We start from the raw sequence: 72,089 nt of genomic DNA on the forward strand, positions 1-72,089 counted from the left end.
GACAAGGTATTCCTGTAACAGATAAAACAACATTACAAGATGTCCAAATGAATAATGACAAGGTATTCCTGCAACAGATAAAACAACATTACAAGATGTCCAATGAATAATGACAAGATATTCCTGCAACAGATAAAACAACATTACAAGATGTCCAATGAATAATGACAAGGTATTCCTGCAACAGATAAAACAACATTACAAGGTGTCCAAATGAATAATGACAAGGCATTCCTGCAACAGATAAAACAATATTACAAGATGTACAATGAATAATGCCAAGGCATTCCTGCAACAGATAAAACAACATTACAAGATGTCCAATGAATAATGACAAGGCATTCCTGCAACAGATAAAACAACATTACAAGATGTCCAATGAATAATGACAAGGTATTCCTGCAACAGATAAAACAACATTACAAGATGTCCAAATGAATAATGACAAGGTATTCCTGCAACAGATAAAACAACATTACAAGATGTCCAATGAATAATGACAAGGTATTCCTGTAACAGATAAAACAACATTACAAGATGTCCAATGAATAATGACAAGGTATTCCTGCAACAGATAAAACAACATTACAAGATGTCCAAATGAATAATGACAAGGCATTCCTGCAACAGATAAAACAACATTACAAGATGTACAATGAATAATGACAAGGCATTCCTGCAACAGATAAAACAACATTACAAGATGTACAATGAATAATGACAAGGCATTCCTGCAACAGATAAAACAACATTACAAGATGTCCAATGAATAATGACAAGGTATTCCTGCAACAGATAAAACAACATTACAAGATGTCCAATGAATAATGACAAGGTATTCCTGCAACAGATAAAACAACATTACAAGATGTCCAATGAATAATGACAAGATATTCCTGCAACAGATAAAACAACATTACAAGGTGTCCAATGAATAATGCCAAGGTATTCCTGCAACAGATAAAACAACATTACAAGGTGTCCAAATGAATAATGACAAGGCATTCCTGCAACAGATAAAACAATATTACAAGATGTACAATGAATAATGCCAAGGCATTCCTGCAACAGATAAAACAACATTACAAGATGTCCAATGAATAATGACAAGGTATTCCTGCAACAGATAAAACAACATTACAATATGTCCAATGAATAATGACAAGGTATTCCTGCAACAGATAAATCAACATTACAAGATGTCCAATGAATAATGACAAGGCATTCCTGCAACAGATAAAACAACATTACAAGATGTCCAATGAATAATGACAAGGCATTCCTGCAACAGATAAAACAACATTACAAGATGTCCAATGAATAATGACAAGGTATTCCTGCAACAGATAAAACAACATTACAATATGTCCAATGAATAATGACAAGGCATTCCTGCAACAGATAAAACAACATTACAAGATGTCCAATGAATAATGACAATGCATTCCTGCAACAAATAAAACAACATTACAAGATGTCCAAATGAATAATGACAAGGTATTCCTGCAACAGATAAAACAACATTACAATATGTCCAATGAATAATGACAAGGCATTCCTGCAACAGATAAAACAACATTACAAGATGTCCAATGAATAATGACAAGGCATTCCTGCAACAGATAAAACAACATTACAAGATGTCCAATGAATAATGACAAGGTATTCCTGCAACAGATAAAACAACATTACAAGATGTCCAATGAATAATGTCAAGGTATTCCTGCAACAGATAAAACAACATTACAAGATGTTCAATGAATAATGACAAGGTATTCCTGCAACAGATAAAACAACATTACAATATGTCCAAATGAATAATGGCAAGGTATTCCTGCAACAGATAAAACAACATTACAAGATGTCCAATGAATAATGACAAGGCATTCCTGCAACAGATAAAACAACATTACAAGATGTCCAATGAATAATGACAAGGTATTCCTGCAACAGATAAAACAACATTACAAGATGTCCAATGAATAATGACAAGGCATTCCTGCAACAGATAAAACAACATTACAAGATGTCCAATGAATAATGACAAGGTATTCCTGCAACAGATAAAACAACATTACAAGATGTACAATGAATAATGACAAGGTATTCCTGCAACAGATAAAACAACATTACAAGATGTCCAATGAATAATGACAAGGTATTCCTGCAACAGATAAAACAACATTACAAGATGTACAATGAATAATGACAAGGCATTCCTGCAACAGATAAAACAACATTACAAGATGTCCAATGAATAATGTCAAGGTATTCCTGCAACAGATAAAACAACATTACAAGATGTTCAATGAATAATGACAAGGTATTCCTGCAACAGATAAAACAACATTACAAGATGTCCAAATGAATAATGACAAGGTATTCCTGCAACAGATAAAACAACATTACAAGATGTCCAATGAATAATGACAAGGTATTCCTGTAACAGATAAAACAACATTACAAGATGTCCAATGAATAATGACAAGGTATTCCTGCAACAGATAAAATAACATTACAAGATGTCCAATGAATAATGACAAGGTATTCCTGCAACAGATAAAACAACATTACAAGATGTCCAATGAATAATGACAAGGTATTCCTGCAACAGATAAAACAACATTACAAGATGTCCAATGAATAATGACAAGGTATTCCTGCAACAGATAAAACAACATTACAAGATGTCCAATGAATAATGACAAGGTATTCCTGCAACAGATAAAACAACATTACAAGATGTCCAATGAATAATGACAAGGTATTCCTGCAACAGATAAAACAACATTACAAGATGTCCAATGAATAATGACAAGGTATTCCTGCAACAGATAAAACAACATTACAAGATGTCCAATGAATAATGACAAGGCATTCCTGCAACAGATAAAACAACATTACAAGATGTCCAATGAATAATGACAAGGTATTCCTGCAACAGATAAAATAACATTACAAGATGTCCAATGAATAATGACAAGGTATTCCTGCAACAGATAAAACAACATTACAAGATGTCCAATGAATAATGACAAGGTATTCCTGCAACAGATAAAACAACATTACAAGATGTCCAATGAATAATGACAAGGTATTCCTGCAACAGATAAAACAACATTACAAGATGTCAAAATGAATAATGACAAGGCATTCCTGCAACAGATAAAACAACATTACAAGATGTCCAATGAATAATGCCAAGGTATTCCTGCAACAGATAAAACAACATTACAAGATGTCCAATGAATAATGACAAGGTATTCCTGCAACAGATAAAACAACATTACAAGATGTCCAAATGAATAATGACAAGGCATTCCTGTAACAGATAAAACAACATTACAAGATGTCCAAATGAATAATGACAAGGCATTCCTGCAACAGATAAAACAACATTACAAGATGTCCAAATGAATAATGACAAGGTATTCCTGCAACAGATAAAACAACATTACAAGATGTTCAATGAATAATGACAAGGCATTCCTGCAACAGATAAAACAACATTACAAGATGTCCAATGAATAATGACAAGGCATTCCTGTAACAGATAAAACAACATTACAAGATGTCCAAATTAATAATGACAAGGTATTCCTGCAACAGATAAAACAACATTACAATATGTCCAATGAATAATGACAAGGTATTCCTGCAACAGATAAATCAACATTACAAGATGTCCAATGAATAATGACAAGGCATTCCTGCAACAGATAAAACAACATTACAAGATGTCCAATGAATAATGACAAGGCATTCCTGCAACAGATAAAACAACATTACAAGATGTCCAATGAATAATGACAAGGTATTCCTGCAACAGATAAAATAACATTACAAGATGTCCAATGAATAATGACAAGGTATTCCTGCAACAGATAAAACAACATTACAAGATGTCCAATGAATAATGACAAGGTATTCTGCAACAGATAAAACAACATTACAAGATGTCCAAATGAATAATGACAAGGTATTCCTGCAACAGATAAAACAACATTACAAGATGTCCAATGAATAATGACAAGGTATTCCTGCGACAGATAAAACAACATTACAAGATGTCCAAATGAATAATGACAAGGCATTCTTGCAACAGATAAAACAACATTACAAGATGTCCAAATAAATAATGACAAGGTATTCCTGCAACAGATAAATCAACATTACAAGATGTCAAATGAATAATGACAAGGTATTCCTGCAACAGATAAAACAACATTACAATATGTCCAATGAATAATGACAAGGTATTCCTGCAACAGATAAAACAACATTACAAGATGTACAATGAATAATGACAAGGCATTCCTGCAACAGATAAAACAACATTACAAGATGTCCAAATGAATAATGACAAGGTATTCCTGCAACAGATAAAACAACATTACAAGGTGTCCAATGAATAATGACAAGGTATTCCTGCAACAGATAAAACAACATTACAAGATGTCCAAATGAATAATGACAAGGCATTCCTGCAACAGATAAAACAACACTACAAGATGCCCAAGGAATAATGACAAGGCATTCCTGCAACAGATAAAACAACATTACAAGATGTCCAATGAATAATGCCAAGGCATTCCTGCAACAGATAAAACAACATTACAAGATGTCCAATGAATAATGACAAGGTATTCCTGCAACAGATAAAACAACATTACAAGATGTCCAATGAATAATGACAAGGTATTCCTGCAACAGATAAAACAACATTACAAGATGTACAATGAATAATGACAAGGTATTCCTGCAACAGATAAAACAACATTACAAGATGTCCAATGAATAATGACAAGGCATTCCTGCAACAGATAAAACAACATTACAAGATGTCCAATGAATAATGACAAGGTATTCCTGCAACAGATAAAACAACATTACAAGATGTCCAATGAATAATGACAAGGTATTCCTGCAACAGATAAAACAACATTACAAGATGTCCAATGAATAATGACAAGGTATTCCTGCAACAGATAAAACAACATTACAAGATGTCCAATGAATAATGACAAGGCATTCCTGCAACAGATAAAACAACATTACAAGATGTCCAATGAATAATGACAAGGTATTCCTGCAACAGATAAAACAACATTACAAGATGTCAAATGAATAATGACAAGGTATTCCTGCGACAGATAAAACAACATTACAAGATGTCCAATGAATAATGCCAAGGTATTCCTGCAACAGATAAAACAACATTACAAGATGTTCAATGAATAATGACAAGGTATTCCTGCGACAGATAAAACAACATTACAAGATGTCCAAATGAATAATGACAAGGCATTCCTGCAACAGATAAAACAACATTACAAGATGTCCAATGAATAATGACAAGGCATTCCTGCAACAGATAAAACAACATTACAAGATGTCCAATGAATAATGACAAGGCATTCCTGCAACAGATAAAACAACATTACAAGATGTCCAAATGAATAATGGCAAGGTATTCCTGTAACAGATAAAATAACATTACAAGATGTCCAATGAATAATGACAAGGTATTCCTGCAACAGATAAAACAACATTACAAGATGTCCAAATGAATAATGACAAGGTATTCCTGTAACAGATAAAACAACATTACAAGATGTCCAATGAATAATGACAAGGCATTCCTGCAACAGATAAAACAACATTACAAGATGTCCAATGAATAATGACAAGGTATTCCTGCAACAGATAAAACAACATTACAAGATGTCCAATGAATAATGCCAAGGTATTCCTGCAACAGATAAAACAACATTACAAGATGTCCAATGAATAATGACAAGGTATTCCTGCAACAGATAAAACAACATTACAAGATGTCCAAATGAATAATGACAAGGTATTCCTGCAACAGATAAAACAACATTACAAGATGTCAAATGAATAATGACAAGGTATTCCTGCGACAGATAAAACAACATTACAAGATGTACAATGAATAATGACAAGGTATTCCTGCAACAGATAAAACAACATTACAAGATGTCCAATGAATAATGACAAGGCATTCCTGTAACAGATAAAACAACATTACAAGATGTCCAATGAATAATGACAAGGCATTCCTGCGACAGATAAAACAACATTACAAGATGTCCAAATGAATAATGACAAGGCATTCCTGTAACAGATAAAACAACATTACAAGATGTCCAAATGAATAATGACAAGGTATTCCTGCAACAGATAAAACAACATTACAAGATGTCCAATGAATAATGACAAGGTATTCCTGCAACAGATAAAACAACATTACAAGATGTCCAAATGAATAATGACAAGGTATTCCTGCAACAGATAAAACAACATTACAAGATGTCCAATGAATAATGACAAGGTATTCCTGCAACAGATAAAACAACATTACAAGATGTCCAATGAATAATGACAAGGTATTCCTGCAACAGATAAAACAACATTACAAGATGTCCAATGAATAATGACAAGGTATTCCTGCAACAGATAAAACAACATTACAAGATGTCCAATGAATAATGACAAGGTATTCCTGCAACAGATAAAACAACATTATAAGATGTCCAATGAATAATGACAAGGCATTCCTGCAACAGATAAAACAACATTACAAGATGTCCAAATGAATAATGACAAGGTATTCCTGTAACAGATAAAACAACATTACAAGATGTCCAATGAATAATGACAAGGTATTCCTGTAACAGATAAAACAACACTACAAGATGTACAATGAATAATGCCAAGGTATTCCTGCAACAGATAAAACAACATTACAAGATGTCCAAATGAATAATGACAAGGTATTCCTGTAACAGATAAAACAACATTACAAGATGTCCAATGAATAATGACAAGGTATTCCTGTAACAGATAAAACAACATTACAAGATGTCCAATGAATAATGACAAGGTATTCCTGCAACAGATAAAACAACATTATAAGATGTCCAATGAATAATGGCAAGGTATTCCTGCAACAGATAAAACAACATTACAAGATGTCCAAATGAATAATGACAAGGTATTCCTGCAACAGATAAAACAACATTACAAGATGTCCAAATGAATAATGACAAGGCATTCCTGCAACAGATAAAACAACATTACAAGATGTCCAATGAATAATGACAAGGTATTCCTGCAACAGATAAAGCAACATTACAAGATGTCCAATGAATAATGACAAGGCATTCCTGCAACCGATAAAACAACATTACAAGATGTCCAAATGAATAATGACAAGGTATTCCTGCAACAGATAAAACAACATCACAATATGTCCAATGAATAATGACAATGCATTCCTGCAGCAGATAAAACAACATTACAAGATGTCCAAATGAATAATGACAAGGTATTCCTGCAACAGATAAAACAACATTACAAGATGTCCAAATGAATAATGACAAGGCATTCCTGCCGCAGATACAACAACATTACAAGATGTCCAAATGAATAATGACAAGGCATTCCTGCAACAGATAAAACAACATTACAAGATATCCAATGAATAATGACAAGGTATTCCTGCAACAGATAAAACAACATTACAAGATGTCCAATGAATAATGACAATGCATTCCTGTAACAGATAAAACAACATTACGAGATGTCCAATGAATAATGACAAGGTATTCCTGCAACAGATAAAACAACATTACAAGATGTCCAATGAATAATGACAATGCATTCCTGCAACAGATAAAACAACATTATAAGATGTCCAATGAATAATGACAAGATATTCCTGCAACAGATAAAACAACATTACAAGATGTCCAAATGAATAATGACAAGGCATTCCTGCAACAGATAAAACAACATTACAAGATGTCCAATGAATAATGACAAGGTATTCCTGCAACAGATAAAACAACATTACAAGATGTCCAAATGAATAATGACAAGGCATTCCTGCAACAGATAAAACAACATTACAAGATGTCCAAATTAATAATGACAAGGTATTCCTGCAACAGATAAAACAACATTACAAGATGTCCAATGAATAATGACAAGGTATTCCTGCAATAGATAAAACAACATTACAAGATGTCCAAATGAATAATGACAAGGTATTCCTGCAACAGATAAAACAACATTACAAGATGTCCAATGAATAACGACAAGGCATTCCTGCAACAGATAAAACAACATTACAAGATGTCCAAATGAATAATGACAAGGCATTCCTGCAATAGATAAAACAACATTACAAGATGTCCAATGAATAATGACAAGGTATTCCTGCAACAGATAAAACAATATTACAAGATGTCCAATGAATAATGACAAGGCATTCCTGCAACAGATAAAACAACATTACAAGATGTCCAATGAATAATGACAAGGCAGTCCTGCAACAGATAAAACAACATTACAAGATGTCCAATGAATAATGACAAGGCATTCCTGCAGCAGATAAAACAACATTACAAGATGTCCAATGAATAATGACAAGGTAGCCCTGCATTAGATACAGATAAAAAAAAAGAATACAACATCACAAGATATCTAACTGATCAGTAACATGGTATTCCTGCAACATATATTAAAAACAACAGGTAATACAAGAGTTAGAATTAACTAAAGAATTGGGATTTAGCTATGATTCGTTCAGCAAAACAGGATAATGTGTTTTTATTTCACCATAAAATGTGCTGTATTTATCTGGAATAGAAAGATCATATGAAGCACGCATATAAATTACGTTTTATACAGTTTTAGAGTGCAAACTGTTGTACTTTTACAGGTGTTTCAGACTCATCCAAACCATCACATCACTAATCTATGTCATCGTCTCATTGGTTTTCCTTCACTGCGTGATTGCTATTGGCATTGATGTGACCCACTCACGTCATGGGTGTACTCTTGTTGCTTTCCTCATTCATTACTTTATCCTGACTACTCTATCATGGATGGCAGTGGAAGTATATGATATACACAGGTACATGAGAAAGGACAAGACAGAGGACGGGAAGAGAGTTAGTTTGTTAATACAGAGACATGGATTTGCTTGGGGTATGTTATTCGCTTTTGAATGCCTAGAAAACAGTTGAGATTGAACTTTATTTATGACAAATATCTTATTAATGTTTCAGCTAAAAATGTGCGTTTCCTATAAATGTAACAAAAACTAAGAAAATATGTTTTATTTATTTCCAAATTTTATTGTTATTTTATTGCTACAATTTCAGATAGCTGTATAGATTTTTTTTTGATTAAATTTTTGTATGGAAAGATGTTTTACTTGATTAAAAAAAGAAGAAAGGACAAGTTTTAAAGTTGATTTTAAAATGTTTTAAAGTTGCTCAATACTTATTGTTATTAAATGCCTATCCCACAATTTTTTCTTGTCACATCTGTTTTGTCAGTGTTTTTAATGAAATGAAAATGATTGATACACAATATAAAATGTTGTTCTGATACATACATGAATATAATTACACATTTGTTTTTAATTTCAAACAGGCCTTCCACTGGCTATTGTGGCCGTTTCATTATTACTGGGATACAGAAGTTACATTATGGACAGTAACGAAATGTAAGACATAACAATTTTTATGATTAATAAGAACATTATTATTATCATTATTTTAAATTTTGTTAAAGTCTTTGTAATGTAATGTCTTCGTAAGTTTAGAGTAAAATTAGTTTGGACCAGATATTTCATCGGGACAATATATCAAATCAGTTGGTATTGTTGGGCATTGACCCTTTCCTACCTCTATTTTGGCCCACAGGATATAAAAGCAATGTTAAATATAAACTTCTCATCCGTTGTTGAATATGCATAACAACATGGAGCCAAAATTTAAATAAAACAGTCATATCTATTTCTTTATCATGTCCACCCATAAAAATAAAGCAATACAGCTATGCACAAACAGTCCCAGCAATCACCCGTTAATGAGGGCCGATCGTTCCATGAAGTGCGAAAGACAAAACTGCTAGTCATTATACTGCATATTTTTCGGTCTTGGGCACAAAAACATGATGACACGCAACACTCTATCACATATGGCATGCAACATTGGCATGATTGTTAGACACACATTCAAATGATCAGCCCTCATGAATATGCGAGAATTAACTGCATACATTACACAGCACAGGGACTTTGGCTGTTTGTGGACAATCTGTATCTCTTTTAGTTTATGTGTCCACCAAAGTTTACCCACAATATTACAATATTTGATCATATTTCATTTGACAGATGTTTCATTTCAAAGGGACCTGTACTCTACTTTGGACTTCTACTACCTGCTGGTATCTTCATCCTGTACATTACCATATGTAAAATCTATATCATCTATCATCTTATTCATCCCGGAGTTGAAGCCATTCTATGCAGCCAAGCCGATATCAAACTTGTAAAAAGACGACTTCAGAACGCAGTAACCACTACATTTTGCATTGGCATTTTGTGGATTTCAGCTTACATTTCTTTTCTTGATCCTACACCAGGATTTCAAATTATATTTTGCATTGTCAGTGTAGCGCAAGGAATCATACTGTTTTGGATTGTATGTTTACGACATAACAAGATATGTGCCTCTGTGAAGAGAAACCTGAAGCAGATTCAATGCTGTAAGGGACTTCCAGATGGATTCCATCAAATTACTTCAGGAGAGAGTCCACATTCTTATGAAGATGGCAAAGGATGGGTTGCTACTGTATCATACACTGTAGAAGGTGGTCCTCGGAATCTCCAGAATGTTGTTTTCAATATCTAACATGAAAATGTTTCATATTCTCAAAGTGCAATATCAAGATTTCTTACAAAAGTTATGCTAAAGGAGGCATTTGGAAGAAACATATGCCTTTTTTTTTTATAAGCATGGCAACCTGCATACTTTTTGAGTGCTTAAAGAGGACAACTACTCAGTATTAAATATGTCCAATGAATATGATTCAGAACTTTTTATAAAAAAATAATGACAAAATAAATTATGCAAAATCTTTTACAGATAGTTTCTTATTAAAGCCATAATGTACTTATCTTATAATATGAAATTTGTTTATTTTTTTAACCTGATTTTTTGGAATATTTGTAATGTTTACATATGTCCCAACTTGCACCTAAATGGACTTGGTCAAATATGTAAAATCTATATCATCTATCACTGTGATCATCTATTATCTCATTCATCCCGGAGTTGAAGCCATTCTATGCAGCCAAGCTGATATCAAACTTGTTAAAAGACGACTCCAGAACACAATAACTGCTACATTTTGCATTGGCATTTTGTGGATTTCAGCTTACATTTCTTTTCTTCATCCTACACCAGGATTTCAAATTATATTTTGCATTGTCAGTGTAGCGCAAGGAATCATACTGTTTTGGATTGTATGTTTACGACATAACAAGATATTTGAAAATGTTAAGAGAAACCTGAAGCTGACTCAATGCTGTAAGCGACTTCCAGATGGATTCTATCAAATTACTTCAAGAGATAGTCCACTTTCTTATGAAGATGGCAAAGGATGGGTTGCTACTGTATCATACACGGTAGAAGGTGGTCCTTGGAATCTCCAGAATGTTGTTTTCAATATCTAACATGAAAATGTTTCATATTCTTGAAATTGTCGATATCAATACAGAAGTTTTGCCAGGCATTTTGCAAGGAATAACAATATGCCTTTTTTTATAATCATGACAACCTGCATACTTTTTGAGTGCTTAATGCGGACAACTGTTAAATATGTACAATGAATATGATTCAGAACTTTTTATAAAATAAGACAAATTATGGAAGATCCTGAACAGGTAGTTTCTTATTAATAAAACATCAGAACAATAAATGTGTCAAGTCACGTATACGTCATGTAACAGCCCAGCAAACCAAAAATGTCAGGTTATAGGGTATAGGGTATAAAGGCCCTTTAAAGGGTATAAAACATTTTAATAACACCAAAGTGTTATTCAAATGTTGACAAATTATTGTGCAAAAAATGTTTTTAAAATATTTGACAATAACATTTTGACATTTCCAAATTGTTGTTTCACATGCAGGCTGTAGATGGCACAAAGATCTTTGATAGCTGATAATGTTTGATTATGGTATCTGAACTACACGCTTGTGGGATCATATGGACTGTCAAAGCCTAGAATCTGGGGATTATGTGTTTGGCATTAGCTGGGACAGTGCTTCTGGAGCTTCCTTGTATATATACAAAAAAGATATTTAAAAAAAGTTTTCATGACCTTTATTCACCCATTGCATGGTTCTGCTATATGCGAGGAGAGCCTCGATATGGCAGCATACATTAATGGGAATTGAACCAGTCATGTAATGTTATGTAAAGTTATGTAATTCTTCCTTTCATGTCTATTGCCAGTTCAAGGCTCTCCCTCCATATGACGGAACCATGCAATAGGTGAATATAACCAAACGTTTAAATTTTATTAAAGTAGGGTTTTTTTAAAACAATTTTGTGTTTGTTGGGAAATTCTTTCTCAAATGTCTTTTCCACCATTCACATAATACAAAAAGAGGCATGTTCCAAGAAAATGTTGAAATGGTCCAATAAATTTATTCCAAAAGGCACTTTATAATTACAAAACATTGCACAAGTTGATACTGTCACATATTGATGTGAGATACAGTTACCATTTACATAGAGCTACATAATTTGTTCACTGAGCATGTATATGTACATTACACTAAGGAAAGCATCTGTAAATAAGTCCCTTTCTTATTATGTGTGTTGATGCAACAGAGTGCATTATGTACAAAAGATCCCAGCCTGGAACTCACAATATTTCAATGGGTTAAATTCGCAACTGATAAGGCTAAAAAAGATGTATTATGTCTCGAAACCCATGGCCATTTCAAAAACGAACACGGAATGCATTTTTTGGGGGATATTGTTTGGTCTAAGTGATAACTGCATAAGCCTAGGCCTAGAATAAATTCCAAATTAGTTCAGCCAGGTTGAACAGCCAATGTTACGAATCATGTTAATAAAAGTTCAGTTCCCAAATAGTCAATTTATTCCTGCAGTCGTCAATGGAGGAGATTGGATCGCTTATCCTCTACATTATCAACAAAATGCACTGTTGCATGCACACTCATAATATGAAAGGGGCTTATATAGCATTATGCACAGTAGCACACTCTTCAAATGCATGTGATTCATGTACAGAATGTAGAAAAAACTGATACCATCTTTATAGGCTACATTAGGCATGAGTGTACATTGATGTGTGTGCCCTTCAAGAAAAAGCTTTGAGCCAGGTATAGACCCTGTCGATAAACCAATTGGAATGGTATAACATTAAAATGGTAGCCATGTTGGTGGAGTTTTAAGTGTCAGAGGGACAGGTCTCTAGTTCAATTCCACAACCATTGATACCTATCACCTGTTTTATTGTATTATCATGCGAATTACCCCGTGGAGGCCTCTTGGTGGACAGAATTTTATTTAAATGATGAGTGGCATAGTATTCGATCGGGTCTATTCCAACTTGATCTGGGAAACAAGACAAAAGATAAAAAAAACTAATGCAGTACGTATGCAAACCATGGAAGTGTAAAATAACACTGCACTAGAAGAAATCTAATACCACAGGGATAAGTCAAAAGTTAACAAAAATACAATTCAAGAGAAAATTAATATGTTACACTATACAATACAAATACTGTACAATATGGGGCTATCTACAATTCTACATACAATATAAAAATGGGATTATTAGTATTATTCTCCTCATAATAATTCAATAAAATAATAGATTTCCATATCAAATACGATTATGAAGATTATCATTCATCCAAGTAATAATAACTATGAAACAGAAAACAGTGGCATGATCAATAGGAATTACATAAATAAACATTTTTTAATCAGGTTCGCTGTCGCATAAAGGAGAAAGCTGCGTGTCTCCTTTATTATTTGCGACGGCAAACCTGATCAAAAAAAATGTTTATTAATAACTATGAACTTGAAATTAAATAAGATCTACTGGACTTACGTTTTTGTCAGTGGCAATATTTCACATCCTATCTCAGTGGGCCTGATGATGCATCCGAGATAGGATGTGAAATATTGCCACTGACTCACAAAAATGTGAAGTCCAGTAGATCTGATTATAATTTCAAGTTCATAGATTTGCATATCCCATACTTCTTAGTTTTCAAGTTATGATAAGATAATTAGTGTACAGTTCCCACTCGCAAATCAAGGGAATAGTGCAAGAAAGCATAAGTCTACAATAGCTGCCCTGTACACATTTGACAATTTCTGCATTCTATATTGTACATATCTAAAGTCAAAGATATGACACCTGGCAGCTATTGCTGATGGGGCGTTCTTGCACTAACCCCTGGGAAATGTTGACTTAATTCTTAGCTGAAAGATGAATGCAAATATTTCTAATTCCAGCAGACATCTACCTTGAATAACTAAAGCACATCAGGCCAGAAAAACTATGATCAGCTTGTACTAGGCGAGAATTATTTGATTTTTGTTACTGCTCGAATCAATAGTCCCAACTTACGCCCGGATAAATTCACAAAAGTGCACGTCAGTCATGCAATACACAAAGCGCAGTTCATGTAGGTGCTGCGTCCAGCTGTGTGTATACCATTCTACTAAACTCCTCAACAAAAGTTTGGAAAGTTTTTTCAAGCATCTGTATCTCAAATTATTTGTGACATATTCATATCGTGTTGCATATCACAGGATAGCTACAATACTCCCCTTTACAATGACATCCCATTTGAAACAATAATATTTTGCACGGCTGAGTACACGCCTTGTGAATGTAGTGGGGTCTCAAAAAGAATTTGCCAAATTGACCATTATTCTGTGCAGCAAGCTGCAATCCCATAACTTCACAATCTGGGACCTAATGCAATCCTCCAAGATGACACCGCATTTCGCCCCACATAGCCACGGTAGTCAACGACTACCTACAGAATATGGGAGTAGAGTCAAAATGGCCTGCCATCAGGCCAGACCCGGCCCCCGGGGACCAGACCTCAACCCGATTGAACACTTGTGGGACCAGCTTGATCATGCTGTGCGTGCCAGAGAAGCCCATATGCAACCACATTGAATGACCTGCGACGAATCCTTGTTGAAGAATGGAATTCCATCCCACAGTAACGTGTAACCAGGTCGGTGAGCAGCACGAGGAGAAGGTGCCTGACTATTGTGGCTGCCTGTGGTTTTTCCACCTGCTATTGAGGGTAGTGGCTAGCTTTGTTTGAGCACAGAATAATGGTCAATTTGGCAAATTCTGTTTGAGACCCCACTACATTCACAAGGCGTGTACTCAGCCGTGAAAAATGTTGTTGTTTCAAATGGGGTGTCATTGTAAAGGGGAGTATTGTAGCTATCCAGTGATATGCAACACGATATGAATATGTCACAAATAATTGGAGATACAGATGCTTGAAAAAACTTTCCAAACTTTTGTTGAGGAGTTTAGTATATCAATCCATGATGTTACGAGTCCCACCTATTACATGCTGATCAGAGTATAGTCAAGTTTGTTTCCTGTACGGTGTGGCCATTTGGTGTTTGTGAGCACTTTAAATCCCATTTCATTTTTTTAATTTGAGAAATCCACAAAAAAAAAATCATGCTCACAGAGAAAGGGATTTTTAAAATATTACTTGTAGAAATGTTGATGAGGGGAATAAAATCAATAATAATCAATCTATTCGCTGACGTAGTGCACGATAGTAACCATTGGTTACTGGTTCAAGCCTGGGATCATACACCTGTTCCGAATTTTGATATGCTATAGGCTTTGTTGTGATCAGTGGTTCGTAACAAAGAAAGCGTGAGCCAGTTGACCTAGCAACGGTCATATTCCAATGTGCTCTACGCCAGCGAATAGCCTTATTTCCTAATTTTTACATTTAACATTCTTTGCACTTGGTTTGACCATAAAAAATGGAATTTGCAACACATTTTACTTTAAATCCTGAAACACAATAATCAGGAATTTAAACAGAATACATATCATGCAATTCTTAGTTTTGGTACAGGAAACAACAATGGTTTTTTTCCTAGCCTTTTTTCTGAAAGTTGCTAAAAACATGATTGTATATTCTACATTTTGTCTTTATTTATAATTTGTCTAATCATTATATAATCTTTGAATGAATTAGTATTAAATTTGAGATCATAATTTTTAGCACATACAAATAATTGCGTAATGATAAGTCCAATTAAAATAATACTGACATATGTTGCACATAAAGGCATATAAAAATTCAAGGTGTCCAATTTAGATATCAGTTAGGTAAATTCAATCTCTTGGAGGATAGAGATAAAATCAAACCTTTAAAAAATCTCTTCACAGGTTGCAAAACTCAAGGTGTTCAATTTAAGTATCAAAACAGTCGGAAGTCAATCTGCTGAAGATTAAAAAATATATGCCAACTTGCAAAAAAAAGTATTCCATCAGTCAATAGTCTCAGGTGTGAAAACTCTAAAACTAAATTCTTCTTCATCTAAATCATTTTCCACCTAGATGTGGCAGTGACGTCAGTGCACATTTCGTTGGGCGCAGCTACAAATCGCTAGTGTTCACTCAAAGCACTGGCGTACACACCCCACCCACATGCTTAAAGACACCACATAGATGTGTGTGCGAAACAGCTGCCTCAACGCTTTGACGTCCCTGCCACATCAGGGTGGAAAATGCTTTACATACAGTTGTGTTATGCTTGTAGTGATGACAAGTTAAATATACACAAAGACCACAGATGGGAATATGTCTTGTGCTTTCACCAGCGGGATGCTTGTAGTGACGACAGAATAACTTACCGCTTGTATCATGTTGGACTCATGAAAATATTATCACAGGACTTTGCTGGGAAGGACATAATCAGTAGGCCCATAGCGGAAAATATGGTAAATACCTGTTCAGTTCATGGAAGGTCCATCTCCCAGGGTTCATCTAGACAACCTTCTGATCATAATTTGATTAATTTCATATATTTTGCTCAATTTTGAAGTCATTATGTAATGAAATTTAAGTTTCAGGAGTTTCCCATTGAAAGGAAATTTCCCAAATGTTAAGCTCCCTATAGACATTACGTTTCACCACCTGGAGAGAATTGATCAAAAATTTAATTCCCTCCTGAGGTTTGTATCTGTCAATGAGTTGACCAGATCACAAGGATGTCATTATAGTTACATAAAAATGACCTTGTGTGGTATTTGGTTCCCAGGAAGTGAGTTTTGCCTGAGGCAATTTGTGGTTAAATGTTGATCCCTCACTACAAGAGTTATTACCGTCGATTTAGTTGAAAAAGGAGGTGAGACATGATCAAATCTTTCCAGGTAACAAAACGTAATGAGGTTATTCACTTTACTCATGTGTGACTTCTAACAAAAGGCACTGGTTCCCGTAGTATTCCTAATTCAATGCATGACATCAGAGTTACCTGCATAAATTTTATGGGCTATTTTGAAACAGCCATGGTTGCAAATGCAGGTACTTCTTTTGAAAGTCCTAAACAAGGTATAGCAGTTGCTGATAGGATATGCAGCTTATAGAACATGGATAACCTCTTTATCCAGTCAGACTATGCTGTTTACTCTATAGATGGGTTGACATGTGACATCATTATATGGTGTGCACCATGCTTTATTCAGGACCCGTGCTTTAAAACTCCCGCCACATAACAATAAGGTCATTGCGCAATGTAGTGGTCAAATGCAGTAACCTCAAACATATTGATAGACCAGTCTCTTGCCTTAATACTGATAAACATTATGTCAACTCATCTATACACAAACATGTAAATATCCAAGGAGTTAATTCTCTGAGAGTAGTATTCTATACCAATTTCACACAGTATTAGTACTGTTCTTTGTTCATGGGCTTACTGATGATCATCTTCATCAACTCTCATCATCTGATGAGTCTGGTTGCATTGGCTTCCATTCTCTTGATGGGAATAAATCACCCTCTGAAATGAAGTAGAGACAAATAAAGAGCAAGATTAACACCTTATTAAAATGATAAAATTACATCATGAATGGTTATATAATGTGCATCTTAAAGGCAAATCATAGCAGTCACAGTGAGTAATCAAAGGCTGGTAGCATTTTGACAATCACTACCAGTGTCCAGTCGTGGCTAGTGACGTAGTGACAAAGTTGCCTTCAAGTCAACTGTTACGATTTGACACTAGGTCATGCTACTGACTTATCGATCAGATATCGGCACTAGCCTTTCTAATAAAAGCACAGAAGTTGGATCACAAAAAACTACTACACTCCTTGCGAGTCTAGTATGATAATGCCCTCTAAATTTGTGGATTGAATCAGTTTAGAAACTGAACCAGAACATAATGATGCATTTGATGTACTGTAGGTACGTTCAGTTATTAAAAGCTATTAACAAGATCCCCACTCGTGTTTTTTCGTTTATTTTAGCAGCCGGAATTTCACCTAATCTCAATGTCTTCCATACCCTCCAGCCGGAATCTTTGCTAAAAATGACTGCTGGAATTCCAGACACATCTCAATTCCAGCTGGAATTGTTTTGTTTTTTAATGTCTTCCATAGGGGGGGGGGGGTGCGGAATACATCTGGAATAGCCATTATTTGATTGACAAGTGGCATATATTTGGTTACCCAAACTGCACTATGAAAATGCACACAAAAGTACAACAGATTTGTCTGGGGTGCAACATGGGGAGGGACATACAATAATGATATAGCAAGTTCAACTCTTTTCAGATTACAGATTGTATTGATCATTGTGTTAAAGCAATAATATGACTGAAACTTGGCAGACTTGATGGCTGAAATACCCTATTGCTTGCATGAACCATTTCATTGTTTCACCTCTTTTGTTCATTGTCTGATAGTATAAACTTAAGATTTTTGGAAAAAAATGCCACCTACTTGGAGGATGTCGTGTAGTTCTCCTCACAGCATCAGAGCCCCCTATTGTTTTGTTCAGTGGTGCTGGTCTAACTGTTGCATCCATACCTCCAACTGTTTCAGTACTGATATTAAGGGCTGTCTTAGTCTTCTGAGCCCACTGAGGCCTGCCGTCTTTCGGTCTGTGGTTCTCCTCTTCTGGAGACTTGACGTTTATACTCTGAATGAAAAAGAACATAAATGTTATGTAAGATTATGTAAGATACACCTCACTTAAAACCAGTTTAAAGGTGCAGTGAACCCAGATACACATCACTTAAAACCAGTTTAAAGGTGCAGTGAACCCAGATACACATCACTTAAAACCAGTTTAAAGGTGAAGTGAACCCAAAGATATTTTATCATCTGGAGATGATATTAGTACTTATAATTAATTAGTACTTATACATGTAAGTGCTATTTCAGCCGGTAAAGAGTGATTCTGGTTTCTCACTTTTCACATCTTTATTGGCCTTTTGAGGGATAAAAAGTTAAAAGGAATAATACAACAAAGCGATAATATGAGTCCAGTATGCGTAAACAAGAAATAGAGCTCTGATGCTCATGATTAGGATGTGTGACATGTGGTCGTGTCAGGACATCAATTTCAAACAACATTGAAAATAATAAAAGCACACTGAAATTAGATCTTTGTTATTCAGACATGCACTCTGAAAAATATGTTGAAACACCTTTGAATATGATTGGCCATTCATTAACTCCACTCAAATAGGAAAGAAAAAAGCAAGGTACACCAACTTGATGTGGGGAAACAAGTAAAATGCAGACTAGACAGTATGCAGGGGGACAAAAACAGCAAATGTAGGCAGAAGAAGTAGGCAAAGTTCGATAGCCAAAATTTACCAGTTCCAAGGCCCACAGAAGTAAGTGCTGAACCTGCAAAAACAACAAGGATCAATGGTAATACAAAACTGCACTAGAACAAGTGATGAAAATCACTGTGCATATAAACAGACTAGTCTAGTCTGCATTTTACTTGTTTCCCCACATCAAGTTGGTGTACCTTGCTTTTTTCTTTCCTGTTGTTCTTATTCAAGGTATCCTCTTGTATCATTTATTGATCCTTGATGTGTTTTGTGTCCTCGTCCGTTGGATTCACCATTACCTACTTTTTCCACTCAAATAGTAATAAATAACACTGAAATTCACTGGGCATGCTTTTGCATCAGAAATCATCAATCAGTGCCTGATGATTCACCACAAACTAATAAATCATAGTGCATCTATACCATTTTTCACCCCTGATGTGGCATTGAAGCATCTGTTTCACACAAGCATCGACACAGCTCTTTGAGTGCCAAGTTAGCGATTTGAAGCTGCGCCTTTAAGGCCAGAGTAATGGGAGAGAACATGGACCTTTTCGAGCATCATTATTTCTGAATTGTATGTCAAAAGTATATAAAACTATACATTTTTGGAAAGGAAATGAGTCAAGGAATCCCATGGTGACGTCAGATTTGTTCAAAATCTCGAAGTTTTTGAAAAATCACAAAAATCACTTTTTACCCCAATATTTTTGTGACAACTTAGAAAAAAATCCGTTCGGAATAAAAAAAATTCAGACAGCTTTTCATATTTTTCAAGTTATCTTGTCACAAAAATCGTGCAATATTGTCAAAAGTGAACTCTGAGAAATCGATGTTTTAGTAAAAAAAATGTCAAAATTATGCACAAAACGTCGTTTTATTTTAAAACAGTAAGACTTTCACGCTTGTAAAAGCTGTATCTGGTGCATGGTCTAAATATGCATCATCCCCTATTGAAAACATGGCCTTAATATATCACACAGGGACTGTTAATTTCAAATGGCCATACCTCAATATGGTTGACTCCATTTAAAATCTACACTCTATGTGTGGACGATTAAGATCATGTCTTCCACAGGGGGGGTATGGATTTCAACTGGAATAACCCAATGTCATAATAACTTACTGATGCTGATTTGGCTCTTTTCAGTTTATAATTCATAGAGGGCTTACATTCCTTTTGTGCCTCCTGTGCTTCCTATGTATGCGCCACCTTTACCACTAGTTGGTCTACCTGTTTTTTGTTGCCTGGAAAAGTAGAAAAGTACAAGAAATTGAATAAAAAACACACTGAAATTCACAAAATCATGAGTAAACGTCAATCAGAGAAATTGAAATGTATTGGTACAAACCAAACCTAAAAATAAGTGAGGTACACCCATCCATACACACATGATGTGCTCATTGTATAAAGTTATTTCATAAATATCACAGCATGCCAGTTGAAAGTTTATGTGAATTGTGAGAATGGGAGGTTTTCGCCCAGGTATTTCTGTGTGCGTTCATTGGGAGCAATGGAAAAGTTGAACTCAGAAATGTTTATGGGTGATCAGCCTATTTTGAAGCTTTTGCGTTTTTTGTCAAAGAATTAAGAAAAGAAAATGGGACAAATTTGGTTGCAAAATAAAATACTGTATAGCATGTAACTACTTTGCCAATTTTATGGGGAGGAGGGGGGCTAAATCGACTATATATGTATATCCTGATGCTAGAAGGTCAAGAAACAATTGACTTTACTTGGCGTAACTGCTCAGCTCATCTTTTTATCCAATCAATCAGACAATTGATCCTACATACCAAGAACAACAGAAAACAAACCTTTACCTTTTTGAAAGTACTGGGTCCTTATTATCCAGGTAGTTATTTCTATAGATGTCATTAGCAACAGGATCATTACCTCTCCATGGTTTGTGTTCCAATGGTTTGGGAGGTTTACTTTTTACTCTCATGGTTTTCTTAACAGGTGGCTTATCAGGGGTTTTACTTTCTGATCTTCCTGGACTGTCAACTCCATTGGTTTGCTTGAGTGGTCGGCCTTTTGCATTCTGTAAGGTAGAAGGTAAAATAGGAAAGAAACAACTCAGCATGATAGAATTCTCTTTAGATCTGAAATACCTTACTTTGATTTTAAAACACCCCCAGGAAATGTGGATGTCCACATTTCAAGTGTATCCACTGTTGCACAAATATTTCTCATATGTGTGTATATGTGTTCTCTACTGCTGGCATTTATAAAAGATAGGATAGCAATTGCCACATCATCACTTGCAAAACTGCAGCCCATATGGAGGGACAAGAACATTTACATACAAACCAGGATGGGGTTACTTTGTGCATTGGTTACATCAGTTTTCTACTATATAGATGCAAAACCTGGATGCTGAATGCAGTTCAAATGGAAAAATTAAATTGGGCTACTCCAGTTGACCTGGAAATTCATACACCTATAGACATGACCATAATCTCCTAGATAGAAGGGGGGGTGTAAATTTCAAATGTAGTCACCCATTCAGGTAATCCCATTTGAAATTCACACTCAATGTGTGGAAGATAAAGGTCATGTCTTCATGGATATATGGATTTCAGCTGGTATAGCCCATTTTGAATGATAATGAAACATGGAAAAATAATGAAAAAGTTACCTTGTACGTTTTCTGAAAATATGTGACTGTAAAGTGTGCTGAGTGGATCAACGTCTATGCATTGTGCTATAAATCACTGCATTTTTTGTTTGTTGTTCTTAAACTTAAAATTGACTTTGCATGGCCTAAAATCCAGTCTTACCCCTGCTGGTAGATAGTGTAGGCTGCGTACATTCTCTAGATAATGCCTCTTCCATACACCTGCTTCAAATGGACTAGGAGTGAAAGATAGATACCAACCAAGTTTAATAGCCTTAGGCATCCATAATTGATCTAACTCTGTCAAATATTTCCAGTACCAGCACACCTGTAAAAAAGAAAAGTATACATCAGGTTATTTAGGTCAAAGGGCAACCTAGAAATTACGGAAATTTTTTTTTTGGTTCAAGTTGGATGCTACACAGTCGCAAAATTATTTTATTTGAGTGATTTATTTTGTGTGATGGACAATGCATCACAAAATACAAGGCCTGGAAACACCTATATCTATCACTGTCTGGGAAACCATTAGTGTTAGAAAGAAGTTACTTATACTTAGGAAAGTGGCAAACAACAGTCAATCTACAAACAATATGATCATGTGGAGGTAGATTTCGCAGTGAAATTGCAGTTTTAAATGGATGTTTTGCACCCACAGGCATCAAAATTGTTTGGATCAAGGGTCCTGAGCTATGGTCTGTTGGGAACTCCTAACCAAACAATTAATTCTCCACAGACGCCCCTTTGCGATTAACTACATGTATTCACTCTAGCTATGTACTTCCACAAAGCACAACACATCACCAATGACCACTATGCACAGAGAAAAAAGGGACTGATTGCTTTTTTGGATTATGACCTTGTGGCCCAACATATCTTAAAACATGTGCTCAATATAATCTCCAATCTGAGATGAATATTAATGAGGTTAATAATCCTGCTGCCCAAACTAATATACTGCCCTCAATAAGTTAGAAAATAACCAAAATAAAAGGCAGCCATCTTTAATTCACATCTATTTTGAAATACCAAACAGCCTTTTTTGCTGTTCAAATACACCCTCAAATCAGTAATGTTCTGTGATAAATTAATGATTGAAGTAAATCTTCTAATTTTTTGGGTTCAGTTGCTTCAAAAATGAAGTTAATATGTGATATAAGTAGTAAAAGCACAGCCAAACTAAGTGCTTTACTAGTACATCCTTTTTCTTTCTGTGAACTGTCAATGTTTACACAAATCCATGTGGATTTATCCTTTTACAGTGATGTTTTATGAGACTCTTTGTGTGTATCAATTTGAAGAATTCATTCAGTTTCTAGGCCTGCATAAATACATGACTAAATAATACATACCTGTGAACACCTGCAGAGACTACGCGGATCTAGAAAGGAGAAAATGTAAAGACTCAATGCCCTTGGTAACACTCTAGAGAAATCTTTACATTCAACTGGTAATCTCATCTTGACCAGCTCGTTGACCAGATGTAGCTGTCCTATATTGCACTTTTCTATGATGTCGGTTAAGACCTTTTTACGTTGAGGGTCCATCCACTTGTCGAACTGGAAATGATAAAGGAATGGTTGCTGCTTAATATCTTTGATGCAAATATGGGATTGCTACAAAACCCCACCACCAGCATCCAGGCAGAGCCGCTGGCACCCGTGGTTGACTAGCGGTTAGGTGTTGAAACCATCCATAAGTATTTTTCCCATTATCAATTAAGATATCTAGTTGTAACATTGTATACCAACATGACTGCATCAACATTTTACTTGAGTTTAATTTTTAAAGTCACAATTTCAGTCATGAAATCAAAAACGGAGTCATATTAGCTTACCCATTTCTGAACGACTTCTCTTCTTTCTTCAAAAACCTGAATGCAAACAACAATCAAATCAATCGGTTAGCAATTAGCATGACGTCACTCCCAGGGGTAGCGCTAGCTTGCTTTTGGGGGTCCCAGACCCACCAAAATAGAGTCCCAGACCCACCAAAATAGAGTTCGGACCCCCTGTTTTTAAATTTTCTGCAAGTTCAGGGGTCCCTGCAGACCCCCAGTTTTTCAATCTAGCGCTATTGCAGACATACTATTTATGCTGCATTTCGGACTCACCAAACTCTACTCCGGACCCCCTACTTTTTAATATTCTGCAAGTTCGGGGGTCCCTGCGGACACTGGAGTGTTTAGTTCTAGCGCTACCCCTGGTCACTCCAATGTACTCGCGATAGATTGCTTCATTACATTGGTTGTTTTGGCTCAACCTTGGCCAATAATATAATTACTTAAAATACTGGTACCTACAAAATACATGTAGTAATTAGTATAATTAGTAAACAGGATCTTTTTTTTTTTACTGCAAAAGTACCGGTAACATTAACCAAGTTGATTTTTGCAGCCATGAATCATTCCTTGAAACATAACTTGAGCTTTCGGAAAATAAAGTTTTGACATTTGTTGGTCCGTACTGTGTTGGCTCCAGATACAAATTTCAGGTTTTCACATTTAGTTCCAATTTAATATACCGTAATCTGACATGACTTCCACAGTAGGCCTAAATGTGAAAAGGAGGACAAATCATCAAAATTAGTCCTTGCAGGCCGTGACAAATCACCTGTCCGATAGCCCGGGGCAAACAAATTATTTGTCAGGCAATTAAAACTCTGAAGCGCTGTGGCCATCGGGCAAGTCTGAGTAAAACTTAACCTGCAATAGAAAGCCTACTTAAATACATAATGAGCACAACTTGCTTGACTTTGGACTTCATTATTCCTGGGCCTCATGGAAGAACAGAGGATACCTTAAAACATCCACTGAATGAGTAACCCAGGCAAAAGAAGAAATAAAACAAATCCGATGAAAAAGAAAGAAAATTTGATTTTCTAGACCTAATATAAAAGATTCAATTACTATTGACGTAGAGCATGCATATAAAATGATATAAGGATTTAATCCTCAATCAATTTATGGATAGATTTTTGATCTAAACAAGTGAAGTATAAACATATCTATGTAGGTTTCCTTGACCTATCTTTTCTTTTAATTTTCTATGATGTTTGGGCCAATTTGGCTGACTTAGCAAATGTGTTAACTAAGGTTTGCCTTTTGTACCTACTTTAAACATGTTAAATCATGTTATTCAAGTCAACCTCCAGTGATACTCCCGTGTGGAGGTGCTATGGAGGAAGTTTCAACGAGGTAACGAGGTAACCCGGGTATAAGCCCATCTTCAGCTATAAGCCCACCCCCTATTTTTCAAAACATTCTGGGAACAAGGGTGCTCATAAACATTTTGTAGCCAGAGGTTTCCAGTGACATAAAAAATCTCAACTTTTTTTGAGAAAAGTGGGGGGGGGGATGATCATGAAATGCCCTTTTAAATGGCCAACATAACCAGTGGGGGTTCTTTCACTTTACCTTGTTATTTCAACTTAAAATGGACAGCAACCCTTCCTGGCAGTTATTGCTATTATTTCAACAATTTTTTTCTCAACTTTTTTTGGGAAAAGTGGGGGGATGAGGCTGTGGATCACGAAATGCCCCTTTAAGTTGAAATAACAAGGTAAAGTGAAAGAAAACCCACTAGTTATTTTGGCCATAAACTTCTATGGAGGACATATTATCATAATTTTTAAATTATGATAATAAATTAACTTTGCTCTGTTGACCTACAAAGACAACAAATTTGGCGATTCCATTTAGGTGCAAGTTGGGACATGTGTAAACATTACAAAATTAATATGCAAAAAAAGTCAGGTTTGAAAACAATTAACCAATTTCATATTATAAGATCGTACATTATGGCTTTAACATTATTAACGTGCACAGCACAGGTAGCCAGGCTCACATCACACACTGTAGGTGGCGCTATTCGTCCATAGGGAAGTGGAATGTGCCTGTACTGTCCAAAAATGGCTTTACTGTGGGGCTCAATGGAAAAATTACTAAAATTAATTTTGACAACCAAAACCTAAGTGATGTTGACTTATGTTGGTACTAGCATAATAATGGATTCATAAGCTATCACATAGTGTAATCTATGTTCCACCAAGTGGACACTCGTTAAAAGCGCAAAAAGCAATTTGTGTGTAAATCAAGACCATCCAAAACAGCTTTCTTACAGTAAAGAATAGGAGGTCATCTGGGGTCACATACAGTAGTGTACATTGTACATGTGCCTGCTGTCACAATCTCACACACAAAATTTTGGGCAATTTGGTGACACTATTTTTGTCTGTAACTTCAAAAGTATATGCACTAGAAACATGATTGACCCCTTATTGTTTAGGTAATTTGATTCTCTTTCAAATGAAAGAACTTTCAGCTAAAAATATTGAACCTCAAAATTTTATGAGCATACCTAGCACAGGAACCCCTAAATGATATTGTAGGTATGCTAGGTGAATTCAAATTTGCCATCAAACTGCATCATTTTACATATCAAATTAAAGCCCTTGAGTAAAGAAAGCCAAAACTGAAAACATTTTTGTCATAGCACTTTCCGTAACAAAGTTACATCTTGTCAAAGATTGACTTTCATCAAAAAGATTCTGCTAGCAAAATTCCCCAAAAGCGGCATTTAGGGGTGTTTCTAGATCTTAGTCTCATGGCGATAGCAGCTTTTTTAATGGAACTGCTATCAAAATCCTCTAAAATTCCATGTGCGACTTGATTATCGCCATAAAAAATCATATATTTGGGTCAAGCATGTCAAGTGAAGTATAGAAAACATATTTATGTAGGTTTCCTTTACCGACCTGTTCTCGAAAAAAATTCAAATTTTTATGTACAGCTGTAAATATGCATTGTGTTTGGGCCCCGGTCTCGGCGAATTTCGCTGACTTGCAAATGTGTTAACTAAGGTTAATTGCTTGGGATACCTACATTATTATGTCATATGAACCGGGCATATGAATTATGATATTGAAGTATAAATCTCAAAGTAGTTGTCCAATAAGCCCTTTCGCAAATTCAGAATCGTGATGCATTGTGGGTAATATTTGCCAATTTTTTGGAGATAAACACGAGGAGGCTGCAGTGCATTTGCAATGGCGGCGAACTTTGCACTTCCTTCAAAAACATATTTTTGTAAAACATTTTTTATTCATTCCTACATATGTTAATATTTCCTGTGAAATACAAATATAAATTTCCTGCGAAGACCAAACTGTCAGCGAAATTCCAGGACAAAACATTTTTATGCAAACGGCAAAGTTCACCCCATTGAAAATGTACAATCAGGGCTGTGACACTCGTATTCAATCCCTATATAAAAAGTGAAGTCACTTCGCCGGCAGTTTGATTGACATTGATTGACGTTGCTATGCCGGTTGCTATGCAATCCAGTGCGCAGCCTAAAACTTACGTACTTGTGCACATATTTAATTTGCGTACGGCCAAAGGAACTTAACCTGTATTGCATTGACAGCTTCGTCAATGATTGACAGTTCTTGAGCATTTCAGTGCGCAAATTAGTCTTAGTTCCAGACGTGCAAGTACACATACGATTGTAACAATAATTTGAAAGTACGTTTATTTGTTTTAGGAAAGATATACCATTTTCATTACATTTTGTGTTAGTAGAGAAAATTAGACGCATTAATTTGCTTGTTTTATTGATTTTCGAGCTAATTCTATGTATGAAATAATCAGAAATATGCACATTTAGACCGCTACAGTACAAACGACAGTCCGTCTTGATCAAGTCTAACATCGTCAGGCTAAAATCTCCTCAATCTTGAGCGACTGTCGAGGAAGTCTATTTCGAGCTATTTTTCCAAGATGGCGCCCATCGACTGCCAATTATTCGGACCCTTTCCGGCAAAAATACAGCTTATTTAGCCAGTCTCGTCATGGGGTATTCGGTTATAATATTTTCCTAGCATATTGAGCTAACTCCTCAGCTATTTGGTTTTTCACGATATGATAGTAATAGAAAGATGCGACCAAATGTTCGCCGTTTTTCGGCATTCAATTTTGTTTGAAACGATGACGTCAACATTGCATCATCTCTTCCACAGGTTATACACTCCTACACGTACAGGGGCCAGGGTACTATGCCATCACAATCACGCATAAGCTGAATGACTGACTTCATTTGCGCAAACGAGTGGCTTATCCTATAGTATATTAGTACTCGAGAATCCTTGGTACAATAGCCTCATCGTGTTTATCTCCAATTTTATCGGCAAATATTACCCATTCCATCCACCGTGTCAAATATTACTTCATTCCATCCACCGTGTCAACCAGAGGTCACCCGATGCAATTTAAGCAACAGCACTGCAGGATCTTAGCCTACCAGCACTCCTTCTTTCCCAGCACCATCTGCCTGTGGAACCAACTTCCTGCCTCGGTAGTGTCAGCCGAATCCCTGGATTCCTTCAGGAGTAGGCTGAACCCGCTGACACTCCGCTAACCGCCCAGTGGTTTTGGTTTTTACTTGCACCCTATTCTGCACCTGTAAATAGTTTCTCCAAGAGCATCACTGGAAGTCGTGTTCCTGCTCGCCACATTTGCACTGCACACAGTACGACAATACTACCATTTACAAGCGGTTAAAGACAGCATTGCGTCCTATTATTATTGCATTGGATTATAGAGGATTATCTGAAGTAAATTGATTGCTAAAGTTCAAGCAACAGCAGCACCGTTATAATCAATAATTACAACTTTACACATAGGCAGCATTATGCCAGTGACATACCTACACACACAGCTAATACTAGAATTTTATTTATTTATTTTTCAAGTAAAACTATTATTACTTTTTTTTTTTAATTTTAGGCCTATTACTTTGTTATATGTACCGTCACAGTACCGTATATGTTTATACAGGGACAGTCTAATAGAATTTGTATTAGACTGTCCCTGGTTTATAGTACTGATTTAGGAGTGATAAATACCGAATTGGGTGCAACTCTACTTATTATTTTAATATTTATTCATCTATTTATTTGTTATTTTAAATTTATTTATTATTCTTAAATTTCTTATAATAGTAAAAAAATAGATAGATTTCATTTAAATTTATTTTTCTGTTTGTTTATTTCACTTGCTCATTTTTAATTTTTAATTTAGATCTTTTCATTTTAACATGTTCAATGGTGTTATTTTAATATTGATAACATATTAATTAAAATAATATAGGCCTATATAATTTATTTCTTTTATTTTAGGTATCATTACTTATTATTTATTTATCTATTTATTTGTTTATTTAATTATTTCACTCATTCATTTTTTTCTTTTCTATCTAAATAATAGACCTAATAAAAACTCATGTTAAATTCTTCATGTCATCACACCCAAAGTATGCCTGTATAGTTATTGATTCCTATCACTATCAATATTGCACATCAATAAGATTTAAATTAGCTCTTTGGACTTGACAGAAAATGTTGTGGTAGTCATATAATCCTCTATAATCCAATGCAATAACAATAGGACGCAATGCTGTCTTTAACCGCTTGTCTCTCGTAGAGAGGACTGTACTTCTTCTTCTTCTTCTTCGTTGGTACGTGACGACAGACTATGTAGTCCATGTAGAGCCACGGTGAGGGTAATGTGGTCATGGGCTAGATTGGGCTCTTTGCCGGATGTGATCTAATACTTGGATTTTGAAAGAGTTGATTGAGCTGTTGTTGATTATGTTGTCGGGTAGTTTGTTCCAGTCTTTGGTTGTCCGGGGAATAAAAGGAAGAAGAAGAAGATGATGCACCATGATCTGAATTTGCGAAAGGGCTTATTGACTTGGGAGTTTTTGTATTTGAAAAAGAACATAATTATCTACAAAATGACACCAACATTTCAACAATAGAAAATATACTTTTAGAATAAACTAAACTTGAATCATGCACCACTGTGACTGTCAATGTCATGTCCGTATTTTAATACCCGTTGTCACGGACGCCGTACCTTTTCGTTGGTCGGCGCATGACTCATTGGTGTCCATACGCTAAACCGAGTCTTTGAATCCACATTTTTCTTCTTATTTTCAATCCTCTTCTGATCCGCTGACCACGCCATGATTACAAAAAAGATTAAGTACTATTAAGATGTAAAATCTGTGGTTTACTTTGAAGATTTGAAAATTCTTATCAGCCAAAACAAGCCGCCATCTTGCGGAGATACCGGGTTGCCAGTTGTTTAACTTCAGGAGCTTACCCATGCTCGATCGACCCCCCCCCTAGTCCCGCCCCTAGTCCGACGAATAGGACCTGTTTTTTTCTCAGTTACCAACTATCACTGCTCAGGCTCTGATTGCCCAAGAAAGATTGACCGCGAAAGTCCACTCATAGTCTGAGCTGAACAATGTCTGTTAAATAAGAAAAAAAAGGTCCTACACGTCGGACTACCCCCAGTCTGAGTAGGTGTATCCCGGGGGTGTATCAAATCCAAAAAAATACTCTCTCAAGGGATCATTCCAAAAGTCCGCCCGGAGTCCTACTAGGAACCAGTCAGGAAATGACCCCTGTGTCCCCCCCCCCCCCCAGCACCGCTCCCGAGAACCACCCATCTTTGGTCATTGAACTATTAAGGTTTCAATAACCATATAGGGGTAAATCCCCCCCAATATTTTGCCGGGGGATGGTCCATACAATCACCCCCCCCCCCATGTTGACGCCTATATACCGTGGGTTCAAATGAACCTCATAGTCATAGCCATATAGCCCCAAAAGCGCCCATTTTCGTGCGCTTCGCGCGAATTTATTCCTCTTTTGCACCATATGCATTCACCAGTTTAGCTTCAACATGTTCAATATGGCAAAAACTTTCGGACCCGTCATTAAAAATGAGCATAAAGTTGGCACCTTGCTTTGACGGCTTCAAAAATCAATATTTCAACCACAAATTATGTCAGAACCAAATATCCGTTTGAATCAAATAACAGCCAAAATTCTACATGTATATAGGCCTATACTTTTTAATTCAGAAAAAAATACCTAAAATCACAAAAAATTCCTTACACTTTTGAGTGTTGTCCCTCCCCCTTAAAGTTTTAGTCGCCAAAGGCCAAATTTTATGATTTCATGTGGCGGCGCGGCCCACGTTTCTTATTAATTTTTCGGAATTTTTGATAAGAGAATAGAACAAGATGTGACTTGTGACTTTCAAAATTCATTTCAGGCCTAAAACTACAATCATATCATTTGTGTTCTTGGTCTTATAGGGACTTGACTTTCACCGAAACAATGGTCTTATGGGGGCATGGGGCCATGGGGCCAGGGACTTGAACTGGGGAACTTGACTTTCACCGAAATTCCCGGCGATGCAAATCTAGTCCGGGCATACATGTACTAAGCAGCTCTAAGCTACTACTGCCCATTCCAGAAAAATACAGCACTAACTTTTTGGGATTAAAAAAATATGATCAAGTTCTGCCAAATGAAACACAGTTCAAGACTTGGAACAAGTCTAAGCATTCAAAATCTTGAGTATAGGCCCTATACCGAAATTTTGCTCTAATTTTCACTTTTTGTGTTACTTTAATAAATGGTTGTGAGAATGAAACATGTCTTTTCCAAAAATTAGAATGCATAAACTGAAATTATAGTCTTAGTACAAGTCTTTGGGCTTGATTGTCACATCAGCATACGAAAAACACCCTAAAAACACATGTTTTTGGCCTTATTTCTAAAAATTGGCCAAATATTAAAATTTGACTTATTACTAACTAAAGGATTGGGATTTGGCAAAACAGGATAATATTTTGTTAATCCCAAAAAATTAGATCTGTATTTTCTGGAATAGGGAGTAGATGGGTATAAAGTTTACTAGTCCTAGGGTAGCTGCAGGTAATATGGGACAGCAGGTAATATGGGACACCTGTTTTCATTTTAATAAAAAGTATAGCTTAGAGAAGGTAAACACTTTAAGTTGATTTGTTAAATGTTTAGAGACATCAATTGTGCTTCTAGAAATGCAGTTTTGGAGTCTGTGTATCAAACTATTGGAAATCAATGGCAAAAAGAGTGAAATTGCCCAAAAAATTATGTCGTTTTTTGGCCTGATATAAAATCAATGACGTCACATTTTATGATTGTGTATCCAAAAACTCTGGTACTGAGGGGGCATTTGTCATTTTTATGATCTTTAGGTGATGGGTTGCTTATCAGCAGGTAAAATTCCACTGACAAGTGGCACTTTCCTTTATAAATGATTATTTTCTCTGATTTTCAACTGAATGGGTGCAGGTAATATGCGACACATAGGAAATTGTGTGCATTGTCAATGCGAAAAGCAAAACTATTTAGAAAATTTAATTTTCTTGTAGAAATTTGCATTTAACATTCAAAATCGTGTAACAAAAATGTTTTTAGAACAAAAGAGTGATTTTCTGAACTTTTTGATTTTCACCATAGAGATAACACAGTGTCCCATATTACCTGCACATGCAGGTAAAATGGGACACTTGACGATGACGTCATTTTGACGTCATAGCGTCCAAACAAACATAAAAACAAGGTAACATTGTCTGTTTTATTAATCTTAAAGGACAGGTTGTTCATCATAACAATCTCTTGTGGGCATATCTTCTTTAGTTTTTATGCAAATAAGCTAAACGTCCTTAATGGTCCCATATTCCCTACAGGTACCCTAGAAGGAGTCCCCGGGAGTTACCTCCAGCAACCCCGGATCCGCATGATTCCCAGAAAATCAGTCCTTGAGACCCAAGTTTCAAGTTGAAAACCATTAATTTATCCCCAGAGTTCTATAAAACACAGTTTTCTTCTCCGCAGAAATTCAATACAAAAGAAATTATTAAACACGAGTTTTTCTCAAAGTAAAACAAAAGTTTTTAGACTGGTCACTGTTTTTTTCAGCGATTATGGAACTGGGATAGGCCTATCAACCCCTGGCCATAAGGGGGGGGGGGGGGCAAGCCAGGGGTGGCAAAGTTCCTGCCCCCTGCCCCCTGCTTATGGGCGCCTTTTAAAGCCCGAATGAACGATTTCTTTCCATATTTAAATTTGTTATTCTATACTCTAACATGTCTAATGCTGAAAAATATTAATTATTAATTAATTATTGGGAAGGGTTTCTGTCCATTTTGAGCTGAAATAACAAGGTCAAGTGAAAGAAACCCACTGGTTATTTTGGCCACTTATCATGTAGTTCTACATGGGAGTGTTCATAAATACTTTGGGGGGGGGGGGTTGGAAAAGTTAGAACCTCGGACGTCAAAACATTTTTGATCCCCCTAAAAAGAGTGGTTTTTTTTTATCCCCCCTTTTTATGGTCTAAATTTTTTTGATTCCCCCCTTCATGTTCTAAAAATGAAGCCAAAAATATACATCATTAACAGTGGCATAGATTTCTTTTTGACATTGGGGTTGGATGTCTTGAAGTCCAGTGAATCCAGCACCTTTTGCCGACAAAATGAGCTTATGAGCACATTTTGTTGATTTGCATGTAGTTTGAGATCTGAGTTTTTTATCCCCCTTTTTAGGACCCAAAACTGATCCCTCCCATATTCCCCCACCAAAGTATTTATGAACACTCCTTAGGATATAGGCTACCGGGTATATAATTTTATGAATTATGCCTTTTCGAGCTTTGTTCTGTTGACCAATACAAAGTCAACACAACAAATTTGGCAATTCCATTTAGTATGCCAAAAATAAAGTTTGAAAAAAAATTAACCAAGATCGTACATTATGGCTTTAAATAAAATACTTCAGGCCTAGGAAAACAGCAGAAATGCTTAGATATAAAAAAAATTTCCTGCTCGCAATTATCATTGTTTAAAGTTTGCTTGGGATTTTGTTGTGGCAAGCCGATAGCCGGGCCCGAAGTAGACCGAGAATTTCCAAAGTTATTTCCAATTTGGCAACTGAATCTCATTTGCATAATTAATTTACACCTCAGCCTGATTTTAGGGACGGATTTTCCAATATTATCGATTTCAGGAAGAAAATTGAAGTTTTAGTTCAATATTTGATATCAAAATATTTGGTCTATATTTTTCTACACATTATATTATAATTGATGCCATTCCGATAGCTATTTAGTTTTTTTTAATGATATTTGAGAAAAAAATTTGTTTATTTATAGCATTACTTAAATGTCCAGTTACAACACGGGGTGAAGATCCTGATTTACCAATAAGTTCGTTTAGGCTAAAATGTACGTTATACGAGTTTACAGTATCTTTGCCCTGTGATATTACATTCATTACTGTAGAGCACTCGCGTAAAATTTACACACGTGTGCCCTGCACGTATCAAGTTTTTCTTTAGTGTTTGCCAATGTTTGGGCCGCCTTGACACCCTCTCCAGAGTCTAGCACGGATTTGCAGACACCGTGGTATCAAGTTTTGATATTTTGAGCTGATTCATTAGGTATTTTCAATGTAAAATTGGTTCTGAAATTTGCCGGTACCATTTAAAATTCACGTGATACAGGATACAAGCATTTTGTACAGTGTTCTATGGGGATCCGCCATCTTTGTTTTGTTTCACCAGACGTCATGCTGGCTTGTCCAGACAGGTTCAAATATCAATTGATTTGTCAGTCCAATAGAAAATTAAATAGAATGATCGTGTTTAAGAATGTTATATCCTTCATTTTATTTGACTTTAATCCTTTTCCCAGCTGCCTTTTTTGTTCTTGAAATAAGTGGGCAAATTTTGTTGGCAAGCCAAGAGAACTTGAAGAAGCAACGCTCTGCAGGGTCTATTGTTCTATTGTTTCCGATTAGAGCGCTGACATATTGGAAAATGTTGCCAATCAATATTCATGAGAGTGTACATTCAACGTCCAGTTTTCAAATTGGGTGACTTGTGTTTGGCAGGTCAGGTGTGAAATACATCTGACTGGGCGTTTTAATTACGTAACGAATAAAGGCATTGACATCATCGAATGGCTGCCCAGTGCTGTTATGTGTTTAGTTATATAGGCCTAATAAGTATTATTAAATGTATTCATCATTCCTTTCTTTTCCCTTCTCTGTACTTATTCTTTCCTTGGCCTACACTTTATAATATCACTCCCTCGCTCTCCTTGTCCCCTCTCACCCTCCCTCTCTCATTCCCATCATTTTCCTTATATTTCTATTTATCTACTTGTCTTTATTATATCTTTTCATTTCTCCCTTCCTCCAGCCCTCTCTCATTCTCCATATCCCCTCTTCCTCCCTTCTCCCCTCCCAAGACTTCTCACAAGTCACAGGGGTGAATATGCCCCTTCCCAACCCCCCACCCCTCATTGGGTACGCCACTATTTCTATACCAATCTCCTTCTTAAAATAAAATTAAATGGAAATTTCTTAAAAACAACCTTTATAGGCCCTATACTTATTATACTTACATGTATACGTATAGCGATTACCATTTATAGTGTAATATAGATATAGGGCCTACTATGTGGAAATGGCAGCCTTCATACATCTAATGTGTAATCGATCAGCAAGAGCATTCAATTTATTTAAATGAAGCGTCTAAAGTCAGGTGGGTGGTAAAGATGATTGCATCGACAGCTAAAGCCTCCTTTATAGACTTCAGACCCACACAAGCACACATTGGGATATGTGGGAACAATGGTACCACTTTACACATGACTGCCCTTACACATGACTGTATTGTGGTCACTTATTGATACTCGCCTGTTGTGTAGAGCATTAATATGATGCCGGATCAGTGACCAATTTAATGGCGGAACCCCTTTGTTAGAAACAATGGTACCACTTTTATGAATAGCCTGTCGCAACTTCTAATCGGCATCAAACGAACAAAGCATTATATAATCTATTGCGACTCTATTTCTATTAAAAGCTCTTTGGCAAGAAGTATGAAATTTTAGAGGATTTTGATAGCAGTTCCATTAAAAAAGCTGCTATCGCCATGAGACTAAGATCTAGAAACACCCCTAAATGCCGTTTTGGGGAATTTTGCTAGCAGAATCTTTTTTGATGAAAGTCAGTCTTTGACAAGATGTAACTTTGCTACGGAAAATGCTATGAACAAAATGTTTTCAGTTTTGGCTTTCTTTACTCAAGGGCTTTAATTTGATATGTAAAATGATGCAGTTTGATGGCAAATTTGAATTCACCTAGCATACCTACAATATCATTTAGGGGTTCCTGTGCTGTGCACGTTAAACATGTTAAAGCCATAATGTACGACAGATTATAATATGAAATTGGTTAATTTTTTTCAAACCTGATTTTTTTTGCATATTAATTTTGTAATGTTTACACATGTCCCAACTTGCACCTAAATGGAATCGGCCAAATTTGTTGTCTTTGTAGGTCAACAGAGCAAAGTTAATTTATTATCATAATTTAAAAATTATGATAATATGTCCTCCATAGAAGTTTATGGCCAAAATAACTAGTGGGTTTTTCTTTCACTTTACCTTGTTATTTCAACTTAAAGGGCATTTCGTGATCCACAGCCTCATCCCCCACTTTTCCCAAAAAAAGTTGAGAAAAAAATTGTTGAAATAATAGCAATAACTGCCAGGAAGGGTTGCTGTCCATTTTAAGTTGAAATAACAAGGTAAAGTGAAAGAAACCCCACTGGTTATGTTGGCCATTTAAAAGGACATTTCATGATCCACAGCATCATCCCCCCACTTTTCTCAAAAAAAGTTGAGATTTTTTATGTCACTGGAAACCTCTGGCTACAAAATGTTTATGTGTGGAATGTTAATTATCAACTGATATTTTTTTATATTTGTTCTTAAATATGAGAGCAAAGCATTGATTTGATTTAAGAACTTGGCCAAAATTTAGTACTGGGCTTATACCTGAGCGCACCCTTGTTCCCAGAATGTTTTGAAAAATAGGGGGTGGGCTTATAGCTGAAGGTGGGCTTATACCCGGGTGGTTACGGGAATAACATGATTTAACATGTTTCAAATTTTGACCATTTTGGTTGACCTATTACGGAACTGCCCTATGGGTGATAAGCACTAATTAGCACTTGACTAGTTAAACAATGAGATTTTTTGTTCATATTTCATTAGTTAAATGTGTTCTTGATTATATACATGAATGTTGAGACCCCCAAGATTGAAATTTTTCCAGATATAACTTTAAAAAGGCATCATTTTGACCAATTTGTGTGTCAATTCTATGGCTGCTCCCCCCATGGTCCACCCTTGACTACTTAGACATTTTAACTTAGGTCTTGACTTTTTTATTTGCTATCCAAATGAAGAAGATGAACATGATGAATGAACTAGTTTTTTTTATTTAAAAGAAGACAGTATTAGCAATAAAATAATACCTTAAAACTTCAGGAAATAGGTTTAGTTCAACTTGGATTGATGTCCGAACACAAAAATTAAAAATATTTGTAATTATTCCTTCTTTAATTTTTGATGTACCAATTTGCAACACATGACCAGATAAGTCATCAAAATAAATTTCGGTAACATTAAGGGGGTACTACACCCCTGCCCAATTTTGTGCCTATTTTTGCATATTCTCAAAAATTATAGCGCATTGGTGACAAGTAAGATGTGTATATTAATTACAGGAGCAAGGACTACAACTACTGCACTGGAAATTTTATTTCAGCACAGACAACAGTTGTGGAGTTACAGTCAAAAAATGAGGGAAAACCACTATTTGATCAATAAATCAATAACTACTTGCCTTGACTTGCCGAATTTTCAGTACAGTAGTTGTAGTCCTTGCCCCTGTAATATACATATCTTACTTGTCACCAATGCGCTTATAATTTTTGAGAAAAATGCAAAAATAGGCACAAAATTGGCCAGGGGTGTAGTACCCCTTAAACTTCACAAAGAATTGTTTACTTTAATACGATTGAAAATTGGTGACGATTGAGTGACTGAGATAATAAGTAGTTCCTTCCATGTGCTTTCTCTATTGTGTGTCATTTTGGATAAGTAGATAGATTTCTCAATCAATTTGTAAACAATTAAAAAAAACATGTTGTGCTGGGTGCCAATATTGGACTGTGAATGTGGTCCAGGAAACAACATTCCATGTTAGTGCATTTTGCTGTTGTGTCAGTTGGACAACTGCTTGGTTACTGACATGTGTTTAGAGTAAAGTATTGAAGTAATCCTGTGTGTAATTTTGATTTATTTTGATGGACAGGTTTTTAAGATATGACCTTGTGAAAAATTATAAGTTTCTTTTTTGGCTTAGCGTATATTTGGCTTCTGGAGGACCAAAAGAAAAGAGTAAGGAAATGTAAAAAAAAAAAAAAAAAAAATGTGCCTTGAATCAAGGCTAAAATGAAAGGAGTGAGTCACAAAAGTTGTTTGATTATTAAATTGTTATTGTTGATTTGTTGTTGTAGATTTGACTTTGGGCCTACTCAAAGTTTGAGATTTCAGTACTGGTACAAAACAACAATAATAATTAATATAATGCAACATTTGAAACCGTAAACTTTCATTCTTTGCTTTTCAAATTCAGGTTGATTGGTGACTCGCAAAGCTTGCAACCATGTCCAAAGTCTCTGCAAACCTGCCTGCCGCTTCAGCAGCAGCAGGGGGCAGCCACCGTCACGCTTCTTCAGATGGCCACGGGTGCTGCGCCTCAGAAGTCCCTGCCACCGGGAATGCTACCCGGGCCACAGTCGCCGCCAACAGGAATGACGGCCACTGGGGCTATTCTTGGAATGACGGCAGAAGCACCTGCTGCAGGTGGTAGTGCAACTCAGGTATGTATGCAAAGAACATGTTGCGAAGGTCAAAATAATACTGACCGTAGGCCACAAAAAAATAAACAGTTTGTTCTACGTGAAAAGGACATTCAAAGTAGGGTTGGTCGGTCAGGATTCTTTTTGTTTTGGAAGTAGGCTAAATGACCCTAAAATATCATTGAAAGCTTGGAGAAAAACAAATATTTTGAAAATTTTCTGAATTTTGTTCAAAATATTTCAGTTAAAATCAATCCATGTAGAACAAGATTTTATCCTTAGTCGCCATGGTGGTAACTTCATACACATGTTGTGTAGTGTACAGACTTCTTGTAACTTGAATTATGATATATGGTAACCTTAAGTTTTCGACTCATTTTGATGTTTTTGTTTTGTAGCCTAGTCCAAGTACAGGAGCTGCCCAACAAAACATGGCAAACCCCAAAGAGAAAACACCCATGTGCCTACTCAATGAGTTGGCCGTTACAACAAACTGGTCCCCTCTATTTAACTCGTCGACGAGACCGGCCCGCCACGAGAAGATTTTCTTGTGCGTCTATCCCTAGGACAGCAGAAGTATGAAGCCAATGGAAGCAGTATCAAGAAGGCCCAGCATAAGGTTGGTCAACTGGGATTACTAACTTGTGAACTATACTTTACTATATAAGGGTCACCACCCCAACCATAATCCTAACCTTGCATCTTAGCTCTAGTTTAGAGCCAAGGCAAAATCCCATCCAGTTAAGCATCAGTTAAGCATCAATAACCTAGTATAAGTAGTGACCCACCACACCTCGCTATGTGCTTGGTACTCATGCTGCCATGCTCATTCTTTGAACATCACAATCAGTTGGAACTGAGCCAGTTCTATCCTAATATTTTAATCCTAACCTTATTCCTAACCTTTGCCTTAGCCTCCGTCCTAACCCTAAAACCTAACCATAATTTCCCAAGTCTGGCCAGAACTAACTCAATCTTATTTAGAATAATTGAACTTGCAGATATGGAAGCATTATCATTTATAACCAATATGATACAGTGCTTGACAACTTACAGAATAGAATTGGATTTCAGAATGCCATTGAAGTTGGAAGCCCGATATAGAATATCATTTAATTTTTAACTGTATACTTTAGGCCATATTCAAGTTGCATGATCATGATACCATTCTCAATTAGCTGTTCAACCATTATCAGTACATAATGGGAATTCATAAAGTTCTGCTACATTTGCTGACTTATCATTTAACTATGTATACTTTTGACTGGATTTATTTGCAGGCTGCTGAACAGGCCCTACAGAACTGTGGACTGCCCAAACCCAAACCAAGAGCACCCAAACCAAGAGTGCATGGCATCCCAAACATCCAGGTATTTGGAGGGAATGAGACATTGGTAATTGTGAACAAAATAATATAATTAAGATAAATAAAAACTTAACAAGAGCAACAGAGATTTAAGTTATTTTTTACGTCAACCATAGGAGAGATCATCTTCCAACAACCTGTTTGGAACCACTATTTAGGACTTGTTATTAGTCGGGTTTTTATAGCATGAATAAAAAAAGGGGAAAGCACCAATAAATTTTGATAGATTACATTGTAGATTGAAAACAGACAAGAGTGCAAACTGTTATACAACAACTTATATTGCCTGTACTTTTACATGTTCAGAAGCACAGTCATTCAGTGATACAAATAATTAAAACAATAAACAGTCACCACTGCATGAGCTCAAGAAGAGAAGTAAAACATCATTAGATTCTCAAGTCTGTGTCAGAAATCATAGTATAAAGCAAAATGAAACATTGGTGAAAAGTGTTTATTTGCACAATAATGCACATAGAATATTGTGATCTATATCCTGATTGAAATGCTAAATATTTCACAGGTGTTTATCAGTAGTATTGGTAGCGCTTTACAATGTTAGAAGTGTATGTGAAGTATGCAGTGTCCATGTAGTGTGTAGATACCCAATAGAATGAGATGAGCTGCACAGTAATAGGCAAACAATTTGTTTGGAAAGTTACTCTTCAGAGTCTTTGTGTTGAGCAGCAATATAGCATGCAACATCATCACAACATCGGGATTGTAACCCACGTACTACTACAGAATATTTGCCAACAGCCAAAGTCACTTATATACTGGGAATTCTTGCATAGTCACGAGGGCTGATTGTCTAGCAAATCATGCCAGCGTTGCATGCCCTTGCGAGTGTTGCGAGTCTCCACGAAACATGACCGTAAAAATAAGCGGTATGTAGCTAGGAGTTAAGTATGTTGCACCTCATGGAATGATTTGTTTTCAATGATTGGATGATGCTGGGACTTTATCTGTTGGCGAATAATCTGTAGTAGTCTGTGTTGTAACCACAACAACGCTAAATAAGACACTGTGTGATGGTGTCATAAGCTACGTTATTGCTCAAATCAAGACTGAAAAGTTTTAACTAGCAATATCCAAAGACATTAGACCTAAAGGGTATTGATTCAGAATTGCCTGGTACATAACAATGTGGTAAAGCAACCATATGGGATTGTCATGCTTGAAGTTGGAATAGTTTGCCTCTTCAAGCTTTAAGCATTACAAAGGTTTGCGCATGTAGCACTTAAGGGGGTACTACACCCCTGCCAAATTTTGTGCCTATTTTTAAAAAAAAAAAAAAAATTATAGCGCATTGGGGAAAAGTAAGATATGTATATTATAGGGGCAAGGACTACAAATACTGCACTGGAAATTTTATTTCAGCACAGACAACAGTTGCGGAGTTACAGTCAAAAATGAGGGAAAACCAATATTTGATCAATAAATCAATAACTACTTGCTTAGAGTTGCTGAATTGTCAGTACAGTAGTTGTAGTCCTTGCACCTATAATATACATATCTTACTTGTCACCAATGTGCTATAATTTTTGAGAAAAATGCAAAAATAGGCACAACATTGGCCAGGGGTGTAGTACCCCCTTAAAGGAGTATTTTGTGATCCTAGCATCCTCTTTTTAATGACATTTTTCAGTAGATAGTTGGTATTCCAAAATTTTCAGTTGATTCAGATTTTGCGTTTGCGAGTTATGCATGATTTAGTATTACGCTGCTCCATAGACATAGTAATTTCGTTCTGGTGTACCAAAATGTAATTCAAAATTCACGATAATTTTGTGAAACGAATTAATCTGCAAGATATTTTTTTACATAGACATTATGTAGCCAGAAAATCTCAACTTTTTTGGAGAAAAGTGGGGGGGGGGGATGATGCTGTGGATTATGAAATGCCCTTTTAACACAAGTTATCGCCACAATATGTTACTTGCACAATGCAAGCAAGCACAAAGTTAAAATTAAACATGGCAGAGTCAGTACTCTTCGGGTCTAATCTCTTTGGCAATATCAGTGTGACAAGAGTCCAATATCAATCAGTGTCCAATATCAATCAGTGTCCATGCTGCTAGGCAAATGCCATACTGTCTCGAGTAATAAGTCCCACCCCTTTTTTAGGTGGAAAAATTACCAAAATTTGCTTGGACCAAATCTTTGAATCATAAATGAAAAAAGTATCATAATGTAAAATTGATGTTACGGCTTTATTCAATTTAAAGAATATTAATATAACATAAAGAAGATGAGACATGGAATTTGAAAATGTTGAAAAAATCATCTGGTTCTAAAAAACAAAACTTAGTCAGAACATGACAAGTTACATTATTAATTAAACTTGCCTGTGAACTGCACAGCTCAGACCCACTCCCTTCCCTATGTGAGATATGTAGCCTAGCTCCTTAGATCCTCTTGTCACATCAAGGTAAATGCTAGACGCAATCTTGACCCAGATTACGTGTGTATTCTTGATATCTAAAAGCAGGCCCTAACTCCCACCGTTAAGCTCAACAGCCTCGCTATGAAACATGGCGCCCCCGTGGAGTACACTATCTTGGATCCAGGCAACGCACCCGGTCCACGCTACCCGTACTATTCTCAGCAGCAAGGACCACCGCAAGGACCACCGCCACAAGGATATCCCAGAGGCCCAGTACCACCTCCCCAGCAGCATGATGGGATGCCACCCCAGACAACTGGTCCACCCCCTCCTGGCCCAGGGGGTATGTACCATGGCGGACGAGGACCAAGGTGAGATGATTACTTTTAATGAATTGCAGAATCGGTATCACAGTATTGCGATGTACAGGGTGTATCAAAATGATTGATACCCATCAATTTTGATGTTTATTGAAAAGCCTGCCTCTTCCAAATACAACATTGGATACTCTTAAAATGTCCAGAATGTATAGTTTATGACTTGTTTTACAATTAGTCTACAAATTATTTATTATCGTATGTTGAATTTTGATGGAGCCAAGTTTGATGTCTATGGCCCAACTACATTTGATTCATTTAGACAGTGTGATAAGAGTTTGTGAATTTTTACATCTAGTCTGCGGCCAAAATCATCGGAGCGATTGCCGAATAGGGTGCAACTCTACTAGTCTTATTACAAGAATCTACTAACTGGTCAGTTGCTTTGTTTCCAGGTACCCAGGTCCATTCCGCACAGCATACGTAAAAGTCTCCATTGGCAACCGAGAATTCATTGGCGAGGGACGCACCCGTAAAGAAGCCCGACAAGATGCCGCCGCTAAAGCCCTCAAAGCATTTGATGAAGATCCGTTGCCACCAAGAGAGGAATCGCCCAAAGAAGTAGTTGGAGTAAATGTAGCGAAAAAGGATCCAAATGCAAAAGAGGATGATCTTGTCAAGTCTGATATCAGTATGGTGTATGAAACGGCTCATAATCACAATCTAGGAGTAGCCTTCAAGGTAACATATCAAGGATTTTATGTAAAAATGTAGAAAATATGGCACAAGTCCGCTATTGCAGGTACGCCTTCTGGTCCTATACCCTCGATATATAATTAAATGTACAGGGTACAAGTCTTTATTTAAATCACTGTATAAGCTAGTATTTATGCAAATGTTTGACATTTTGTGCAAACTAATTGCAAATTGCTTTGCACATTTGTTTGTGTTTCAAATCTATTTGTACTTAATAATTGTAACAGGAGCCTCACATCATCAAACATACTTTAATTTGTAACATGTGACATGATCGGATCCACTCATCAGACCAAAGTCGGAATTTTGAAGATTGAGTTATTACCAGGTCTAACTTGATCAGTACCTGAGATTACTGTTGTTGAAATCCCAACATCCCTGATTATTGCTGTGAACTTTAATATGTTCATTTTTGTATGTTTTTTGTTAACTTTTCCTTGTTTTATTGGATACTTTCGTCTGATCATGTCCCATAATATTCTAATTTGAAAAGGTCGCTGGCTTTAACATCATCAAACATATTTTAATTTGTAATATTTATTACTCTGAAAAGGTCACTGAGGAGCAAGGTCCACCTCACATGAAAAACTTCAAGGTCCAGTGCTGTGTGGGTGAATTTGTGACCGTGGGCGAAGGTAACTCCAAGAAGAATGCCAAGCGTAAGGCTGCAGAGGCTATGATGGCTAGTCTACGCACCCTACCCCCAGTTATGAAACCAGAAAGACCCAAGGGTCGCTACCCAGTTACTAAGAAGAAGAAGAACAAGTCTCTGATTCAGGTGGGTTTCTACAAGGTGGTTTTCATTGTCACAATTAAGTAAACTGACCGGTTTATTTTTGTTTGCTTGTTCGTGTACCAGTTTAATACGACCGATTGCAGTAAAATTTCTGAGCCAGTAAGAATTATAATGATGCTAAACTAAACTTGGAAGCAGCACCTGGTGAAATAATAATAGAAGATGCTCTGCCCTGTCCTAAAACACTTCAAACTTAGACAAGGTATTGCTGTGAAGTTAGAACATAGGCAGTAGTTGATTGTATTTCTTGTACTGGCTTGAGAACAATATTGGTGTTCAATTTTGAAACAAACGATGTGACTAATTTAATGAATACCTGGTTTAAAAGCTACAATGAACTTGTTATTACATGCGTTAGAATTTCATCGTAAGTCCTAAATTAAGTCAATGTTATTTTAAAAAGATCTTGGTAAGTCATGGTTGATTCTGGTAAATTTTCAAAGTCGACACAATAGATATTTTGTAGGAACAACGTTTTTGCAAATTCTCAAACTTTGTAACAAACTTGTAACCCTGTGTACCAAATTAAACCTTATCAATAACTGTAATTGCTTCTGTATTTCAGACTCGTGCGTCCAACCCAGAATATGGTGCACCCGGTCTCAACCCAATCAGTCGTCTAGTCCAGATCCTACAAGCCAAGAAAGAAAAAGAACCTGTGTTCTCTGTCACGGAGGAGCGCGGAGTGGTAGAACGCAGTGGAAGACAGGTGCTACGCAGACGTGAATTTACCATGCAGGTATGTTTATGTTAAATAAGTGTTAGTTATATTTATCAATATGAAGAGATATGCAACCATCCTGCTTCTTTTCAGCAGTACATTTGTGTACATTCATATCAAAACGATGCACTTGTCGGCTGCTACATGTGTCTCATTTCACATAATAGCTAGGAATAAATACCAGACTCATATCAAGTGTAGGTCACTTCAAATTATCCCCAAGTCAAATTGTATATAAGGAATGTTCTCTGTATTCCTAAACCATGTGACTTAGGATGACTTGAAGTGACCTCTACTAGGGAGATGAGTCTGGTATTTATTCCTAGATATTATGTGAAATGAGACACATGTAGCAGCCGACAAGTGCATCGTTTTGATATGGATGTACACATATAAATCTAGTTGACCATTCTCAAGATGACTTTCTTGAGGGGCTTTGAAGCAAGTGCTCCACACACGTGTATCATCCTAAGGTGATGAAAAACAAAACCCTGTTCTACAGGCTGGACTGACCCTGATTTTGCGTGGGGGGATTTTTTTAATGCAAGTGGGTAGAGCTCATTTTTTGGCCAAAGCGTTTTGATTTTGAAATTTTTTGAAACAAAAATCTGAAAATTTTCAAAATGCTTTCAAAATTGTTTTGATTTTTTATGTTGAGAATTTTCAAGCTTTCTGTGATTTCTTTGGGGTCTGAAAAAATATCTGGACTGACCAAGCCACCTGTTGAACAGATGGGGATTTTTTGTTGCCTAATCTATTTTGCAGGCTTCCTTTTTTAGTAAAATTATTTTTACTATTGCTGTATGCATGTGCCCAAGTCATTGACCAATCATGTCTAAATAAATTCATATACAAAGAATGGTGAATAACTCCGTTCATATAGCCAATGTTCTGACATACCTTTAACATGAGTGATGCACTTATCATATTAGGGTAACAACAGTGAAAACTAACTTATTGAGAGAGGGAATCAATTCTTTATGGCAATATTATTGCCTTCACTTGCTTGTAATTTTGAGCTCTATTGATAATGTTCTTTATTCTCTAGGTGAATGCTGGTCCTTACACCTGCATTGGCAAAGGTTCCAACAAGAAGAATGCCAAGCGTGCTGCAGCTGAAGAGATGCTACGTACCATGGGCTACAACACTGTACTAAACCCAAATGGACCAGGGGCTCCTAACAAGTCTGCCCTCAAAAACACTGGACAGGTAAGAAAGGAAACCACACCACTAGTTCAGAAAGGACGCTACACCACCCGTTATAGTTTGCCAAATTAATTCCCAGAAATCATCCAGACTATAAATAACTTATCAAAGTGCATTATGGGTAATATGAGGGGCCAACTTTGGAGATAAACATTGAGGACTCGCCATAGTATTTCAACGAGGGTGAACTTTACAATTTGTTAAAATACTAAACATGTGTTTTGCATATTTTTTGGTCTTGATGTCTTCTGAACATTTGCATAAAATATGGAAAGTATTGATGAGCTTGCTAGAAACTGCTAGTGTGAAGACAGGCAAGTAAAATCATTGGAGAATCCCTTTCAGGTGTGGTTCATCACAGTTTATCATCCAGTTTTCCATGTAAAGTAATACCAGATTTACATTTTTCGTCATTATTGTTTTTACAGAATGATGATGGCAGCGACCGCAAAGTAACATTTGTAGATGATCCTCTTAAAAAGAAAGGTATGTTTAGTTGTTTACAAAAAGAGTATGTGTACTCTATGAGTCCAAATTTGATACCATATTAACATCTGACTGTTACCAGCATAATCAACTTGGAAACACTTGACAAAAGCATAGTTTTTTTAATTTTTTAAGCTGTACATAGTTGCCAAGTCCTGGTTAATGAATTGGCTTTAACTACCTGTGGTTTTATTTATCAGAAGTTGCCTTCACTTTTTGTCAAAAAGGAATGCCAAGTTGGGTGGGGTCCTTTTTATAAATGATCACACTTGTAGTATATACTTCCATGTTTTCATGAGGAAGCGCCCTGGTGTATATCTTTTGTATTAACCGCAAACTTCAATTTATATTTTGTTAGGTGGCAAGGATGAGCCTATTATTCCAGGCACCAAACTAGCCCCTGGTCTATTACCCATGATGCCTGGTGTCCAGTTTGGAAACCAAACCAAGGGAAATGCCCCTCCAGCTGGCTCAGGTAAACTATGCCTTGTTGTTTAGTTTTTGTAAAAACAGTAAAATTATTTGTCTAGAAATTGATAGCTTTATTTAAAGTGGAAGTCCAGCATGCAGGATACAGCATTATGTTACATATTACATAGAGCAAGTGAAGATGGTAGATTCTCAATTGAAAAATTCCCATTTGTCATAGAAATAGAGTGCCAACAACAAGTGTAGTCTACAAGGTGTAGTCCACTAATACATGGTCAGTTTGGCCATCATTTTCACATGTGTTTCTTCCAGTTATGGCATTAACATATAGTGTATAGAAATGGAAGTAAGGTAGGTCCTATATGTTACTTTCAAGATATATCTTGAATATGCTTGTTTTTTATCAAACTATTTGATTTTATAATAATGCAATAACCATCACTTTTGCAGGTCTGAACCGTGCTCCAGGTGCCCCTGTTACGGGCCAGAAACCGACAGGCATACCACCTGTTACAGCCGAGATTGCCCGCGATTTACTACGTATGGGACGCTCTCCAACAGCAGATAACATATCCAAGTCTAACGGAACCATGCCTGATATGAAACTGGGCCGTCCAAAACAACAACTAGAATACTTGGCTCGTGTGCAGGGCCTTAAAATACAATTCACTGATTTCCCCAAGGTGAGCTTTTCCTTATGAAGCATGGAAGTTGTGACATTCAGTGAAAGTAATAGCTGCTGAATTCGGAGATATTAAAATTTTCGCAAATGAGACATCCCATATTACGGAGTCAAAAAGGAGTTGCTCACAGGGGTTTCCTTTTGTAACTAATCAGTATGTAGCATTCTTATTAGGCCAAGAAAAAAATTGTTTGCCCTCCAGTAGGATTTTTGGGGTGGGTCGGTCGGTTGGAAAAATATTTTATTTTAGGGACTCACTACTCTATAGGCCTGTAGGCAATGAACATTGGTGATGTGGAAAGATACATCAATACTTCACTTCACTTCACACCTTCAATATGCAAGATATGCCATAGAAATTGATTCAATTAGAACGACTGCATACTTAAGGTGCCAAGTTTATTGGAAACATTGATAAATGAATGGATAGTTATAAATGTTATGAGTTTACAGTAATGATTTTCTTTTAAAAGAAAAATGTTGTTGGCCAAATTTAGCTTTGAAATCAAATTTAGACACAGAAAAAGTAATAAAAACCATCAAAATTATAAACTAAAAACTAAAAAAAAGGTGTTTTTTTTGTGGCCATTTTTGGGTCGGTTGGTGCAAGCAAATACATTTTTTGGGGCCTTGCATACATATCTGGAGCTATCCTGCATCCTGTCAGTTCAAGTAACCTATGCTACTGCCATATAATTGGAGCAGCTAATTAAGGCCTAAGTGAGTCATAACCTTGCAGTTCTTGTTTCACCTATTTGGGTAATTGTGCAGCAAGGAGCAAAGCCGAGTTCATGTCATTAGCAGGTTCGACCACAGAGACATCCCATAATGTAACGACTATTACTGCCCATATTCATAATAATTATATACATTGTGTTCAATACCTTTTCACATCCCCTTTTGTATAACTCTGCAGCAAGGAGGCAAAGCCGAGTTCTTGTCATTGGTCTCCGTGTCCACCGAGCCCCAGTTGGTGTCTCATGGTGCAGGTCCAACCATGGAGGCATCCCATGATGTAGCAGCTATCACTGCCCTGCGTTCTCTGGCTGGGTTCAACCAGGAAGAAGAGAACCAAGTCCAAGCACCCGTCATCAACCAGGGTGGCAGGTAAGACAATCCATGGGGTCTTTGATGAAGTCAAATATTTTACACATAGAAAACAAATTTTTATTCGATAAACTCCACATTACTTCGTAAAAAGGTAGAGAATCATGGTACATTGAATTTGGGGTATGAGATATCGAAGTTTTTTCACTGATTAGAACTTGGAATACACAATGATGATGATTTCTACTGGAGACTTGGGATGAGGGAGAACTCTGCCATTCCATTAAATGGGGGGGGGGGGGCACTTGCCATTCCATTCAATGGAGACATCTACTTGGGGGGTATGTGCACCCTCATGCCCTTATGACACTACATCTCTGTTTCTTCCAATAATGACCACAAATTGTGTTGTTCTTTTCATCTCCTTAAACATCATACTCAACCTGTTTTCCATTTCATAGATTTCTTTGTTTTCAAGTCACCAGCTACTGTCATTAATGCAATGCAACACTGTTGAACAAAATTTGCTCAAATTGATTCAGTAGTATAGAATTTTACAAAATTAACAACAAAAAAGAGCATAATTTTATCATGTGACCGACGCTAACACATCAGACTTATATAATATGCACAGGTTTAATATAGCATCAAAAATTAAGTTGAAGTCATTGACCATACGATTGTCATTATAATCCATTATTGCCTTAAGTTCAGTTGATATCATCCATTAGACTTGGGAAAGTAGTTATGTGCATGCAGGTGCTAAATGAAAATGCAGCTGCCATAGGATTGTTGATTCATAACTTTTGAATAGGGTATAGAGAGTACAGTATTCTGAGAGATATTTGGCCAAATCAGTGTTTTTCTTGATGTAAAGGTCTTTCAGAGAAACACTAGAAACGAAAGGCCCTTCCAAATTCCGGCAAGACCCATTAATGATCTGAATATAGGCAAATTCTCTGCAGCCCTCAGCATTGGCACAATGTTTACTTCACCATTTTTGAGGCTATAATTGTAAACAAACAAACAAATTTCAGAATTAAAAGAGAGCAGTAATTAAACGTTTTACGCTTCAATACTGTTCAAAATCCTGTAAACTTCAGCAAAATTTGGAAACTAAGTTGTATAATTTGGTAGAAATGGAAAGATGGTATGTATGTCTGTCTACCTTGCAGTTGCATTACACTAATGAAAGCTGTCCACTCTCAACAAAGAGGTTAGAAGAAGAGAATTCAATCTCAGTGTAGACCTGTGCGTATGTGAAATACACTATATTGGATTATCATGCAGGGAGACCAAAATAGTGTACTTTGACATTTTTCACAGGTGTAAAAATGGGGGAGGTGGTATTGTCCCCTTGAGCATTGTCAATTGGGGGGGGGAGGGGAGGTGGCATGTCTCTTGAGCACATATTTATACCCACAATGCTCAGGGGGCACAGGGGTGTGAGCTCTTGCAATCTAACCTCTTTGACTCTCACACATATCATTCCATCTGCTTTATTTTCTAGGTATTAGGATTCACACATAAGCATCTCAACAGGACTCTACCACCTGACAGATGTGATTATCTCTCATTATCATAATCATTAACCAATAATCACTTTGATTATCAATTATTAACTAAAAGTGTTTCTAGTTCTTGTTTGTCATATTTTGGTATTACCTTCCTGTAAGCCTACTCTTAGGTAGCCCAGAAAAGATATCTTACAATCCCCATAATGCATTGCTTCCATTTCAATGTTCTGTACTGATTTGCAATCCAGCTCAACATGGGTCAATAGTGAAAAAAGGTACTTCAATGAAAAGAGCAAGTTCACTCATTCAGAGCTTGCAAATTCTGTTTAATTCATAACTGTCGACCCATGTTCAGCCAGTCTATCCTCACTGAAAACAAGTGGAACATTGTGCAAAGTAATAGGAGTGTTATTTGATGAACTGAGGTGATGTATAATGCTGCAAAGGATTCTGGGAAGGATATGATATCGTCTCTGGAGGTACGGTAACCTAGTATCCAGACGGATTATATGAAGCTCTATAATCCCTCAATGAAGTCTCAACCATAGGTTAGTTTGATGTAGGCTTACATGAAGGATAGACCAAATTCCCATGTGCATTGCATTACATCGGTGGCATTGTCAGTATTATTAGAAAATCCTGCATCAAGTTAAAAACTATTTCTTAACCACCATTGTGCTTTCTTTGATAGCCATTACTTTTGTAAATCTTACCTCAGCAATTAGATGATAAGGGTTTGCTTTTTGATTTCAAACATTTTTGTTGCCAAAGTTTTGTGGTGCTTCTAAAACAATCGCATTGAAGACACTAATCAGCTTCTGTGAAGGAATCTATAATGTACATGTTTGACAAATCTATAAAACTAGTTAAACACAAGGTTCCCCTGTCGATACGAACGCAATTGCAGGGTTTCGACCCGGTATTCAGACTAAAATATTTATAAAATTTGACCCAAGTCAGACCTAAAAATAACTTTCTACACTAATAATCACTGTACATATTGCAATGGTTCTCTCAACTTACATGTAAGTAGAGAAATTACAGATTCATGCAAAATGTCTTATTTTGTCTTTAATAATACACATCTTTCCGCTTAACCACTATAGTAGGAATTCCAATTGAATGAACGCAGCATTTAATAGCGTGACGTTTTTTGCATACACTGCGCGATGTACGCTAGCGTGTGCGACTATGCGTGAGCAACGCGGAAGTGAATCCAACCATGTCAACCCACTCGTGATTGGTTAGCATTGTATCCAAGGTTGTGCGTTCGCATTGTAGTTTGAAATATGTGATATACGATCGCGTTTGGATCGAGTACAGCTGTTGAAAGCTGCGTTCATTCAATTGGAATTCCTACTATAGCAGGATATGTTAGCACATCTATGACACTAACAAAGATGCCAACATTTGAATTTTGATGATTTTATGGACAACTCAATGGATAGGCCTTTTAGTATTCAACATTAATTATTGGGTCAGTTCAGGTTCAGTGATTATTTGTGCTCCTTCATTAATTGCATCTGATCCAAAGCCTGCCAGTAACTAGGGAAAACATGCCTAATAACCACAAAGTGATGCAATGTACTCCAGTATTTACTCATCATTTTTCTTTTTATACTTCTGTTCTTTATGTTGATACAATTGAAAAATACTTACTTCTTTTTGCAGTGTTGTACATTCTTTTCTAGCTTTTCTAACAGTATTGTTTAAAGTCCCTTTACTTATTCGCCCGTTTCAATGATTGCTATATATATACACTAGCTTTCAAAGAAGTTCTGACTTCTCTCATCAGTGATGCGAGTACACAGGTAGCATAAACACGAAAATGGGGTTCTGATTGGATGATTCAATCATCCCACAATGGAAGGACCTTATTGGCAGATAATATTAAGCGCAATGATTTATAGTGCGTTACGCACAGGCACAATTCCTAGACATTGATCCACAAGCCTCGGCACACTTTACAGTTTGTCACAGACCACTACGGCCAACATCATTCCATAAACCATTTAAGGGGTACTACACCCATGTGGTAATTTGTGACTATTTTTGCATTTTCTCAAAAATAATTACACACTGGTAACAAAAGTTATGTATATTATTGGGGCAAGGAATCCAATTACTACACTGAAATTTCAGTGACTCAAGACAAGCGGTTCAGTATATATGCTAGGAAACGAGGTACATCCTAGCGGTGCCTTATTTCTGGTCATAAATAACAAACCGCTTGTCTTGGGTCACTGAAATTCCAGTGTAGTAATTGGATTCCTTGCCCCTATAATATACATAACTTTGTTACCACTGTGTTATTAGTTTTGAGAAAAATGCAAAAATAGACACAAATTTATCGAGGTGTAGTACCCCTTAACAACAATTCAGGGACTTTTGCTGCTGCAAGAGCACACACCCTAGACATTCCACAAATAACCTTCACAACAAGGATCAGCTCCCCGAATTTTGTACGGGTTACAACAAGACAATTAGCAGTAAGTTCCTTGTCCAGGGGAATTTCCAAGCTAACTCAATATTTCCACAAGAGCATACTAGGCACCGCCAGGGTTCAAACCCGCAACCTCTCGCACCATAGTCGAACCCCGGAGTCGAACGCCTTATTAATTGAGCTAATTTGACTGTCAAAGGTTTGTTCAGTGCAGACTAATGTGCATGAAGGAAACACAAAGCCTACCTATGTCACTCAATCAAGAGATCAAGAGAGGTACACGCTTCTCCGAAAGCTAGTGTGATATCATTATTTTTTAACAATTCTATCAAAATGAGCTAATATGATTACGTTTGCTTTGGAAAACAAACCATATATCCAAAAGTAACTTGTAAGTGCAATATGCAGGAAAAAGAAAATACATCAGATTAGCAAAGTGAAGAAAAACAGAAAGTTCCCATTGGTTTGAATAGTCATAACTTGTAGCATAATGAATTTAAAGCAATATGAAGAAAAATGAAGAGAATTTTGTTAGCTGCATATGATATCAAACTTGTGTAAAACCGGTGCAATATGAACAAAATAATTTGCAAATTACGCAGCGTGAAATTTAATAGCCTAGCATGTTCAACTCACCTTCTCTGCATGTGCATGACTGATACCGATTAACATTGGGTGACTTGATTGGCCCCCAGCATATATTTTTACATAGTAAATGACACAGCAACTTTTTGAATCGCACCAAATTTCATTCAATCATTAATTTCTCGACAGTTCTGGTTTCTTTTTACACAAGTGAGGTATCGTACGGCAGGTAGCAAAATAATTTACACATTTGTATCAATTTTTTGGTTAATTATGCTCAAAGTTATGACCTTCTTAATGAGGACTCTTCTGTTCTAGATGCGCATGGTAGTAATAATAAGAGAAATGTGTGTAGGAATAAAGAAGTTGTTCTTTTTTTATCCCCGCATCTAGAACTCAAAAGGTTGGCAACAAGAAACGCTAGATGGCATGACCTCTACCCTCTGGAGCTAGTTGGAGCGGATGCAAAGCATGATAGGAGCTTCAGACTACACCCGGACCAGATGGGCCAGTAATTATGTACACGCACAGGTGATGGGAGTTATTGTCTCACTTAACATTTTGTTCTAAAAAGAATTATAAACAGGAAGAATATGAAATTTTAGGTTAAGAAAAGTGCCAGTAGTGTAAAGGCGTTAAAATGTAAAAATACAGTTTAAAGTGTTTCCATACATAAGGTGTTTAACAGAGGTATAAATTGTGTGTCATAAGTGATGTGTTTTGAAACAAGAATGTTTCTGTTAATGAGATCAAGGTAGTGTTCAAGTCGAAATGACTACATTTTTTTTGCAGAACATACTAATTTAATCAAAATGACTAGTCAAAATTGCTTAGAAAAAAAATTAATCCTCTGTTAGTCAATGGTAATTGGCTTGACCTAAACTTTTTTTATAGAAAAAAAATGAAGAAAATTGAAAAAAATAACCAAAAAACATGTTAAGTTCCCAACCAGTAAATATTAGTGCAAACTTTGTTATAACAGCTCAATTATTACTCTCTATTAATATTGTTCATTATTGCTATATAATGATTGATAATAAATACTATTACACATGTCCACAGCTCATTAATATAACCCATAGTGTCATGAATAATTTTGTGTGTTTATTTTATTATGAATTTCAAGCTTCAAGTAAGACTGTTTTTTATTTACATTATTTCATTATACTTGTTATTATTTTAGTTGTTGGGATTGGGTGCGAGTTAAAAAGTCAAGTTGTAAATCACTGACAATTTGAAAATATATAAAATTAAAATTGAGCTGTGGAAATGTTGTAATTGATTATGACACGATCAAGCCAAAAAAGTCACTTGTTAAACAAATTTGTCATTTGTTCGTTTTTTTATCAATTTTTTGCCTATCTAAAAGGCTAAAATAATCCAATAATTCCTTAAAAATTGGTTTGTGAGATATAAGGAAAGTAATAAAATAAAAAAGAAGTAACGGTCCATTTTGGCATATCTTGAAATCAATTTTAGGAACTTGGGACTAATGTTGCTTGATCGTCTCACAACTGTTCATAGTGAAAAAAAATAGAATGTGTGGTATAATTGTTTCTGCTTTTTTCGGTGTAGCCTTGGCAGAGATGACTATGGAGAGGGTCTCTACCACGGCGACCTTTGACCTTGGTGACTGACAGCATGACCTTTGGGTCCAACTTCAATCTTTGTTTGCACTACATACTTCAATATCGTTCCTTGGAAATTGGGTATTTCATAATACTACATTATAATTTTATACTCTGGGTGTATTACTCGGTTGGCAAGTGTCCATTTGTGGAGTGTACCTGGATATATAGTAATAGAACTGCACTGTTGAAGTATGTAGTGCTATGATAATGTCAGAGACAAGGCATTTGTAGTAGTTGTAGGACCTGGCAGTCGGGTATATTCAGATAATAAACAAAATATTAAGTAAATGGAGCTCTGCGCTGTGTAAAACATAATGCGCTTTCTTTTATATTATGTGTATCTTGTACATTGAATCATTTAGGATTGTATACACAGGTTTGACCCTATAACCTTTGAACTTTAACCCCTGTCAGTCATCAAGCAAATCTAGGTTACTAATTATTATACAAGACATTCAGTAATTGTGTTCCCTCACTTAAATTGCGAGTGAGAGTCATGAAAGTGAGAACCAAATGAAAGAATTTGAAAATGTTGTGTAGTTAATATCTTGTGTTATTATGTAAGACATATTGGGGAGAATACTACATAGTTGAGTGGGTTAATTTCCGTTATTAATGATTTCAAAAAACAAAGAAATGTTTTGACATTTGAAAGTTTGTAGGATTTTATACTTAATGCAGGAGTAAATAAAAATTGCATTACTGTTCACAAATAGTTCATTTGCAAAACTTTAAGTCAGATTTTTGTCCTGGTTTGCTGGAATAGGATTATAAAATGGAGAACTTTTGAACCAATCTCTTTTGTTGCCATCAACTTGCATGTGCAACTGGAAATGTTGAGGGATAATGTTTATTTAGTAATGGGCAATTTTCAGAATTTATAATGAAGTTGATATTTGAAAATTGTGCAGGCATGTCATTAAAAAGGTACTAACTCAAATGAAAATTAAAGGGCACAGTTATGGGTCACCAAGGGTTGGTTAAAGGAAGAAAACTGCACAAACAAATATTAATGTTTTTGTTTAAAACTTCTAGTATTCTCTCTTTGTTGTTGTTGGTTTACACATTTTGTGTGTATTCAAAACCCAACATGCAAATGGCGTGATGATGATGATGATAAAAATGATGTTTAACATATCTTATTCGTACTACCTAATTGATAGATAAGAAGTTACTGTCCACAGCAGAAATATGAAAGGATATTTGCATACCAAAATTGATACATGTTAATGTGTGTGCATTATGATTTAATCATACATCCTAAAATGATGTGTTTAGAAACTCTTGATTTAACACATCCAATGTGGATTTGTCAGGCGAGGGGAATACCTATTCATATTTCTGTCATGGCCATTACTGACGTTGCTCACATGTATTATTGCAACGTCATGAAAACATAATCCTGTAGAATGTGTAATTAAAGAAAATGAATATACAAATAATTACATAAAAGTACCATTTGTAATAGATAGATTTGTGTTATGAATAAGTTAAGCTGTATGTATTTATGTACTCCATCTAAGCTCTTAAATGAAAATGTAGTAATTGGTTCAACACCAGTGGTGTCCAACATTGCAGAATTTATCAAGCTAATATCCTCTGCAATTCATTAAATAAATATCAAGGCAAACATGTGCTCATATCACAAAATAAAATGTTCTTAGTGTAGAATTTTCTTTTGTTTGTAAATGTATCACAGATGAGAAACTTGAGAGAAGTAGATGTTCGTAAATTATCACTATCCTGACCCCTTATCAATCTAGGGCTAAGACGACACCAAGAAAGTTATTGTATATGATTTGAAGCAGTTGATCAGATTTTTATTCTGGATGTGGTTCATGATTGATATCACTTCAATGGTTGAAACCAATTGGCACTTTTGGACAACATTCTTTTGACCGTACACGTTCACTACATCCACATGCAAGAAACTGGTCCTTTCAATTTTGTAGATTCACAAGCACAAAGTATATACAATCTTTTATTGTTTACTAACAATAATATTAGGGTTTTACTACTATTATATTTTCAAGTACAACAGTAAAAAATTTACATAATCTCCTCACATTTGGTAGCATCATTTGCATGTTGGAAAAATATGTAATGTTTAAGTAAGCTTGAATTCCAAGTTGAAATATAAAAAATACTCTGCAACCTGTCTGCAAATAAAAATGCTATTAATTGAATAAACAGTTTATGTAATGTCAGTGGTTAATAACAAATAAATTGCAGTGACAGTATTGCATGGTAATTGCAAGAATTGTTTGAGTTAAATTGATTGTGTCATGGTGATTGCGTCTGGTGGGTACAAAATACAGGGTCAACTTCATTCACAGAAGTTGTCCTTTTACTAAGGATAATAGTAAATGCTTTGTAATTGTGTAAACATTTCAGGTGGGTGACCCAATTGATGGCTTCTCCCCAAACTCCTACCCCTCCCTATACACGCACCCACTCCATGAAAATACAAAATATTTTTGTATAACCAGAGAGAGTGAAAAATGCTTTTATGGTATGAACAAAATCATTAAATGCATTATCAGCGTTGACAGTGTTGATGGCATACACATTATGCTATCTACTGCTGATGACAGTGTTGATGACATACCTGTATGTAATTTACTGCTGATGACAGTGTTGATGACATACCTGTTTGTTATCTACTGCTGATGACAGTATTGATGACATACCTGTATGCTATCTACTGCTGATGACAGTGTTGATGACATACCTGTATGTTATCTACTGCTGATGACAGTGTTGATGACATACCTGTATGTTGTCTACTGCTAATGACAGTATTGATGACATACCTGTATGTTATCTACTGCTGATGAGTGTTGCTGACATACCTGTATGCTATCTACTGCTGATGACAGTATTGATGACATACCTGTATGTTATCTACTGCTGATGACAGTGTTGATGACATACCTGTATGTTATCTACTGCTGATGACAGTATTGATGACATACCTGTATGTTATCTACTGCTGATGACAGTATTGATGACATACCTGTATGTTATCTACTGCTGATGACAGTGTTGATGACATACCTGTATGTTATCTACTGCTGATGACAGTGTTGATGACATACCTGTATGTTGTCTACTGCTAATGACAGTATTGATGACATACCTGTATGTTATCTACTGCTGATGACAGTGTTGCTGACATACCTGTATGCTATCTACTGCTGATGACAGTATTGATGACATACCTGTATGTTATCTACTGCTGATGACAGTATTGGTGACATACCTGTATGCTATCTACTGCTGATGACAGTATTGATGACATACCTGTTTGTTATCTACTGCTGATGACAGTGTTGATGACATACCTGTATGCTATCTACTGCTGATGACAGTGTTGATGACATACCTGTATGTTATTTACTGCTGATGACAGTGTTGATGACATACCTGTTTGTTATCTACTGCTGATGACAGTATTGATGACATACCTGTATGTTATCTACTGCTGATGACAGTGTTGATGACATACCTGTATGATATTTACTGCTGATGACAAACCTGTATGTTATCTACTGCTGATGACAGTATTGATGACATACCTGTATGCTATCTGCCGCTGATGACAGTGTTGATGACATAACTGTATGCTATCTACTGCTGATGACAGTGTTGATGACATACCTGTATGCTATTTGCTGCTGATGACAGTATTGATGTAAAACCTGTATGTTATCTACTGCTGATGACAGTATTGGTGACATACCTGTATGTTATCTACTGCTGATGACAGTGTTGCTGACATACCTGTATGTTATCTACTGCTGATTACAGTATTGATGACATACCTGTATGTTAATATATTGTTATCTACTGCTGATGATAGTGTTGCTAACATACCTGTATGTTATCTACTGCTGATGACAGTATTGATGACATACCTGTATGCTATCTGCTGCTGATGACAGTGTTGATGACATAACTGTATGCTATTGTACTGCTGATGACAGTGTTGATGACATACCTGTATGCTATTTGCTGCTGATGACAGTGTTGATGACATACCTGTATGTTATCTACTGCTGATGACAGTGTTGCTGACATACCTGTATGTTATCTACTGCTGATTACAGTATTGATGACATACCTGTATGTATTGTTATCTACTGCTGCTGACAGTGTTGCTGACATACCTGTATGTTATATACTGCTGATGACAGTATTAATGACATACCTGTAGGTTATCTACTGCTGATGACAGTATTGGTGACATACCTGTATGCTATCTACTGCTGATGACAGTATTTATGACATACCTGTTTGTTATCTACTGCTGATGACAGTATTGATGACATACCTGTTTGTTATCTACTGCTGATGACAGTGTTGATGACATAACTGTATGTTATCTACTGCTGATGACAGTGTTGATGACATACCTGTATGTTATCTACTGCTGATGACAGTGTTGCTGACATACCTGTATGCTATCTACTGCTGATGACAGTATTGATGACATACATGTATGTTATCTACTGCTGATGACAGTATTGATGACATACCTGTATGTTATCTACTGCTGATGACAGTATTGATGACATACCTGTATGTTATATACTGCTGATGACAGTATTAATGACATACCTGTATGCTATCTACTGCTGATGATCGACAGTGTTGATGACATACCTGTATGCTATCTACTGCTGATCGCAGTATTGATGACATACCTGTATGCTATCTACTGCTGATGACAGAATTGATGACATACCTGTATGTTATCTACTGCTGATGACAGTGTTGATGACATACATGTATGTTATCTACTGCTGATGACAGTGTTGATGACATACCTGTATGTTATATACTGCTGATGACAGTATTGATGACATACCTGTATGTTATCTACTGCTGATGACAGTATTAATGACATACCTGTATGCTATCTACTGCTGATGACAGTGTTGCTGATATACCTGTATGCTATATACTGCTGATGACAGTATTGATGACATACCTGTATGTTATCTACTGGTGATGACAGTGTTGATGACATACCTGTATGCTATCTACTGCTGATGACAGTATTGATGACATACCTGTATGCTATCTACTGCTGATCACAGTATTGATGACATACCTGTATGTTATATACTGCTGATGACAGTATTAATGACATACCTGTATGCTATCTACTGCTGATCACAGTATTGATGACATACCTGTATGCTATCTACTGCTGATCACAGTATTGATGACATACCTGTATGTTATATACTGCTGATGACAGTATTGATGACATACCTGTATGTTATCTACTGCTGATGACAGTATTAATGACATACCTGTATGCTATCTACTGCTGATGACAGTATTAATGACATACCTGTATGCTATCTACTGCTGATGACAGTATTGATGACATACCTGTATGCTATCTACTGCTGATGACAGTATTAATGACATACCTGTATGTTATATACTGCTGATGACAGTATTGATGACATACCTGTATGTTATCTACTGCTGATGACAGTGTTGCTGACATACATGTATGCTATCTACTGCTGATGGCAGTGTTGATGACATACCTGTATGCTATTTGCTGCTGATGACAGTATTGATGTAAAACCTGTATGTTATCTACTGCTGATGACAGTATTGGTGACATACCTGTATGTTATCTACTGCTGATGACAGTGTTGCTGACATACCTGTATGTTATCTACTGCTGATTACAGTATTGATGACACACCTGTATGTTAATATATTGTTATCTACTGCTGATGACAGTGTTGCTGACATACCTGTATGTTATCTACTGCTGATGACAGTATTGATGACATACCTGTATGCTATCTGCTGCTGATGACAGTGTTGATGACATAACTGTATGCTATGTACTGCTGATGACAGTGTTGATGACATACCTGTATGCTATTTGCTGCTGATGACAGTGTTGATGACATACCTGTATGTTATCTACTGCTGATGACAGTGTTGCTGACATACCTGTATGTTATCTACTGCTGATTACAGTATTGATGACATACCTGTATGTTAATAATATTGTTATCTACTGCTGATGACAGTGTTGCTGACATACCTGTATGTTATCTACTGCTGATGACAGTATTAATGACATACCTGTATGTTATCTACTGCTGATGACAGTATTGGTGACATACCTGTATGCTATCTACTGCTGATGACAGTATTGATGACATACCTGTTTGTTATCTACTGCTGATGACAGTATTGATGACATACCTGTTTGTTATCTAATGCTGATGACAGTGTTGATGACATAACTGTATGTTATCTACTGCTGATGACAGTATTGATGACATACCTGTATGTTATATACTGCTGATGACAGTATTAATGACATACCTGTATGCTATCTACTGCTGATGATCGACAGTGTTGATGACATACCTGTATGCTATCTACTGCTGATCACAGTATTGATGACATACCTGTATGCTATCTACTGCTGATCACAGTATTGATGACATACCTGTATGCTATCTACTGCTGATGACAGAATTGATGACATACCTGTATGTTATCTACTGCTGATGACAGTGTTGATGACATACATGTATGTTATCTACTGCTGATGACAGTGTTGATGACATACCTGTATGTTATATACTGCTGATGACAGTATTGCTGACATACCTGTATGTTATCTACTGCTGATGACAGTATTAATGACATACCTGTATGCTATCTACTGCTGATGACAGTGTTGCTGATATACCTGTATGCTATATACTGCTGATGACAGTATTGATGACATACCTGTATGTTATCTACTGGTGATGACAGTGTTGATGACATACCTGTATGCTATCTACTGGTGATGACAGTATTGATGACATACCTGTATGCTATCTACTGCTGATGACAGTATTGATGACATACCTGTATGTTATATACTGCTGATGACAGTATTAATGACATACCTGTATGCTATCTACTGCTGATCACAGTATTGATGACATACCTGTATGTTATATACTGCTGATGACAGTATTGATGACATACCTGTATGTTATCTACTGCTGATGACAGTATTAATGACATACCTGTATGCTATCTACTGCTGATGACAGTATTAATGACATACCTGTATGCTATCTACTGCTGATGACAGTATTGATGACATACCTGTATGCTATCTACTGCTGATGACAGTATTAATGACATACCTGTATGTTATATACTGCTGATGACAGTATTGATGACATACCTGTATGTTATCTACTGCTGATGACAGTGTTGCTGACATACCTGTATGCTATCTACTGCTGATGACAGTATTGATGACATATCTGTATGTTATCTACTGCTGATGACAGTGTTGATGACATACCTGTATGTTATCTACTGCTGATGACAGTATTGATGACATACCTGTATGTTATCTACTGCTGATGACAGTGTTGATGACATACCTGTATGTTATCTACTGCTGATGACAGTGTTGATGACATACCTGTATGTTGTCTACTGCTAATGACAGTATTGATGACATACCTGTATGTTATCTACTGCTGATGACAGTGTTGCTGACATACCTGTATGCTATCTACTGCTGATGACAGTATTGATGACATACCTGTATGTTATCTACTGCTGATGACAGTATTGGTGACATACCTGTATGCTATCTACTGCTGATGACAGTATTGATGACATACCTGTTTGTTATCTACTGCTGATGACAGTGTTGATGACATACCTGTATGCTATCTACTGCTGATGACAGTGTTGATGACATACCTGTATGTTATTTACTGCTGATGACAGTGTTGATGACATACCTGTTTGTTATCTACTGCTGATGACAGTATTGATGACATACCTGTATGTTATCTACTGCTGATGACAGTGTTGATGACATACCTGTATGATATTTACTGCTGATGACATACCTGTATGTTATCTACTGCTGATGACAGTATTGATGACATACCTGTATGCTATCTGCTGCTGATGACAGTGTTGATGACATAACTGTATGCTATCTACTGCTGATGACAGTGTTGATGACATACCTGTATGCTATTTGCTGCTGATGACAGTATTGATGTAAAACCTGTATGTTATCTACTGCTGATGACAGTATTGGTGACATACCTGTATGTTATCTACTGCTGATGACAGTGTTGCTGACATACCTGTATGTTATCTACTGCTGATTACAGTATTGATGACATACCTGTATGTTAATATATTGTTATCTACTGCTGATGACAGTGTTGCTGACATACCTGTATGTTATCTACTGCTGATGACAGTATTGATGACATACCTGTATGCTATCTGCTGCTGATGACAGTGTTGATGACATAACTGTATGCTATGTACTGCTAATGACAGTGTTGATGACATACCTGTATGCTATTTGCTGCTGATGACAGTGTTGATGACATACCTGTATGTTATCTACTGCTGATGACAGTGTTGCTGACATACCTGTATGTTATCTACTGCTGATTACAGTATTGATGACATACCTGTATGTTAATAATATTGTTATCTACTGCTGATGACAGTGTTGCTGACATACCTGTATGTTATATACTGCTGATGACAGTATTAATGACATACCTGTAGGTTATCTACTGCTGATGACAGTATTGGTGACATACCTGTATGCTATCTACTGCTGATAACAGTATTTATGACATACCTGTTTGTTATCTACTGCTGATGACAGTATTGATGACATACCTGTTTGTTATCTACTGCTGATGACAGTGTTGATGACATAACTGTATGTTATCTACTGCTGATGACAGTGTTGAGGACATACCTGTATGTTATCTACTGCTGATGACAGTGTTGCTGACATACCTGTATGCTATCTACTGCTGATGACAGTATTGATGACATACATGTATGTTATCTACTGCTGATGACAGTATTGATGACATACCTGTATGTTATCTACTGCTGATGACAGTATTGATGACATACCTGTAGGTTATATACTGCTGATGACAGTATTAATGACATACCTGTATGCTATCTACTGCTGATGATCGACAGTGTTGATGACATACCTGTATGCTATCTACTGCTGATCACAGTATTGATGACATACCTGTATGCTATCTACTGCTGATGACAGAATTGATGACATACCTGTATGTTATCTACTGCTGATGACAGTGTTGATGACATACATGTATGTTATCTACTGCTGATGACAGTGTTGATGACATACCTGTATGTTATATACTGCTGATGACAGTATTGATGACATACCTGTATGTTATCTACTGCTGATGACAGTATTAATGACATACCTGTATGCTATCTACTGCTGATGACAGTGTTGCTGATATACCTGTATGCTATATACTGCTGATGACAGTATTGATGACATACCTGTATGTTATCTACTGGTGATGACAGTGTTGATGACATACCTGTATGCTATCTACTGCTGATGACAGTATTGGTGACATACCTGTATGCTATCTACTGCTGATCACAGTATTGATGACATACCTGTATGTTATATACTGCTGATGACAGTATTGATGACATACCTGTATGTTATCTACTGCTGATGACAGTATTAATGACATACCTGTATGCTATCTACTGCTGATGACAGTATTAATGACATACCTGTATGCTATCTACTTCTGATGACAGTATTGATGACATACCTGTATGCTATCTACTGCTGATGACAGTATTAATGACATACCTGTATGTTATATACTGCTGATGACAGTATTGATGACATACCTGTATGTTATCTACTGCTGATGACAGTGTTGCTGACATACCTGTATGCTATCTACTGCTGATGGCAGTGTTGATGACATACCTGTATGCTATTTGCTGCTGATGACAGTATTGATGTAAAACCTGTATGTTATCTACTGCTGATGACAGTATTGGTGACATACTTGTATGTTATCTACTGCTGATGACAGTGTTGCTGACATACCTGTATGTTATCTACTGCTGATTACAGTATTGATGACATACCTGTATGTTAATATATTGTTATCTACTGCTGATGACAGTGTTGCTGACACACCTGTATGTTATCTACTGCTGATGACAGTATTAATGACATACCTGTATGTTATCTACTGCTGATGACAGTATTGGTGACATACCTGTATGCTATCTACTGCTGATGACAGTATTGATGACATACCTGTATGTTATCTACTGGCACTGCTGATGACAGTATTGATGACATACATGTATGTTTTTTACTGCTGTTGACAGTGTTGATGACATACCTGTATGTTATCTACTGGTGATGACAGTATTGATGACATACCTGTATGTTATCTACTGCTGATGACAGTGTTGATGACATACATGTATGCTATCTACTGCTGATGACAGTATTGATGACATACCTGTATGTTATCTACTGCTGATGACAGTGTTGCTGACATACATGTATGTTATTTACTGCTGATGACAGTGTTGATGACATACCTGTATGCTATCTACTGCTGATGACAGTATTGATGACATACCTGTTTGTTATCTACTGCTGATGACAGTATTGATGACATACATGTATGTTATCTACTGCTGATGACAGTATTGGTGGCATACCTGTATGCTATCTACTGTTAATGACAGTATTGATGACATACCTGTATGTTATGTACTGCTGATGACAGTGTTGATGACATACCTGTATGCTATCTACTGATGATGACAGTATTGATGACATACCTGTATGTTATCTACTGGCACTGCTGATGACAGTATTGATGACATACATGTATGTTATCTACTGCTGATGACAGTATTGGTGGCATACCTGTATGCTATCTACTCCTGATGACAGTATTGATGACATAGCTGTGTGTTATCTACTGCTGATGACAGTGTTGATGACATACCTGTATGTTATCTACTGCTGATGACAGTATTGATGACATACCTGTATGTTACCTACTGCTGATGACAGTATTGATGACATACCATGTATGTTATCTACTGCTGATGACAGTATTGGTGGCATACCTGTATGCTATCTACTGTTAATGACAGTATTGATGACATACCTATATGTTATCTACTGCTGATGACAGTATTGATAACATACCTGTATGCTATCTACTGCTGATGACAGTATTGATGACATAGCTGTGTGTTATCTACTGCTGATGACAGTGTTGATGACATACCTGTATGTTATCTACTGCTGATGACAGTATTGATGACATACCTGTATGTTATCTGCTGCTGATGATCGACAGTGTTGCTGACATACCTGTATGCTATCTACTGCTGATGACAGAATTGATGACATACATAACCTGTATGTTTTTTACTGCTGATGACAGTATTGATGACATACCTGTATGTTATCTACTGCTGATGACAGTGTTGATGACATACCTGTATGTTATCTACTGCTGATCACAGTATTGATGACATACCTGTATGTTATCTACTGCTGATGACAGTGTTGATGACATGCCTGTATGCTATCTACTGCTGATGACAGAATTGATGACATACCTAACCTGTATGTTTTTACTGCTGATGACAGTATTGATGACATACCTGTATGTTATCTACTGCTGATGACAGTATTGATGACATACCTGTATGTTATCTACTGCTGATGACAGTGTTGATGACATACCTGTATGTTATCTACTGCTGATGACAGTATTAATGACATACCTGTATGTTATCTACTGCTGATGACAGTGTTGATGACATACATGTATGTTATTTACTGCTGATGACAGTGTTGATGACATACCTGTATGCTATCTACTGCTGATGACAGTATTGATGACATACCTGTATGTTATCTACTGCTGATGACAGTGTTGCTGACATACATGTATGTTATTTACTGCTGATGACAGTGTTGATGACATACCTGTATGCTATCTACTGCTGATGACAGTATTGATGACATACATGTATGTTATCTACTGGCACTGCTGATGACAGTATTGATGACATACATGTATGTTTTATACTGCTGATGACAGTATTGATGACATACCTGTATGTTATCTACTGCTGATGACAGTATTGATGACATACCTGTATGTTATCTACTGCTGATGACAGTATTGATGACATACCTTTATGTTATCTACTGCTGATGACAGTATTGATGACATACCTGTATGTATTTTTACTGCTGATGACAGTTTTGATGACATACATGTATGTTATCTACTGCTGATGACAGTATTGGTGACATACCTGTATGTTATCTACTGCTGTTGACAGTGTTGATGACATACCTGTATGTTATCTACTGGTGATGACAGTATTGATGACATACCTGTATGTTATCTACTGCTGATGACAGTGTTGATGACATACATGTATGTTATTTACTGCTGATGACAGTGTTGATGACATACCTGTATGCTATCTACTGCTGATGACAGTATTGATGACATACCTGTATGTTATCTACTGCTGATGACAGTGTTGATGACATACCTGTATGTTATCTACTGCTGATGACAGTATTGATGACATACCTGTATGTTATCTACTGCTGATGACAGTGTTGATGACATGCCTGTATGCTATCTACTGCTGATGACAGAATTGATGACATACCTAACCTGTATGTTTTTACTGCTGATGACAGTATTGATGACATACCTGTATGTTATCTACTGCTGATGACAGTATTGATGACATACCTGTATGTTATCTACTGCTGATGACAGTGTTGATGACATACCTGTATGTTATCTACTGCTGATGACAGTATTAATGACATACCTGTATGTTATCTACTGCTGATGACAGTGTTGATGACATACATGTATGTTATTTACTGCTGATGACAGTGTTGATGACATACCTGTATGCTATCTACTGCTGATGACAGTATTGATGACATACCTGTATGTTATCTACTGCTGATGACAGTGTTGCTGACATACATGTATGATATTTACTGCTGATGACAGTGTTGATGACATACCTGTATGCTATCTACTGCTGATGACAGTATTGATGACATACATGTATGTTATCTACTGGCACTGCTGATGACAGTATTGATGACATACATGTATGTTTTTTACTGCTGATGACAGTATTGATGACATACCTGTATGTTATCTACTGCTGATGACAGTATTGATGACATACCTGTATGTTATCTACTGCTGATGACAGTATTGATGACATACCTTTATGTTATCTACTGCTGATGACAGTATTGATGACATACCTGTATGTATTTTTACTGCTGATGACAGTTTTGATGACATACCTGTATGTTATCTACTGCTGATGACAGTATTGGTGACATACCTGTATGTTATCTACTGCTGTTGACAGTGTTGATGACATACCTGTATGTTATCTACTGGTGATGACAGTATTGATGACATACCTGTATGTTATCTACTGCTGATGACAGTGTTGATGACATACATGTATGTTATTTACTGCTGATGACAGTGTTGATGACATACCTGTATGCTATCTACTGCTGATGACAGTATTGATGACATACCTGTATGTTATCTACTGCTGATGACAGTGTTGCTGACATACATGTATGTTATTTACTGCTGATGACAGTGTTGATGACATACCTGTATGCTATCTACTGCTGATGACAGTATTGATGACATACCTGTATGTTATCTACTGCTGATGACAGTATTGATGACATACCTGTATGTTATCTACTGCTGATGACAGTATTGATGACATACCTGTATGTTATCTACTGGTGATGACAGTATTGATGACATACCTGTATGTTATCTACTGCTGATGACAGTGTTGATGACATACATGTATGTTATTTACTGCTGATGACAGTGTTGATGACATACCTGTATGCTATCTACTGCTGATGACAGTATTGATGACATACCTGTATGTTATCTACTGCTGATGACAGTGTTGCTGACATACATGTATGTTATTTACTGCTGATGACAGTGTTGATGACATATCTGTATGCTATCTACTGCTGATGACAGTATTGATGACATACCTGTATGTTATCTACTGCTGATGACAGTGTTGATGACATACATGTATGTTATCTACTGCTGATGACAGTATTGGTGACATACCTGTATGTTATCTACTGCTGTTGACAGTGTTGATGACATACCTGTATGTTATCTACTGGTGATGACAGTATTGATGACATACCTGTATGTTATCTACTGCTGATGACAGTGTTGATGACATACATGTATGTTATTTACTGCTGATGACAGTGTTGATGACATACCTGTATGCTATCTACTGCTGATGACAGTATTGATGACATACCTGTATGTTATCTACTGCTGTTGACAGTGTTGATGACATACCTGTATGTTATCTACTGGTGATGACAGTATTGATGACATACCTGTATGTTATCTACTGCTGATGACAGTGTTGATGACATACATGTATGTTATTTACTGCTGATGACAGTGTTGATGACATACCTGTATGCTATCTACTGCTGATGACAGTATTGATGACATACCTGTATGTTATCTACTGCTGATGACAGTGTTGCTGACATACATGTATGTTATTTACTGCTGATGACAGTGTTGATGACATACATGTATGTTATCTACTGCTGATGACAGTGTTGCTGACATACCTGTATGCTATCTACTGCTGATGACAGTGTTGCTGACATACCTGTATGCTATCTACTGCTGATGACAGTATTGATGACATACCTGTATGTTATCTACTGCTGATGACAGTGTTGCTGACATACATGTATGTTATTTACTGCTGATGACAGTGTTGATGACATACCTGTATGTTATCTACTGCTGATGACAGTGTTGATGACATACCTGTATGCTATCTACTGATGATGACAGTATTGATGACATACCTGCATGTTATCTACTGGCACTGCTGATGACAGTATTGATGACATACATGTATGTTATCTACTGCTGATGACAGTATTGGTGGCATACCTGTATGCTATCTACTGCTGATGACAGTATTGGTGGCATACCTGTATGCTATCTACTGTTAATGACAGTATTGATGACATACCTGTATGTTATCTACTGCTGATGACAGTATTGATGACATACCTGTATGTTATCTACTGCTGATGACAGTGTTGATGACATGCCTGTATGCTATCTACTGCTGATGACAGAATTGATGACATACCTAACCTGTATGTGTTTTACTGCTGATGACAGTATTGATGACATACCTGTATGTTATCTACTGCTGATGACAGTATTGATGACATACCTGTATGTTATCTACTGCTGATGACAGTGTTGATGACATACCTGTATGTTATCTACTGCTGATGACAGTATTAATGACATACCTGTATGTTATCTACTGCTGATGACAGTGTTGATGACATACATGTATGTTATTTACTGCTGATGACAGTGTTGATGACATACCTGTATGCTATCTACTGCTGATGACAGTATTGATGACATACCTGTATGTTATCTACTGCTGATGACAGTGTTGCTGACATACATGTATGTTATTTACTGCTGATGACAGTGTTGATGACATACCTGTATGCTATCTACTGCTAATGACAGTATTGATGACATACCTGTATGTTATCTACTGCTGTTGACAGTGTTGATGACATACCTGTATGTTATCTACTGGTGATGACAGTATTGATGACATACCTGTATGTTATCTACTGCTGATGACAGTATTGATGACATACCTGTATGTTATCTACTGCTGATGACAGTGTTGATGACATACCTGTATGTTATCTACTGCTGATGACAGTATTAATGACATACCTGTATGTTATCTACTGCTGATGACAGTGTTGATGACATACATGTATGTTATTTACTGCTGATGACAGTGTTGATGACATACCTGTATGCTATCTACTGCTGATGACAGTATTGATGACATACCTGTATGTTATCTACTGCTGATGACAGTGTTGCTGACATACATGTATGTTATTTACTGCTGATGACAGTGTTGATGACATACCTGTATGCTATCTACTGCTAATGACAGTATTGATGACATACCTGTATGTTATCTACTGCTGTTGACAGTGTTGATGACATACCTGTATGTTATCTACTGGTGATGACAGTATTGATGACATACCTGTATGTTATCTACTGCTGATGACAGTGTTGATGACATACATGTATGCTATCTACTGCTGATGACAGTATTGATGACATACCTGTATGTTATCTACTGCTGATGACAGTGTTGCTGACATACATATATGTTACTTACTGCTGATGACAGTGTTGATGACATACCTGTATGCTATCTACTGCTGATGACAGTATTGATGACATACCTCTATGTTATCTACTGCTGATGACAGTGTTGATGACATACATGTATGCTATCTACTGCTGATGACAGTATTGATGACATACATGTATGTTTTTACTGCTGATGACAGTATTGATGACATACCTGTATGTTATCTACTGCTGATGACAGTATTGATGACATACCTGTATGTTATCTACTGCTGATGACAGTATTGATGACATACCTTTATGTTATCTACTGCTGATGACAGTATTGATGACATACCTGTATGTTATCTACTGCTGATGACAGTGTTGATGACATACCTGTATGTTATCTACTGCTGATGACAGTATTGGTGACATACCTGTATGTTATCTACTGCTGTTGACAGTGTTGATGACATACCTGTATGTTATCTACTGGTGATGACAGTATTGATGACATACCTGTATGTTATCTACTGCTGATGACAGTGTTGCTGACATACATGTATGT

At 36.3% G+C, this 72,089-nt stretch overlaps 2 protein-coding genes across 2 annotated transcripts; one reads left to right on the top strand and one right to left on the bottom strand.

Annotated features, from left to right (window-relative positions):
• Window positions 1-17,808: 17,808 nt before the first annotated feature.
• Window positions 17,809-30,503, bottom strand: LOC140150343 (F-box only protein 16-like). The gene is made up of 8 exons (XM_072172351.1): window positions 30,261-30,503; window positions 24,183-24,218; window positions 23,698-23,904; window positions 22,509-22,673; window positions 21,549-21,769; window positions 20,898-20,972; window positions 18,880-19,076; window positions 17,809-17,936 (listed from the first exon to the last, which is right to left on the bottom strand). The coding sequence occupies exons 1-8, from the start codon at window positions 30,369-30,371 to the stop codon at window positions 17,869-17,871; spliced, it is 1,080 nt and encodes a 359-aa protein (XP_072028452.1). The 5' UTR covers window positions 30,372-30,503; the 3' UTR covers window positions 17,809-17,868.
• Window positions 30,504-39,370: 8,867 nt separating this feature from the next.
• Window positions 39,371-57,597, top strand: LOC140151297 (double-stranded RNA-binding protein Staufen homolog 2-like). The gene is given in 13 exon segments (XM_072173579.1): window positions 39,371-39,445; window positions 39,448-39,587; window positions 40,249-40,362; window positions 42,823-43,091; window positions 43,493-43,778; window positions 44,347-44,571; window positions 45,155-45,328; window positions 46,359-46,520; window positions 46,946-47,003; window positions 47,362-47,478; window positions 47,883-48,115; window positions 49,031-49,221; window positions 54,100-57,597. Coding segments are annotated over 13 exon segments (2,046 nt in total). The 5' UTR covers window positions 39,371-39,399; the 3' UTR covers window positions 54,131-57,597.
• Window positions 57,598-72,089: the final 14,492 nt, after the last annotated feature.

Source organism: Amphiura filiformis, chromosome 4 (genome assembly GCF_039555335.1).
Source record: "Amphiura filiformis chromosome 4, Afil_fr2py, whole genome shotgun sequence".
NCBI lineage: Eukaryota > Metazoa > Echinodermata > Ophiuroidea > Amphilepidida > Amphiuridae > Amphiura > Amphiura filiformis.

What these genes read in the sequence shown, in the direction of transcription:
- LOC140150343 (XM_072172351.1), bottom strand. Translation starts at nt 30,371, where the DNA reads ATGGCGTGGTCAGCGGATCAGAAGAGGATTGAAAATAAGAAGAAAAAT. An exon ending in TACACTATCTACCAGCAGGG is followed by an intron (nt 21,770 to 22,508) that starts GTAAGACTGGAT and finishes TCTACCTTACAG; the next exon opens with AATGCAAAAGGCCGACCACT. An exon ending in GACCCAGTACTTTCAAAAAG is followed by an intron (nt 20,973 to 21,548) that starts GTAAAGGTTTGT and finishes CTACTTTTCCAG; the next exon opens with GCAACAAAAAACAGGTAGAC.